This window comes from Pinus tabuliformis, chromosome 2_1 (assembly GCF_031772625.1).
Source record: "Pinus tabuliformis cultivar Carrire ecotype Pingquan chromosome 2_1, CPIR1, whole genome shotgun sequence".
Classification (NCBI taxonomy): domain Eukaryota; kingdom Viridiplantae; phylum Streptophyta; class Pinopsida; order Pinales; family Pinaceae; genus Pinus; species Pinus tabuliformis.
This window is the reverse complement of record NC_142299.1, coordinates 391,014,754-391,086,842: the sequence shown is the minus strand read 5'-3', so window position 1 is coordinate 391,086,842 and position 72,089 is coordinate 391,014,754. Positions and strand designations below refer to the sequence as shown.

At 39.5% G+C, this 72,089-nt stretch overlaps 1 protein-coding gene across 1 annotated transcript; it reads left to right on the top strand.

Annotated features, from left to right (window-relative positions):
• Positions 1 to 13,048: 13,048 nt before the first annotated feature.
• Positions 13,049 to 65,281, top strand: LOC149200506 (uncharacterized). The gene is made up of 4 exons (XM_089402748.1): positions 13,049 to 14,459; positions 47,495 to 48,066; positions 48,253 to 48,472; positions 63,824 to 65,281. Exons 1-4 carry the CDS (start codon positions 13,845 to 13,847, stop codon positions 65,141 to 65,143), a joined length of 2,727 nt encoding a protein of 908 aa, XP_089258874.1. The 5' UTR covers positions 13,049 to 13,844; the 3' UTR covers positions 65,144 to 65,281.
• The last annotated feature ends 6,808 nt before the right edge of the window (positions 65,282 to 72,089 follow it).

Below are 72,089 nucleotides of genomic sequence, written 5' to 3'. Positions count from 1 at the left end.
GATGTGGAAGCATTGTTGTGCGCTATTTCTATCATCCAACCAGATTGGATAAATGAAGCAAGGGAGGAATGGAAGAATGACGAAGAAGTGTGGGCACTTATTCGAAAGCTACAACAAGATTCCAGTACGTCTGATACATTTAGCTAGAAAAATGATTCGTTATGGTACAAAGATCGCTTATACCTCTGTAAGAATTCCCAGCTAAAACAAAAGATTCTTATGGAATTGCACACTTCTCCCTTAGGAGGGCACTCAGGATTTTTAAAAACTTACCACAGGGTTGAGAAGGAATTTTTTTGGGATGGCCTTAAATCAGATATTCAAAAGTTTGTGGCAGAATGTTTGGTTTGCCAACAAAATAAAGTTGAAACAATTAAGACACCGGGTCTATTACAACCTTTATCCATTCCAAGCCAACGTTGGGAGGAGGTATCAATGGATTTTATCACAGGTTTACCCAAGTCTGAGGGAAAGAGTGTCATCATGGTGGTAGTTGACAGACTTACCAAGTATGCACACTTTTGTGCATTATCACATCCATTTAAAGCCAGTACAGTTTCTACTGCATTTATGGAAACAATTCAAAAGATACATGGAAACCCAAAGATTATTGTAAGTGACAGAGATCCCATTTTCACTGGAAATTTTTGGACACAATTATTTTCTTGTCTTGGTACTCAGTTAGCTCATAGCTCATCTTATCATCCTCAATCTGATGGGCAAACTGAGATAGTAAACAAATGTTTGGAAGGATATCTTCGTTGTTTTGTATCTGATAAACAGACACAATGGGTCAAATGGTTGCCTCTGGCTAAATGGTGGTATAACACTTCCTTTCATACAACAACAAAAATGACCCCATTTATGGCACTTTATGGGTATCAACCACCATCCATTACATCATATTTAAGAGAAAATTCTAAGGTTCAGGCAGTGGAACATCACATCGAACATCAACAACAAGTCCTCCAACTCTTAAAGGATAACCTCATGTTGGCACAGAATAGAATGAAACAACAGGCAGATCAACATCGCAGTGAAAGAAGTTTTGATGTAGGTGATTGGGTATTCCTACGGCTACAACCATATAAGAAAATGTCCCTCAAGCAAGCTAAGAAGGATAATAAATTATCACCAAAGTATTATGGTCCGTACAAGGTGTTGCAAAAGATTGGTACTATGGCATACAAATTGGAGCTTCCTGCAGCTTCTCGATTGCACCCAGTTTTCCATGTTTCATGCTTAAAGAAGGTTATAGGCGACAAGCTCCCAGTTCAAACAATATTGCCAGAACTTGACGAGGAAGGATAAATTATATTGGAACCGGAAGCAGTTGTAGAAACAAGAACTCGACAGCTACGAAATCGATCAATTTCAGAGTACCTTATCAAGTGGAAGAACTTATCCGCTGAAGATTCCACATGGGAGGATGAGAATTTTATGCAGAAGTATCCAGAACTACTCAAGCGTTGAGGACAACACTTTTTTGAAGGAGAGGGGCATGTTGGGTCCCTATATTACTAGTAATTACCCCATTACTATTGTAGTTATACCCCTTATTTATATTGTTGTGCCCCCATTGCCCCCATATTGTTATTAATGTGCCCATAGAATCCCTCTATTGTTATTTTTGTGGCTTTATATTATTATTGTTAGGTCGGCTGGATTATATTGTGACTCCATAGACTCTTATATATAGAAAGGAGGTTTTGTCATTTGAATCATCCAAGAATTGTTCATTTATGTAATGTAAAGGAGGTTGCCCCCTCGAAGAGGCTGAATTCTAAGGCGTTGATCTATCTTTTCTATCTTTTCTTGAGCTGGTTTCATAACAGTTCTCTTCTCTGATGTCCTGTTCTATGACTGAAAGATAGATACACTTAGATCAAAACAACATCTCCCTGCTCTTAGGGGTTGAATCCATGAGTCTAGGAACTGTTACATGTGGTGTTCCAACCAAACCCTAATGTATAGAGAGGTTAAAACAACTCCTCCAATCAACTTTCACTCAAACCACACTCATTAATGAAGCCTAACTTTGCATAAAACAACCTTAACAAGACTATTTACTCATCATTACATCATATTTACATCAAGGTTAATCAATTACACCATAAAAAGTCGAATCCAACAAACAAAACTGGAGAAAAGCTGTCACATGCAAAAATGCAGCGAGTCCAGCCAAAAACGTAGCGAATTTGGGAGAATTGGTTTTTGAAAGCCTTCTTGAAGTCCAAATTCTAATCTTGATGGCTCAATGGAATTTTGTGGATGTCTGCTACATTATGGAATCTTCAGGAGTTGTAAAAGGTCACTTTTAGCCCCTCGAAATTGCATTCTCCCATAGGTACTTTGGAAAACGCAACGTGGTCTTCAACAGGGTGGTAGAAAGGTGGTTTTTGCGCATTTTCACCTGTCAAAACCTGCTAAAATTATGTTCCCCTCAGGGTAAGTGTGATGTATAAACCATGCCAAATCTAGATATGTAAGCAAAAAGTGATTTGGAACTCCCTAACAAAAGCGTAGTGTGGAGCACGTTGCGTTTTTGTCTCCATGACTGTGTCAAAATGTGCAAAAATTCATAAAAAAATAAAAAATTCTCCAAAAATCCTCAAAATTGGTTTGTGAAGTCCTCAGGTACCATACTATGCTATGAGGGAGGCATCAACAAGCAAATCCAACTTTACCTTCCCTTTTTTCTTGATTAGGGTTTCATTGAGTTTCTCTTTCAACTGCTTGACCTTAACCCTAACAACTTGATTCCTTGTGTAATAATGCATGGCCATGTGTCTTTGCAGCCTGTTGTCTCTGTTAGCCCTCTTGAGAAGCTTCTCCAAATGACAATTCACCTTGTCAAGCCAAAATTATCTATTCTCATTGATTTTTGCTGCAATTAGGTCAACTGAAGTCATTTGCTCTCTTTGCTGCTGAAGTGCTCTTTTGAGGCCTCTGGTCCTTGGCCTTTTCCTTGTCACCTGCTCCTGATGTTCATCTGAATCCTCTGCATCCATCATTGCTTTTCCCTTTATATCCTCTTTGCCAACATCAACCTCATACTTTTCCAAAAGTAGCTGCTTTACCTTCAATTGTTGATTCTCCTGCTCTAGGAATGAAATCATGAAGTTTTCCTTTGATAAACTGTCCTTGAGCTTTTCTATCTCAACATATTTCTCCATGATGACCTACTCCATTGTCTTATGCTCCTCATTAACCTTCAAGTCAACCATGACAGTGTCAAGATGAAATGGTTCCTCATCTTGCAATGGTGCTTCATGTTGTGATTGTGATCCCTGCTTTGTTGATGTTGTTGATGTAAGCTTGGCCCCTTCCACACAATGTGGAGTAAACACAAGCCTCCTTCCTTTCTGATATGTTCGAGTCACTTCAGGCCTAGGTATCCTCTCAATTGCAGGTCTACTAGATGAGCCACCCTTCACATGCTTAGGTGGTGCTAATGATGTACTTGGGCATGTGGATTGACTAGCAGAAGACAACAAGACATTCAACTGAATAAATTTTTCCCAAGTGATTTTATTTTGAGAAAGCTGATGCAATACAATAATCTTGATGAGGGCATGGTGAAAAAATCTTTTCTCATGGTCACTCTATTTATGCTGCACCTTCTCTACCATTTTAGCCAAACTTTTGTAGAGGTAGTAGGCTAGGTTTAGTGGCTTTACCCCTATGAAATGCATGAGCAATATGACATGGTATTTATACAATTTTGAGAATCTACCTTCACATGTAAAGTATTTCATTATAAGTTATAACTCTCATCAATGGAGAAAAATTCTCAAGGAACTGTACAAAAGGAAAAATCTTCTTAATGTTGTGTCTGTAGTGGCCTTTGATGAAAGGTCAATAGTTTTGCAGGTCCAAGTCCTGACTCTTAAACCAATTTTCTCTGTTGTTGGGTATCCCTGTGGTTGTTGCTATGATTTCAATTGAAACAGTGAAAGCAACACCTACAATAGTGACCTTATCTCTCCTCAAATGAGTGGAAAACAAACTAGTCAATTTGTCATGGTATTTGACTCTTTGAACTAACTCACAAAACCCTAATACTCTACATTCTCAAAGCAATGCTTGGACAACGGGGAGACATCAGCTCCTCAGTGTTTAATGGTTCATATCTCAAGATTTGACCTCCTTTGTTATAGGATTTCTTCTCCTCCTCCATTTTGACTGTGTGCAAGTAAAACCCTAATTAGGAAAACAGGGGATTTGGATGAGGGGATAGGATGGAGGGTTTAGGGAAAGGGAAAGAGGGTAGGAAAATTTAGGGAGATGGGTAGGGGTGTTAGGGACCTTTAGGAAGTGGAATGAGGGAAAATGGGTATAGGGTCTGGTCTAGAGAATTAAAACACAGTCCAACTAGGGAAACAATGAAAACGTAGCGAAGGGAGTGATAGAGGTTTGCAACATGAAAACAAGGGAAATAGACCTATGGAGAGGTGAAGAGAGTTAGACTTACTTGCAGAAGGTTGTTGGAGACTTGAACTACTATTGAAAACCCTTGAAAACAAGTTTTAGGGCTAGTAGAGAGAAAACGCAGCGAAATCTAGAAAACACAACGAAATATGGAAAATGTAGCAAAATCTTGAGAAAACATAGTGAAATTGTTTGGATGGCCCTTGGGAGTGTTTCTGCCTCTGAAAAATGGTGAGGAAATGTCTTGTTGGTGAATAAGAGCTCTTTAGCAATGAATATAAGAGAGAGAGGTGGAATGAAATAGTCTTTATAGCTTATGGAACTCAATTTTATAATGGTAGGGTGGCCCACCCTATATTTTCACTTTGCTTTGGAATAAACTATGTAACTTTGGAACTTTCAAATGCAACTTTGAAACATAAAACTTATTACATCACTTTGAAATGAATCACACTTTAGAACATAACCTTTTGAGCAAAACCCTATCACTACTCCTTCATTTGTCGGTTTTATGAATGACATGACAGTTTAGAATACTCTAACCCCAATGACCTAATGGTAACACTGAGCTGAATGAAGACCATGGTGATATGAATGAGAAGATGATGGTGATTTTTCAGTAATGGCACATCCAACTGAGTGATGGCAGTGACCAAAACATGAATATTTTGAAGGAGCAGCAATAGACCTAGACACACTAGCCAATGACCAAAATTTATTTTGAAAACCTAGTGAAATGATAAAATTTGTGTAGAAATTTTCAATAATAAACACTTATTCACAGAGATTATCCCGATTATGCACTATTGCAGAATACATGCACAATACATAACCTCCTCTACATTGATCATCAATTTAGCAACATTAAAAACAATGAAACATCAATCGCATGCACACATTAACACAATATGTAACTCAGGGAAAGCATATAGCTGAAAACCCCACACTATCTGTATATTATAATGATAGAGAACATGTAACAATACATAGTACAATACTCCTCACAAGTACTCAGTACTATATCCACCTGTTACACACAAACTAGCTTAGATTTAAAGCCTCAAATCTCCTCCACTGTTTGCCTGCCTCCACTGCGCAATCCTGCAAGAGAATCAATCACTCTGTGAAATCGAATTCCTTTTGGTTATACTACGCAAGCCTCATGGGCAATCTCCATCCATGCATGTGCAAATCTCATGCACAACTATAGTCACAACTGATAGCAATCTCAACCTCTAACACCTGTCTCCACTGAACTGTACATGCACCGAGTTAACTGATGTATTCTTCAATTGCTTTATGAGTTAATAATTAGTGAATTAATTAATATTTAATTCACACAACTCATCACTAGTGTATTTTTTAGTTAGACTAAAATACAACTAGTTCAACCAAGTCAAACTGAACACAACTCCATCAACTCCCCAATCAACTCCACCAAACTCAACCACATGAGTTCTAACTGAAGTCCTGCATGCAATAGCTCAAATGACCCACAAGAAAAGCATATTTCCTTCTGACAACTGCATGTGCCACATTTGTAGCTCAAACTGAAGTGCTCCAAGAGGATAAGATAATGTTTATAGTCCAAATATTATTATGAGACAATAATATTCGACTGTTCTATTTTTAGCCTAGCAGTCTAAAAATAGAAACCGTCCATATGTCTAAAAATAGAAGTCCATCTATTTTTACCAACATGACCAATCATCCACAAATAGCATCCTGCAACTCATAGACCATGATCCATATGTCTAAAAATAGACTTTGCACCAAAAATAGCGTGCGGGCCCACTTAGTGAAGGCGACTTCTTTCCACTAAGCTCCATCATCTTGTTGCATTCTCAACAATTTGACTTGAGACACCTAACAAAACCTTGTAAGAGCATATTTGATCACTGGTGATAGGCAGAACTGACTGACACATACAAGACTCAAACCAAAAGAAGCAACAAAGGCATACCGAGGCTAAACCACCTCATCCTCATCAACAAAAATAAGCTTTACCGTAACCCATCCCAAATCACTAGGCCAACACAATGACCACATCATAACAGGCTTTACCTTGATCTCCACTTGATCACTAGGCCAAACAAGCATGGATGACACCAGATTTCTCCACCTACATCGTGAGGAATTTTCCTGTCTCCTAGTATCTCAAGCTTTACCACAATCCAAACCCAGCTCACGAGGCCCTAAACCGAGACCCACTCTTCAAGCTTTATCGCATATCCAAAATATGGGATTACTAGGCCTAACAGAGAGCAATCCACCTCTTGGCTTTATCGTATATCCTTCCATTCACCGATAAGGATTCCTAGGCCCACTAAAGCAACACAATCCTGGCTTTACCGCAACCCATAGTCTGGCTCAGGGGTTACTAGGCCAGTGGCTTTACTGTGATCCACAATCCCTTTCAGGGACCACTAGGTCATGTGCTTTATCATTCAGAGATCCACCCACTTAGTTTCGAATACATCCGGTAATCTAGCTCAATCAAAACATGAGAACCCCATCACACCATCGCTATCCAAAAATGGCAAGGCTAGGATGAAAACACTGTTACACCTCACAAAACCCATGCCATGATAGAAAAGAAGCACATGCAATGCCATGCATGCCAAATCTAGCATGGAAAATACAAATGCAAGTTGATACCTACACTGAAATCTGTTGTAACTGTTTGATCCTTCCTTTCCCTGCTTCATCTTTGCTTCCTCTTGCCTTCTTTACCTTTATTGCTCATATGCCAAAATGATCAAAGAAAACTCTAAGTATCCAAGAGTATGAGAGGGAGAGAGAATAATGAGAGACCTCCAAAACTCAAATGACAAAATGGCTACCAAATGATCCTCATAAGCATTTTTATGGATGAATCCTCTATTTTCTTCATTTTCCATTATTTTCCTTCATTTTCCTCTTCACATGCAACTTGTGACCTTTCACCTCCCTTTTCTCCTAATTTCCATTATTTTCATAAATAATTGTGCCAAAAATGTCATTTTTCCTTTCCAAAGCCTTAACCATTGCCTTTGTCATTTTCCTTAGCCATAAACAACCAAATGAACACCCCCTAGGATGTCTTGCCAAACATTCAACTTGGAATAAGTGTCCCACCAACTGTGGTTATTGTATTTAACTTTTATTACATGGAATTTTCACCAGGGCTGTTACAATTAATTCCCCACCCTCCCCAATCCTTTAGGCAGGCAATTTTCTCCCAAGCAGCCCAGGGAAAAACATTATCTTCCTTTGATCCCACCCATAAGAAATGACCACGAACTTTCCTGATTTGTGCAAGAATTCCTTTCAGAACCCTAGTTAGAGCAATCCAATATACTGGAATTGCAATTAAAACCAATTTAGTGAGGACCAGATGCCCAGCTCTCGACAACCACTTATAGCTCCAATGTTTTACTCGCTTTTCAATTTTTGCGACCAACCACTTCTAGTCAAATTTCCTATAGGAATCAGGCTTTAGGAAAAAACCCAGATATTTGAGGCTCTTCGACATAGGTTTGATTTCAAAAGGAAAAATTGATAAGGTTATGTTGATCTCCACCCCCGAGAGCCCATTGTATGCAATAGTAGATTTTTGAGCATTAATGCTCATCCTTGTAGCTTTAAGAAATAAGACCAGAACTAACTTCAATTGGTATAAGTCTCCCCTTGATCCATCACAAAACAAAATAATATTGTCAACAAAAAGTAGGTGAGTAATAAAAAGGTTAATTTGCTTCAATTCCTTTAAACTTTCCCCTTCTGTTAGTTGCATGGATAAATTAGCTAAGCCATTCAACAACAAAGAGGAACAAAAGGGGAGACAGAGGGCATCCCTGACAGAGGCCACATTGTCTAAGAAAAAAGGGGGAAGCAACACCATTTATAAGAATTGCAAAACTCACATTTAAAATACAACCCATGACCCAATTAATAAATCCAATGCCAAACCCTAGGTGAGTCATCAGTAGGCGTAAGTACATCCTACTGGTCTTGTCATAGGATTTAGAGAGGTCAATTTTGACAATCATACCCTTTTTGTTGGACTTTTCAATACTATGCAAACATTCCTGTGCTACACCGATAGACTCATGAATCGGCCTGTCATCTAGAAAACCAAACTTTTCCTTGGAGATATTTTTAGAAAGGATAGGTTTGAGACGATTTGCAATGGTTTTGGCAGTAATTTTGTAAGTGAAATTGCATAGGGAGATAGGTCTGAAATCATCAAAGCTCTGAGGAGCATCAAATTTTGGAATTAGGGCAAGAAAAGTAGCATTGAGGGGCTCATGCACAAAACCTCTAATCCTGGATTCCTCCACCACCCGTGTCAAATCATCTCCTAAAAGCTCAAAAAAGTGTTGGTAAAATTCCATGGTCCATCCATTAGGGCTAGGGCTATTCTCCTTTTTCATAGATTTTATGACCCCTTCCACTTCCCCCTTTGTTATAGGTGCCATGAGAAAATCATTGTCATCCTCCTCAACGAAACTTGGAAAAGCCTGAGCCACCTGAATTACTTCAACAATTGTGGCTTCAGACGGTGCCTTAAAAAAGGATTTGAAATGGGAGACACCTAGAGCAGCCAACTCATCAAAGGAATTATCCATACCACCATCTACCTTTTTCATTTCCCAAATAGTGTTTGGATTCTTCCTGTCCTTTCCATAGTTTTGAAAAAAAATGGAATTTTCATCCCCAACCTCAAGCCATATTGCCCTAATTTTTAGCCTCCACTATTCTTCAATGTCTTTTAGAATCTTTCGCCTTTCAACCTCCATATATTTATCCTTTCCTTTTTATCTTCCATCTCATACCCATCCTCCTCTAGGTTTTCTAAAGCCCCCAGTTCTATCTCGATATATTTTAGAACAACTTCATTCCTTATATTTTTTTCCTTTGCCCAAGAAATCGATGTCTATTTCAATCTTTTTAGGTTTTCCATAAAAGACCGTGCAAGTGAAAAATCTTGGGATCTGGCTTGTGGCCTCCAGATCTCTCTTACCAGGCTATTATAGGTCTAGTCTTTTAACCAGGAGGAGTTAAATTTGAAAGGGGATCTAGACTTCCTACTGGCCCCTTTTAGCTCCAAAAAGATAGGAAAATGGTCAAATTCCTTGTCGGAACCAACCCACTATCTGAAGTAAGGAGTTTGCGTAACTAGATCCTCTTTTATCAAAAAACGATCCAATCGCTTGGCCACCCTAGCCTCACCGACTCTCCTGTTCCTCCAAGTGGGTTTAGATTTTATTATATCAACATCGATGAAACTTCCTGTCCAAAGTTTATTTAAAAAATAGTCAGCCAACCTCGGCCAAAGGTCCCCAAGACTTTGACGAACCAAGGGAAACATTTATATCCCCTCCCACTACAACCTTTGAGTTGTTCAGTAAAGATTATGGGAATAGATTGTTCTAGAAACAAACTCTTTCCTGACACGAACCATAGATGTTGACAAGGGTAAGGATTGAACAAAGGTCAGAGGAGTACAACTCCGGCCCTAAAACCAAATCTAATCCCCAAGAGTTCAAAAGTTTTATGCAGTTGTCCCTGAAGCCCATTGCTAAACCACCTGATCTTCCATTCGCGTCAAGAGCCACAAAATACCAACTAGGCAACATGAAGCTCAAGGATTTCATCATAGTCTCCCCATATCCAAGGGTCTCTTGGAGCATAATAACATCACAATTAACAAATTTAAATAATTGATTTAGAGCCAACTTCTTCTGGGTGTTGGATAGACCTCTACAATTGAAGGACAACAAAATCATTTAAAGACCACGATAGGGGCTTGCGCTGCTCTAAGCGCCCCTTTGAGGGATAATTGATTTCCATCAACAATGTCTAGTTTAGCTTTGATATGTACGATTACCGACCATGGGTCTTTTGAGGGATAGATGTTTCCTAAAAAATCCCGAGTCCACCCACATGTTCTATTGGGAATTCTCTTTTATCTCGGGGACGAAGATTGTAGTGAGGTTTTTTTGGAGGACGCTCAGATTAGAAAGGATTGTTAATGGGTGAAGAGGTGGTTCTAAATAGAGATAGATCCAAAATGGAGGTAATAATACTATCTAATTTAAAAGGAATATTCCAACAGGAGGGGAAATCGACAGATTTTGGCCTGGATGGACTAGGCCTTTGACAAGTATCCAAAAGCGGCATCGACTAAAACGATTGAGAGAAGAGAGGGAGAGAAACAATATCCGTAGATTGAGGTGCCTGATCCATGTTCTCCTCCCCATCTAGTTCTTCCCGCAAGTGTTAAGTCACTGGATTGATAAGTTCTCCTAGGATCCCAAATTGATCCTCCTGTACTTCCATTTGAACCAACACCTTTGAGTGCTGAGGCCTGACCACTTTTGGTTGTACAAAAGCATCCTCATCGGGCGAAGTCCTATCCCCTTGGTCGGGCTCATCCCTTTGTTTCTGCCTTCTTCTAAACCCCAAAGGGCAATCCCGTGCCAAGTGGCCATGCTTGTGACATCAGTGGCATCTGTAGGGCAACTGCTCATAAATCTAGTAACTGGGAGAGAGAAAGACCATGAACTTGTATCTGCATCATGTCTTCTAGACCCTCCCTCAGATCCAACCTCACCAAAATGCGAGCTACCTTCCTTTCCTTTGTCGAAAGAAAGGACATGTCTCCTTCGAGGAAAGTACCTAAGATGTTACCGATAGCCCTGAAAACACCCATCGACTAGAGTTGAGGAGCTAGTGCCAGAAGACACACCCACATAATAATTTCTTCAAGTCTTTCTCTTTAGGCGTCAAATAGAGGGGTCCATTCTTTGAAAAAAAATCAGAGCTTTCCCAAACCCCCAGTTTCGTTCAGGAACCCGTTCCACTTCTTCGCCATTGGAGAATCTTACAATAAACCATCTTATAGTCAGAATGATAACCTTAGTCTGAGTAGTCAGACCCTCATTCTACTCCTTTTCTATCCATTCCGAGATACAATTCGCTGAATATTGCCTGCCCTTAGCCTGCCTTACCAGAATTAATTCTGAGGCCGCCATGACCTCATCCATCTGGATATGTACACCAAGAATCAAATTTGGTCTTTCTGATTTTTTCTGGATCACTTTCCCCTTCTTCGACTTCGAGCTAGAGGACTGACCATTATCGGAGGGAAATTTAGACAAAATCTCTTCTCCATCGTGAATGTCGACCACTAGGTTCACCCTAATAGTTCCTACAACACCCGATTTCTTTGGGATAAATCCCTCAAAACAAATGACTGCCCTGATGAACCATGTATGAGAGGTTGACTACCCTCCTTCGGCCTCAGAGGACCAAACCCCAATTGACCCACATGTTCAGAACCCTGGCTTAAAGGAGGTGGAAGCCATATGCCTTCCTTCCCTATTTCCACATGGCAGCTCTGAAACTCAACATTCTTTGTAACCAAAAATCCTTTGAACGAAACCTCCCCGTTCACCACTTCCACTTGTGCTAATGAAAAAGACTCTGAGAGGTCAAGGGCACACACAAAGATAGGTATTTTGCACGTCTGAGCTCTGTTCAGTCTCTGGCCTGAACCAGGGGGTTCTGACCCCGAACCCTCAAATAAACAAGTTTTAAGCCCTTCATTTATGCTAAAACCATTGCTCTTGACAATATCTTCTAAGCCTCCCGTTAATAAACCTCAAACTTATGCTATGTGATATGTCACGACTAGAAAAAGTTTAGAATAATGCAAAATTACTTGACCAAAGAGTTTATTTCCATACAATACATTGCACAATTTTTTTTGTTTCCACCATTGAGACTTGTTGCACCAAAACTTGTTAAGTTGCACATAAGAAAAAAGAAACTTATTGAATCATGTCACACCCAAGTCTAAGAGAGATTCCACACACATGAAACCAAAGTTCCTTTTAGTGTGTTGTGCATAACTCCAAATTTTGTTTAAAAACACTGCATGGAAGACAAACATTTTCTCAAGTAATTAGAAGACAAAATACTTTACACTATTTTTTTTTTTACATATAATACACAATATATTATACTGAAATTACTTTGGTTATCAAAGAATATTTTGCACTCAAGATTAGTTTAGTTGTGATAGATCACATCAAGTTGCCACACTTCACACTTTCTTAAACATTGTTTAAACAATATAAAGGAAAAATTCCCAAACTTTCTTTTACACCATGAGCTTCCCTACTTGAAGGCTAGAGTCTTGGACTAGAATGAAGTAGTTTATGATATAGGGGAACCTACCAATATACTCACTCAAGAGTTCAAAAAACTTTAAGATATTACAACAATATTCATAAACACTAAACCATCACAACAATATTTTTTAAAATCATTATAACTCATAGATTTAAATAAAAAACATAACAACCATTCCACCCCACCCAAAATATCGCAATTAAACCTATTTTATAAGCTTTTAAATCCCATTGCTAATTACCTTTTTCTTAACTTTCCTCACGTTCTCGACAAAATACCGCACTTTAAGACAGTTGAATTCCAACAAAGCCATACCCTTCATTAATTGTTACAGTAATAATAAAAATAATCACAAAATAGAGAAATAACGCCCCAATTAAGTGGGACCTATGAAAAACAAATACATGATTCGTTTATTAAATTTTAATTGGCAATAATCGAAACAAAAAATGGATCGAAATTTAAACAGATTGAGAAAATGAAAAATGCAAGATGACCGTCTCTCGTCAGCATAATCATGAACAGACACTGCGAAGCACAGAGCTAGAGCAGAAGCTCCGATCCACCCTGCAAAATCCCATGAAAGCCCACCCGATTTTTCAGCAATCTCCAGATTTTCCAAAATGATGACGGAGGATGACTATCTATACCCTGCAGGGTCCGCCATGAGAGCTCTTCCCCGGGGGAGCCCCATGGCGGCCTCTGCAGAAGAAAACCAGTCAACGACAGACCCCTACCGCTCCTCCCCGCTGCTAAACCGATCGGAGAAAGCCCGATCCGGCGAGCCGCGCTTCTCCCCCTCGGCCTCCTTTGCCTACAACGCCCGAATCGCCATTGCCCTCGGTCCCTGCGCAGCCCTCCTGGTAGAAATGGGCGGTATTCCAGTAATGGCGACTTTGACGGTCGGGCTTATGGTCTCCTACATCCTCGACTCCTTGCAGCTCAAGCAAGGCGCCTTCTTCGGCATCTGGTCGACCCTGCTAGTCTCGCAGTTGGCGTTCGTGCTCGGGGGTTCGACTCTCTCTGCCATAGATTCCTGGCCGCTGTACATACTTGCCGTGCTCGTGTGCTTCGAGGCGAATTTTCTGATAGGTGTGTGGGCTTCGCTTCAATTCCGGTGGCTCCAGCTCGAGAATCCGTCCATAGTCGTAACCCTAGAGCGGCTCCTGTTCGCCTGTATTCCATTCACAGCGTCGGTAATCTAGACGTGGGGGGCCGTGGCGGCCGTGGGAATGGATCACGCGCCCTATTATTTTATGACGATTCTCTGCATCTTCTACTGGCTGTATTCTCTGCCACGGCAGTCGTCTTTCAGGACCAAGGCCGAAAAACGATATGGCGGTCAGCTTGCAGACGAAGCCCTGATTCTTGGTCCACTCGAATGCACACTTCATACCCTAACTCTACTGTTTTTGCCTCTGTTGCTTTACATCGGATCTCATCATTCCATCATTTTTTCTTCCATGGCCACTGTCTGCGACCTCTTCCTGCTTTTTTTTGTGCCCCTGCTGTTTCAATTATATGCGTCGGCTTTTGGCGCATTGTGGTACATTTCGAAGGATCCTGCTTCGCTTCAGCAGATTCGGATCGTCAATGGCGCAATTGCACTGTTGGTTGTGATTGTGTGTCTGGAAATCAGGGTTGTCTTTTACTCCTTCGGGCGATATTTGCACGTTGCGCCTCCCTGGAATTATGTGCTGGTGACAATTACCATGCTAGGAGGAGCATTGGCAGCAGGAGGTTATGGGATTGGTCTGGTTAACGATGCTTTTGGCTCGGCTGTATTTACTGGCTTGTCAATTTTGGTGGCTTCAACCGGGTCGATTGTCGTCGGCATACCACTCAAGGTAAGGATGGGTTTTGTATTTCTACGGCTTCACATGTGTTGTTCTGCCTTTCTCTTAAATATTTTACCTCATAAGAGGTTCACATAATGATTATTTTTCCAAGACTATTTCACAGCAGCTACCGTCAAAGTTTTCGGACGAGTGCTGGAGAACTTATAACCTATTCCAAGACTATTTCATAGCATCTACTACCCGAGTTTTCGGATGAGTGCTGGATTTGTAACTTATGTCCGGCATTTATCAAATTCTGCCATTGGTCTTTTCCCAACCAATGCTGGAAAATGAATGTTAACTGCAAAACAATACAAGAACCACTGCATTTTTTGCTCACACCAGAACCATCCCTTCGATCCATTTCACCTTGAACTGTACTTGAATCCATTATTGTGCACAAATTAGTAAAAGGTCTAACCTTCTCCCCCACCATCTTAAGTGAAGAGTCTGCTTTCAGTTCACGATATCTCCTGTCTGTATTATCTGATTCCATTGTCTTCCGCTCATAAGCTGTCTGCCTCTAAATTCTACAGAGGGCTTTGACACATATCGCCCTCATGCAGCCATTATGAGTGTTGTAGTGGTCAAAACCAATGTTGCAAATGTCATGTTGGGGAACGTATTGCTGAGGGGCCTGTAAATAAACTTGTCAGAGAATATTGACCAGCATAAAGTTGGATCTGAAAAGCTTGGAAAATGTCTGCACCCTGAAAAACTTGGAAAAACTCAGATATGTCGGGAGAAATCAGAGATATTTCCAACACTGCCCAAACAACATGAACTGCAATTGATAAGGGTATACTGATCTGCATTTGAAAGATTCTCAGGAAATCAACTACTTTAGCGACAGAGTGAAGGTCCAACTTAACATATAAAGCAGCCAAAGTGAAGAACAACCTTGCTGTTGAATAAATGGGCTAGTTGTGGGCATTGCTAGTCAGTATTTGTTTTTTGTTCGCATTTTATAACAGCTTGACCAAACTAAGGTCTGTGCCGTGGAATCTCAAGGATTAACATGTTTTCTGGGAAGTATAGCACACTCCGAGCCAGGAATAGGATCTCATGTCGGGCACATACATATCGACCTTTCTTTCCTAACCTTGGTGTGGCAAAGACAACACTGACGTTTCCTTAACAGTCTTTATGGTTGTAATCAGTTTAGTGAGAACCTAAGTTGCAGGAATGACAATCCGACCCATGTACTCACTGAAATGCAGAAACACCCTGAGCTGTACCGTATGGCCTTTTGTGATTTGTGAATGCTGTACAGTATGGTTCAGGGCGTTTCAGTTTGAAATACCGGGTTTCAGTGCATTCTTTAAGCTCTTTGGGCTCACCCAAGTAGCAAGTAGCCCACAAAGGGGGTTGTGGCATCCATAGGAAGACAAACTAACTTCTAAGTCGCAGTTACTGAAATCACCCTGAACATGAGCATCTACAGGTTGCTTGAGAGGTACATCTGCTGGAAAAACTGGAAACAATAGATCTCTTCTGCATTGCCGTGCTGTTTGAACTGCATGATGACCACACGACATTGCTCTACAGATTTCATATGGTACTGCCCATATCATTGTATGGCTTTCCATACGGTTGTATGAGTCTTGAGGCTGTTATGTACGACTGCACGGAACCATGCGCTACTGAGAAATGCCTCTTTCCTGGATGCCTGCCCACACTCTTTCACTTAGTCACTCAACTGGCATAACTTTATGTAAATCTCTATGTGACCCATCTTTATAGTTTTAATCTATTTTTAGTTTATTCCTAGACCAAGTCAGCATACATGAGGTACTAACATTTAAAAGTAAGACTTTCATTGACCCATCTTTATAGTTTTAGCTGAGACCAAAATCCTAATCTATTTTTTTAGTCTACAGCATACATGAAATACTAACATTTAAATGTAAAACTTTACTATTTTATCAAAGTGAATTGCAAAATACAATTATTTTATATATATATATATAAAATCATTTTTGGAAAATATCTCAAATCACTGTTCACTGTTCACATTGAACTTGTGCTAAAGTTTCTGTTCAAACTATAATTCTCAACTCTCTTTCTTAATAAGGAAAAAAATCTACATCAATACAAGTCTATCTTTGATTCTCAAGTCTCCTTCTTAACGAGGAAAGAATTCTACACCAATGCAAGTCTATCTATAAATGCCTCAGATGGAAGTCTATATTTGATTCTCAACTCTCCTTCTTAACGAGGAAGGAATTCTACACCAATGGAAGTCTATCTTTGAATGCCTCAAACCTCCTTTTTGCCAAGGGCTTTGTCAGATATTAGTGACGCACTGATCCGTGGGAATCTACTGGAGCTTCATTGCTCCTATTTGAATCTTGCCTTGTATGAAATCAATCTTGTTTTGTATGAAGTGATCTCTGCTCTTTGTTAATCTAAGTGACATGGAAGTTTACTCGTTGTGAACCAAGATATCATCGTTGATTTAGGTTAAAACAACACTCTAAGGTGCTCTTCTCGTTTGCTACACTGCTTATGTTCCTATATTTTTATTTCAACATTTCTAATATAATGATAAGAGCTTGTGGAAAATTGTACAAAATTCGTGTCTGACATTTTAGGTGAATACTTCACTCATCCAGGGATAAAAAGTTTCGAATGGTGATACGAAGGGTGCTAGACCACGTATAAATAGAAAGAGGAAATGATCATTAAGAAAAGGAATTTAAAATTATAATAAATTTAATAATAATTATCCCGAGGCACTCTCCAATCCAGTATGGAAGAGATGTAATGTCATGTCCTGTCTTCTAAACATTCTAAACATTCTGACTCGGTCAAATTACATAAAGAAATTTAATAACGCGAAAACTTTTTTACTCGGTCAATATAAAATAAAAATAATAAAAAAACGTTAAAATAAAAATAGCTTCATGGTATTCATCTATGGTATTGACCCATGGTATTCATGTGGAATATAACCTATATAAAAGGGGAAAATTAAACCAGCCTAAATCCATTTTAATTCCAGATCTACCAATCGCCTAAAAGATCAAATCTCTTTTCACTTTAAAAGAGATAATAATTTTTAATTTGGAAAAAATTGGCCGTTAAGAATGAGAATGTTAAAGTCAATAAATATAAACTAAAAAAGAAAAAAGGAAAAGTAAACTTAAGTTTAATTAATTAATTAACCAAATAAATGGTAATAATTAAAAAGGATCGACTAAAAAATTGACCAGAAAGCAAATTAACGAAAAAAGGAAAAGTAAGTTTAAATTTAATTAACTTTAATTAATTAATTAACCAAATAAATGGAAATAATTAAAAAGGATCGACTAAAAAAGGAAATTAATTAAAGTGGATTGACCAGAAAGCAAATAAACGAAATTAATTAAATTAGGATTAATAAGATTGAAAGGATAGAAGGATAAATTAATGTGAATAAAATCGATTAAAAATGATAAATTAATTAAAGTGGATTGACCAGAAAGCAAATAAACGAAATTAATTAAATTAGGATTAATAAGATTGAAAGGATAGAAGGATAAATTAATGTGAATAAAATCGATTAAAAATGATAAAAGGATAATGAGAATAAAATAGAATAATAATAAATTGAAATAAAAAGATAAAAGAGGGGATGTTTATTGTTTAAATTAAATTATTAAGAACCATTTTAAAATATTAGTTTAATAGATTAAAGTGTAAAGTTAAGAAGGGTAGAGATTTAGAAAAAAGGAAAATTATAGGAAAACAAGATGAAATAAGGAATTGATGAATTATTATATAGAATAAAATAGTATTTAATAAGGGGATAATTAAGAGAGTAAAAGTAAATGAGAGAGATTAAAAGTTGATAAAGGCAATGTGTCTGTTATTATGAATTCCTCTGACTACCATTCTAAGATGTTGGATTTCCTTTTTTCCTTCTCATGTAATCCCTTAATTAGGAACTCCCTAAAATTTGTGACCACTAAAGTTACTAATGCCATTAAATCATCCTTCTTGGACACTTTTATACAAAAACATCTCATCCCCTTAACCCCATCACCCCCCGGATTTATGGTCAACTTAAAATCCACAAAAAGGATACCCCCTAGACCGATCGTGAGCGCTATTGGTGGTCCCACCCATGCCCTTTCCCTTTCCTTGCCAAAAATCTGCGTTCCTTTTTTGATCACTCCTCATTCATTAAAGACTCCGCCGATTTCATTGTGTTAATTAAGAACCTCAAGCTCGATGAAAATGACATCATGATTAGCTTTGATGTCGTCTCCCTTTTCACCAACATCCTTGTCCTAGAAGCCATTGACCTTATTTCCAAACTTGTTGACTCCGAAACCCTCAACCTTATCAAAATCTGCCTAACCACCACCTTTTTGACCTTTAGTGGTATTTTCTATAAGCAAACCGAGGGCACTACCATGGGTTCCTCTCTCTCCCCCATTGTTGCCAACTTTTTTATGGTATACTTTGAAACCTTAGCCATTGAAAGCTTCCACTTAAAACCTAAGTTCAAGGGAAGTGTTTTGTTTATGATACCTTCGTGATTTGGTCCCATGGTATGCTTGAACTCTAGGCCTTCCTATCCCATTTTAATCACATTTTCCCCCACATCATGTTCACTATGGCACTTGAAGCTAACCAAGCCCTTCTCTTTCTTGACATTCTTTTCTCCCGCCTCCTTGATGGTTCTCTTACGCACAAGTTTATTGTAAGAAGACTCATACCGGTAGGTACCTCCATGCTAATTATCACCATCACCCTTCTAAAAAATCTATTGTTCTTAAAACCCTTGTTATTAAAAATCATTTTCCATCAAAAAAGCTCATCTCACTAATGCCCTTAAAGCCAATGGTTACTCTTTCTTCGAGAATAAAAGGGTTTTCTATTCTGCTCTTCACCCTAAGCCTAAAATCCCTTCCAACAATCTGCCCTTTAGCCAAAATCTCCCTTCCCTACATTTAAGGAGTTATTGATCATATTTCCAAAATCCTTTCAAAAATGAACATTAAGGCCCTGTTCAAACCCCAAACAAACCTTAGCCAACTCTTTAGGTCAGCCAAAGACAAGAATGACCCTATGCTACGCCCAGGTGTCTATGAGATTCCTTGTTCCTGTGGAATCCCTTACATAGGTCAAACTGGGAGATCCTTCAAGGCTCACTTTAAAGAACACATGGTTGACACCTACCATAACTACATAGCCAAATTTGCTATCACTAGTACTCCCACAATACCAAGCATTTATTTTGTTTTGATAAAATCAGAATCTTGGCCTCTGTCCCCTTCCACTCGAATCGTATTATTAGAAAAACTTTAAAAATAAAAAACACCCTAATAACTTTAATTAGGAAGATGGATATCAGTTAAACCATTCTTAAAAACCTGTGATTTATTTTTTAACCTCTAAACCTTGTACCCACATTGATGTCAGTATCCCCTCCCTAAACACTGATGTTAACAGCTCTGTTTCCCCTTTTTAATATCAGCTGCTGCAATAGGAATTCCGGTTGAGGAATTTTCACACAAAACCTTAGAGAATTTGAACTTCTGTATGTCCACACTCCATTACCAAAACCTCAGAAGAAGTCTGAACTTGTCTTCTGCTTCTGCCATCCGAAATTATAGAGATATGCGAAGATTTTCACTGTGGAAATGCAAGGGGTATAGGCTCCTATATATAGTTGTTTGCCCCTACATTTGAGCCGACATGACCATTTGAAAGGGTGTGTCTCCATATGTGAGCCGACTTGTCATTTGTGTACATTTGAGGCCGACATCAAGAAGAGGATGATTGTGCTTGTCTATTGGAGGGTTTCTAGTCAACTTGTAGACCTAGATACATTCTTTATATGCCCAAGAAGGGTCATACATGACATTGACTTTAAAAACAAGAAATCCCTTGCTCATGAAACCCATGAAACAAGCTAATAATAAATTATTTTCTTTATTACATCATTCACAATAATTACTTGTCGTTATGAAGACCGAACCTAGTTACATTCTACAACAAATGGCTTGGTGCTTTTGACTAGATGTCAATCCCATATCCTCATACATGATAGAATTCAATGAAAATATTGCAATCCTACCAATCCCATAATCCTAAAAACTATTATGTTTGTTGAATTTTGAGTGGGATATGAAATTCTACTTTATCTATATGATGTTTGATAAGGTTGGAAACACTCAAACATCCTGAAACAATTATTCCTTTTACTTTAACATGAACAATGATTGCCAACATCGCTAGGGTTTAGGAGTTAGGTTTTTGTTATTTTGTTTTGTTTTGTTTGTTTTTGTTTTATATTAGTAAATAAAAATTTACTTTGCTTAGTTAGTCATAGTAGGGTCATGCATTTACTCAACGAAGTAGGCACAAACTTGATGGACTCAGCCATTAGGTTTTAAGGCCGAATCAGTTCAACTGGTAATGAAGTTGGTTGAGTTGATCGAGTCTAAGCAACTCACACCGATTTCAAAACTATGCTTTTAGGGCAAGGTCATTTGCTTGCCCTTCACTTTCCTTCTTGTTGTGCGCTGCCAACTATTATGAATCTCTAGGCAAAGTCACAACATCCTTGACAATATCCCAAAAATTATTCTCTTCTAGCAAAAGTGTAACCCTCACCTTCCATCCTAAGAAATTCGAAGCATCATCCAATTTGTCCTCAACCCTGAGGCATGCTGTTGCCATCTCTGAGGTTTACTGCACAAGCTCCGAAAGCTGAAAATAAAACTTTTAAACCCTCTAATTGCTGGTCCTTCTCAGCAGTTGATTTACCACTGCAAATCCTTGAGAATCTCAATCAGAGAAGTTAGCTTTGATACCATGTGAAAAATTAGAAGCCTAGATGACTAATGTCCTTATGATCTTGATCAAACAAATAAATTGCTGAATTTAATTAATGCTTAATTATAAAAAAGAGTATCAATCACATAATTGCTAGAAATTAAACATTGGAAGCATAAAATTAATTACACATACACAGGTAATTGCTCCTTCAAATTGGTGTTTCGTTCCTTTGAAAAACTTATTGTGATCTTCACATGCTCCCCATAAAACAACACTGCTTGTTTATCAAAATCATTTTGAACTTGTGCTTCGACACGCTGCGCGAGAGGTGCATTTGTTGAAAAAAATCTGAAATAATAGTTCTCCATTGTAAGGTACTATTGTATGGACTATACATCGGTCGCATGACACTGTTTTATATATTCCATACGACACTTCTTGTATGATTGTAGAGACTTTCGTGCAACTGTATGCGACTTGTAGATTTTCCTTGAAACCCTGCAACTGCTATGATTACAAATCTAAAACTAAATTTGTTGCACCAAGACAGGATTTCTGTACGATAGATAAGCAACGGAATAAAAGAAACATAGAGATAAAGAACACAGTCACACATTAACACAATATTTTCTAGGGAACCCAGTTGGGAAAACTCGCTCTTTTGTTGTAGATTTTATTGAGAAAAATTCTGAGCAATCATATTTCCTTACAAGGAAAATTGTTTCAATAGAAAACACACTTGTTCTCTCTGTTGCTGAAACTCCCTGCAAGAACCCTTGATCCAACTCCTCTTTCCTGCGCAATTTAGCCCCTGTTTCCTAGTGCTGGAAATCCCTATTTCCTAGCGCAGATCTGAACCCCTATTATTTAGGAATTTCTCCCTAAATCCTAGCACACCTCAGCAAGGAAATTGTCTCTTTCAAACTGCATATAAGCTTCTCCTTACACGCTCTCCTAACAATGTGCTCTTTCTCACCCAAACTCGTGCTCAACAATAATGGTACAATTATGTGCCTTTGTCCTCCTTCTAAGTTTTTTGACTCATGCTATATTTGGCAAGTTTAATTTTAGAACTCGGACATGTGATTGATTTGTTCACTGAGTCGAATTGACTCTTCTTACTCGTCCTCGCCTCAATTAGACATTGAGGCTCTTACTTGTTTTTTTCTAAAAGTAAGTGCGCACTAGGAGAGACACATAATTGAGCCTTCAATTGTGCGCATGATTTAATTGTTCCATGAACTCGTCCAAAACACCACGAACTTGACCATGGCAAAGGAAACATTGTTTATGGTCTTTCTTGACTAAGGCACAAGTCAAGAAGATCTTTCTCGCTACTATTTTCAACACTCCCTCTTAGCGAGGAAGGGATTCTGTACAACTCCCAACTTATTTTTGAAATGAACAAAGCTTCTTATTGCTAAAGCCTTGGTCAAGATATGTGCTGTCTACTCCTCTGTCGGAATGTATGGTAGCTTCACTATCACTCTCTGCACAAAATCTCTGAGATGATGATACCTGATTTTGATATGCTTTGAGCGATCGTGAAACACTAGGTTCTCAGAGAGCTTGATGCAACTCTGATTATCACAATGTATCACAATAGGCTCTATCCCCTATCTGAAGAGTCCCACAAGCAACTTCCTCATCCAAATAGCCTCGCACACTGCCAAACTGGCAACCATGTACTTGGCCTCTGCTGAACTGAGTGCAATTTTATCTCTGCTTCCTGTTGTACTAGGAAATAATTGCTGACCCAATGCTGAAGATGCCACCTGAAGTACTCTGTCGATCTGTGGCGCTCCTTGCGCAATCTGCATCTGTGAAGCCCTCAAGATTCACTCCATCAACCTATTTGTACCAATGTTTTAAAACTCCGACTTCAACTCCGACTCGGCTGAGGGTAGACTCCGACTCGGTATCGACTCGGTCGTTGTAAAAAATACATTAAATATTTATTTTTTTATAAAAAACATAATTTTAAAGATTTTCATTCATGTTTCCAAACACACAGCGTTAGAATATAGATAGAAGACAACATATGATCAAAGTAGGCTCATGAATATATCGATTATATCAAAATGGCACCCAGTGCATTGTCCAATACATACATGATCATGAATCATGATATAAAGATCAAAACAAAAACACATAACCAGGGAGGCTAGAAATGGCCTCTACAACAAAAGTACACTGTGACCAGTACTACTGGCTACTGCCAGAGGAGCCAAGATCATGTGGATCAATCTCTGGATCATCATTAGAGCTAGACTGGGGGCCCCATGGCTCCTCCTCCTCATCATCTCCAACTGCATCTGTAGAAGTGGTAGCACTAGCAGGTTGTGTAGCGGATGCAAGCTGAGATAGACGAGATATGCGCTTTTGTCGTGGCTGAGCAGAGGAAGCGCCTGCAACTGGAGGACTTGCTGGCTGCGAGGTTGAGGCTGGTACCATAGTTTTAAAAAACGACCGTTTCGAAACGGAAACAGCCGAGTTGGTCCTTTCCATTGCCCTTCGTAGTGACTCGGTACAAAAAAGGGCTCGGTTGGCCGACTCGGCCAACTCGGCCGTTTCCCGTACTGACTAGGCTGAGTCACAAACAACGGCCCGTAACCCACTAACACAACGATTTAACATTATTTTAATGAAATTTTAAGGGGTTTGTTGATTGGTTTGGACTTCAAGGTGTTTTATGAATTAGCTAAATGTTATTTGGGGTCCATTCCCCCTCCCAAACCCTATTTAACACACTCAAATGCTCCCTACAATTGATATGCTATTCAAATTTCATGGTAATGTTAAATTCTTAAAGTAAAAGTGACATTCTTCTTAATCTTCATTTTCATCCTTCACTTAAATTTTTAACATTACCATGAAATGACTCAGGATGTTTGAGAGTGGTTTCGGCCTCATTGGATTTCTTTTTTTTTTTCTAAGTAAATGCTGCTTCTATATTAAAAGATAAAAATATGTACAGAGCTGTAGATTTTACAAGGAGGCCGAGGCCAGTCCGCGAACTGAGAAGGCTTGACTATTCTGTCTATCCGCCTTTGCTGGGTACCAAAAACTCCATTCTTCCACATGATTTCTTGATATTATAGAACCTAGACTCCTACTGACATAGATACTATGGCGACTAACAGGATAGTGCCATGTTACATTATAAAGAGTAGAGCAAAAAAAGCTGGCTGTTGTGGCATGAAGCCAGCAGCAGTAACTGTAGAGAGCCTGAAAATTGAGAATACCAGAGAGAGACACTAGATACGAAAACATTAAGACAAAAAGACAGAAGATCTCACACCGAAGTGAACTAAGTATGCTGGCTAGTCGATTCTGTCTGAACGCTGTCACCTTGGCTGGGAGAATCTATCCAGATGACCATCCCGTCTTCAGGATCAGGGGGAGCTTGGGTTCCTGAGACTTCTGCAACAGCATTCAAATTAGGTAATTGCATGATTTCCTGGATGGACAGATCGTTGCCCGAATCCTCCCTAGGTTCTGCCGGCTGGGCTAGTACGCTCGGAGCAAACATCTCAGAATCGCGGCGCGTTCTGTAGACAATACCCTCCATATCCCCAACGAAAACATCACTGTCATGAGCTCTGGAGGGGGAGCCCGAATTGATGCAGCTAGGGTCCTCCTCCGTTATGAAAACAGAGAAATTCACCACTACCTCTGGACGAACCAGGCGACTTGGGAATCGAAAACGGAAGGACTGATAAGTTCCCTGAGGGAGCAAACATTCCTGCTCAGAATTGTCTGTATCTGAAGAAGGGGGCGCTTCATTTACAGGAGAAATGGGCTGCACACTGCCCCTTTCCGAGCTGACTCTTACGCCGGATCTTCCCCCTCTTCTGGTGATGCCTCTATCCCGCGGCATTTTGCCAAAAACTCGAGAGCCGACTCCACTGTAATACCCAAGGTCATGAATCTGCCATCGATGAGCCAGAAAGTGGTTACTGGTCTCAATAAATAGGAGAATTATCATAATTGCTGCGTGTGAGGGGCTTTTGGCGCCTCCCCTGCTCTCCTTAGAACTCTGCGCCCACATACCAGGCATAAATGCCTCACCACTCCTCTTCTGCATCCGTCTGAAGGCAGTGTCCCGTCGGCTCTGCGTCGAACTTAATGGTGCTGTCCTGCACCTTAAAACCTTAATATAACCACCGTCTTCCACGCGCGGGGGCTGGCCTCCCATTCTGCCTCCATATGGCTGTACCATGGAGCATTTAATTACAGGTGTGGACACCCGCATCCGGGTGCAGATCCTTAATCAGAGATGTTTCCTGATTGATCATAGCATGCAGTCTATCTATCTGTTCTCTAGAAGGAAGGCTATCAATGGTTCCTTCATAGTGAATTTCTTTTGCTTCCACTCCGAGGTTGGCTAAGAGATCCGCCATCTTGTTTCCTTCGCGTCTTGTGTGCTTGAAGGTGATGGCTTGATGCTGTGAGAACCAATGAGTAATTAACTCCAACCTCTGGGACATTCGCCAACTGCTACTCAATTTATGAACAGGCGATCCATTCTGGAGCTTTGTAGCTGTTCGGATGAGGATCTGCGAATCTCCCTCAATGATTAGGGGAAAGAAGTTTCTGGTGTGCGCCATTCTGAGACCTCGCCAAAGTCCTTCTAATTCTGCTGAGTTGTTAGTATCCCAGCCTATAGTTCCCATGAAGATACCTAGTGGATGCCCCTTGTGGTTCCTGAAAACGCCTCCATAACCCGCTTGCCCAGGATTGCCTTTAGAAGCGCCGTCAAAATTGAGTTGAATCATGCCTACTGGGGGTGGGTTCCAAGAACCGGTGTCCTTTCTGCTGTTTGCTGGATGTATACCAGTAGGTGGGGGGTAATGCAAGTTCATTTGCCAATTATCCCAAATCGCTTTTTCTTGAGGAAGAGTGGGGAAATCTTCGGGTTTCCAATCTTTGAGAGAGAGAGTTTCCATAACATTTTGATGGAAAAGGGTCCAAAGTTTCTCCAATGGCATTATTTGATCTTTGAATATCCTCCTATTACGTTCTTTCCACAAATTCCACATCAGGAGCCCCGGAAGGAGTATCCATAATGCATTGAGAATAGGGCTTTGGAATGGGCCAGGAGTTCCTTTGTTAATAGTGCCTTTGAGGTCATGGTGTGTCCTTCTTTCTTTTTGACATCTGAAAGCAATTTTCTCCCATAATTTATTTCCTATTGGACAATTTTGCATCAGATGAAGAGCTGATTCTTCCTCCTTTCGACACATAAAGCAAATGGAAGGTCCTGAGAAACTTCTCTTTCTGAGATTATCCCAGGTGAGGATTCGGTTATGACATAGAAGCCAGAGGAAGGTAGAAACCTTCGGCCAGTTCAATTTATGCCAGACTTTTTCCCATAAGCTGTCTTTGTGTGTTTGGTCCTGTGTAATTATACTATAAGCCTCCTTGGTGGAAAAAACTCCTTTTTCTTCATAGCCCCATCTGAGAATATCCGGATCAGCCGAGATTCTTATCTGCCTTTTTTGAAGCTCAGTTTTGAGTAGCTGCTGGATTGGTTCATTACTATGAGGGAGGAGCAGAGTTGTGTCTTTCCATTGACGGTATTCCTGTGTAGCGTCAGCAATCCAGCATTGGTGAACTTTGGCCGCCTGGAGAACTCCCCTCTCATTTATTGGCAAATCCTGAAGAATGTCCTTGAGTTTTGGCATTTGCTGCCATGAGTCTTCCCAGAAGCGGGCCGTATTGCCATTATTAATTTCCCAAAAGCAGTGATTTTGTATGAGGGAACGGTGCTGAATTGCGGCATTCCAAATGACAGAACCTGAGCATATTTCGGTCATGCGCAATCTTTCCTCCATTGGGTGGTTGCCTGCATACTTGGCAGTCCAGAGAGAGGCCCAAGGAGTATTGGGATAAGCCAACCAACGCCACCAGATTTTCGCTCCCATTGCTTGATTACTGTGATCAGGATCTCTGAGGCCTATACCTCCTGCATACTTTGGCAGACACACTTTTTCCCATTTAAGAAGAGCCCACTTTCTGTTTTGACCTGAACCTCCCCATAAAAATCTCCTTTGAAGGTTCCTGATTTCCTTAAGGACCCATTTGGGGGCAGCGAGGATGGAGAAGAGGTATAAAGGCATTGATTGAAGCACCGATTTTGTAAGAATTATTCTTCCTGCCATATTCAGGGATCGATTGGTCCAGAGGAACAGACGAGCTTCGAGCTTTTCTAAGAGATGCTTCCAGGAAGAATGCTTAAGGGCAGAACTCATCAGCGGGGCTCCAAGGTATTTGGATGGCAGTATAGCTGAAGGGAAGCCTAGAATACGCTTAATGGCTCTTTGGGTGGTAGCGGGGGTGTGGAAGAAAAAAATTTGGGATTTGATTCGATTGATGAGAGCGCCGGAAGCATCAGAGAAGTTGTTAAGGATAGATTTGATATGGCGAGCTTCTTGGACAGAGGGATGGGCGTATAGCATATTGTCATCTACGAATTGCTGATGGGTATGACTCAGAGAATTGTGGAAGGCAAGCCCCTTTAATCTTCTATGGAGCTTTGCCGCTTTGATGCTTCTACCTAAACCTTCAGCCATGATAATGAAGAGAAAAGGTGATAGGGGGTCACCCTGCCTAATTCCTCTTGAAGGTCGAAAAGTGGCTGAGGGGATACCATTGATAAGAACAGAGAAAAAAGCAGAGGATATTAAGCTATAGATCCATCGGACCCAGGAGGGAGCGAAACCAAATGCAGTTAGAATTTTATGAATGTAAACCCAACTGAGGCTATCAAAAGCTTTGGAAAGATCCAATTTGAGCAACATACCTGGTTTCTTGGTCACCTTAAGGGAATGGATCAACTCATGGGTGAGTATAATGCCATCTGTTATTTGACGCCCTTCGACATATCCCGATTGTTCCGGAGATATGATGAAAGGAAGGAGCGGTTTGAGCCGGTTGGCTATGACCTTTGAAGTAATTTTGTATATCATGTTGCACAGTGCTATGGGTCTATATTTGTCCGGGGAGTTAGAGCGTTCTTCTTTAGGGACTAGAGCGATAAATGTGGCATTTAGTCCCGGATACATCCATCTGAGAGCTCTTGATTCCTCTACCACCTGCCACACTTCCGTACTAATCATGTCCCAAAATTTGTGGAAGAAGTTTGCAGTAAAGCCATCCGGTCCAGGAGCTTTACCTTCCTTCATTTGCTTCACTGCTTCTTCTACTTCCTGTGGAGTGATAGGTTTGATTAGAAGACTGTTGTGTTCCTCCGTTATGACCTTGGGTATGTTCTGTGCTATTTTGTTGATTGCTGGTATTCTATTGATGTCGGGCTCTTGAAGGGCTTTTTTGAAATAGCTCGTGAACTCTTTCTCTATGCCCTCATGCGTTTCAATCCGTTCTCCTTGCGCATTGTTAACATGTGTGATTTGATTGATCATTCGCCTTTGGACAGTGGTCTTGTGGAAGAATTTCGTGTTCTTTTCCCCCTCTTTGAGCCATCGTATTCTGGATTTCTGCCTCCATAGAATTTCCTCCTGCTTGGCGCGTTCCAGAATTTTTGATTCGATATCTTGCTCCTGTCTGGAAAGTTCCTCTGTACGACCCTCAGTGATGATGATTTGTTGAATTTTCTTCATTTCAGTATTGAGGAAGGCTTGGTCTTCAAATATATTGCCAAAGGTCCTGTGGTTCCACTTTTTGATGGCTTGTTTGAGATTTTTTAATTTTTGTTGGAATATTGCCATCCTTGTGCCTTCAGTGATATTGAGACTTTTCCAGGTTGTTCTGATCATCTGTTCAAATTCCGGGTGAGCAAACCAGAATTCCTCAAAGCGGAATGGACGTCTAATATTATGTCCTGGCCTGCTCCACTGCAGCTCGATAGGCCAATGATCCGACCCGGAGTAAGGGAGAATGGAAGCTGTGAATTCTCCACCTGCTTGGGTTGCATTGTCTGAAATTAAAAAACGATCAAGGCGTGAAGCAATTTGATGAATACCTGCTCTTTTATTTGTCCATGTGAAGAGGCCATTGTTCGTTGGGATGTCCATGAGCCAGTTGTTGTTGATGTAACCCTTTAGAAGGCCGTCATCAGCATTTGTATTGTTTCTGCCTCCTTTTTTTTCCGTCATATTGGCAATCATGTTAAAATCACCACCCGAAATCCAAAGTGGGAGAGATCTATCCTTATTGAGGTCTGATAGAGTATTAAGCAGTTGATTTTTCTGAGCTGTCTCCTGAGGGAAATACACATTTGTTAATAATCCATGGGCATTCGTACCTGAGAGATGGAATGTGGCTTGAAGAAAGTTTTTATTTGCTTGAATATTGCTGAGAGTGATAATCCGGGCGTCCCATAGAATGGCTAAGCCTCCTGAGGCACCTTGTGCATCCACTGCTGTAACAAGCCCTCCTGGCCAGGCTTTTGTGGCTATTTTTTCCAGTACTGTGGAGCTGCATTTAGTCTCTTGCAGAAAGAGGATGCTAGGTTTTTCTTGCTTTAACATGTTTTTTAAGATTCTTCCTTTACTGGGGCTATTAAGCCCTCTAATATTCCAAGATATGAGCTTCATTGAGAAGGGTGGGGGTTTTTTGCAAAATACTTTGACAATTTGGCATATTGCCCTGATTCTACCAGAATTTCTCCTACCTGGATTGTTCGTTCTAGGGTAGTTTTCCTTCCCCTCTTTTTGCTGTCTTTGGTGATGAATTTGCCATCCCAAGGACTCCCGATTTGGACTCCTAGAGAGTACTTTTTCTGCGCTCTACCAAGCACCTCAACTAAATTGTCAACCTCTTTTTCCGGGATTTGCTCAAAGTTTTTTGTTCTACATGCTTCCTCCAGCCCTGTGATATCCAGCTCCCCTATGTCCAGGGGTGTTTGATCTTCATCCATGATTTGGGGAGACTGAGGAATGTCTTCATTTCTAATCAAGGCTTTCCCATCTGACTGGGGGGTTTCCGTATCCATTTTCTCAATGTGCGTTGATATGCTTTGACTTGGCTCCGCTCTGTTCTTTTGACTGGCGTTCTTTTGTCCTCCTTGCATAGACGTTTCTCCCTCTTGCTGGTACTGGAGATCTTCTTCCGTTTCCCGGTCTTCTTCCGATCCTCTCACATCCGATTTGTTTAGAGCTTCAAATCGATTGCTCATTGGTATCTTATTGTTTAGATGTGCCTTGGGTATGTTGTTGGTCTTTCGGTTTCCTCTTCTTCTGTTGGCGACTTTTGTGAATCCATCAGTGGATTGGGGATTCGGTTTATCTGGAGAGGATGGAGTTTTGTTGAGAGGACAGTCTCGATAAAGATGTCCAATGTCATGGCATCGCCTGCATCGGAAAGGGACCTGTTCATAATCTATGACTTGAACCCATTCTGAATCTTCATGAAAGAAGCTTATCGAATCTGGTAAAGGCTGTTTGAGATCCATATAGACACAAAGCCGGGCATATGAGGTGTGTTTACAGAGTCTTGTCTCCTCTGCTACCCTAACAAATTCACCAATAGCATTTCCTATTTCCTTTAGTGAGGTTTCCTCCCAAAATTCCAAAGGCAGAGAGTAAAGCCTTATCCACACTGGCGCATAGCTTAGATCTTCCTTATCTGGGTTGAACCTTTCCACCCATCCCTTGAGAAACAGGCCGGCTGAGTTGAAGAAATATGGGCCTTCCTCCAGGATTCTGGTTCTGTCCTCTAGGCAGTTAAAGACAGCAGTGAAAAAGCCCTTTGCTCCTAGGTGCAGAGATATATCTCCTTTTGGACGCCAGACAGCACCGATCCAAGCTCTTAGAGCGCGCTCTGTTGGCCAGATCCCTATGAACTTGCCAATCAATGCATGATCCCGCATGTATTGTATTCGGGCGTTGATTCTTTCACTGGGAAAGAATACCTTAGGTCTATTTGTAGCTACAGGTTTACAGGTGGAGGAACTTACTTTCTGTCTGACCTCTGTCTCGGATTCTTGATGCATTTGCTGATGATTATTCGCAGGTCCGTTGCCTTCTCCGATTGGATTTTCCCAGTCTTCTGCGCGTTGCGATTTCGCATTTGGTGAAGGGGGAGGCTCATGGCCCTCCCCCATTGGGGGAACCATGAGGCCGATTCGAGTGGGGTTTCCACCAACCCCCTGTCGTTCTGGTGGTACTGATGAGAGCTGGTTCGACAGGTCTGCCGCCTGCAGGCTCTGTCAAAACCCTACCGTTCTCCCTGACTGCTCCGTCCGCCTACGCCAGGGTTTTCTCGGCCTCATTGGATTTCATATGGAGAAAGTAGAATTTTAGATTTCATTCAAAATCCAACAGACTTATCAGTTTTTCAAGATTTCAGGATTGGAGGATTACAATGTTTCCATTGAATTTTGTCATGTATTAGGGTATGGAACTCGTATTTAATCAAGAGCACCAATCCCTCTATGTACCTTGATGTTAGTGACATTGGTTGTCGAACTCCTCTGGGATTCGCTCCCAAACCAAGAGCTTCTGAAAATGTCACTCCCGCTCCTATTTTCGCTCCTGCTCCCAAGTAACACAAAGAAGAGAGAAACCGTTTGGATAAAAAACGGTTAAATGATCTAGTTTAAGTCCAATACAACCTCCGGCTCAGACGAAACCATTTGCTGAACAAAAGACCTGATTCAGATCCCATTGTGTTGGAAGACATTGATCCAACATCAAATTGGGTAGTGGAGAGTCGTCCAACAGAGTTTGATCGTGATGAGGATCTTGATTTAGATTTAGATATCGAGACATCAGTTGAACTTGAACACACTGTTCAGTTGAATGCAGATCCCAATCCACCAGCCTCAGTCTCACAGCCAGCAAGGACTCCAGTTGTAGGTGCTTCCTCTGCTCAGCCACGACAGAAGCGCAGCCGCATATCTACTCTATCTCAGCTTGCATCTGCTGTAGTTGCACAGCCTGCTAGTGGTACCACTTCTACAACTGCAGTTGGAGATGATGATGATGAGGAGGAGCCATGGGGCCCCCTATCTGACTCTGATGATGATCCAAAGATTGATCGACATGATCTTGGCTCCTCTGGCAGTAGCTACTGGCTAGCTACTAGCCAGTAGCTGTAGTACTAGTACTGGACTCTGGTCATAGTTTACTTTTGTTGTAGAGGCCATTTCTAGCCTCCTTGGTTATGTGTTTTTTGTTTTGAGTCTTTGATCATGTATGACAGTTGACTATGTATTGCCATTGGGTGCCATTTTGATATAATGGATTGGTTCATGAGCCTACTTTGATCATATGTTGTCTTCCATCTATATTATAATGCTGAGTGTTTGGAAACATGAATGAAAATCTTTAAAATTATGTTTAAAATCTTTAAAATTATGTTTTTTTATAAAAAAATAAATATTTAATGTATTTTTTACAACGACCGAGTCATTGAAATCGAGCCGGCCGAGTCATTACCGTTTCGGAGTCAGAGTCGATCCTCGGCCGAGTCGGAGTCGGAGTCGGAGTTTTAAAACTATGGCTGGTACAAGTGGATCAGTATCTGCATTCAATTGAACATTACGGTCGAGTGATGCTATCATCTGTAATTCATAATCCATATCCTCATCATAAGCAAACTTTGTTGGATGACTCTCCACTATCCAATCTGATGTTGGATCAATGTCTTCCAACACAATGGGATCTGAATTAGGTCTTTTGTTCAACAATTGGTTGCATCTGAGCTAGAGGTTGTATTGGACATAGACTAGATCATTTAACCGTTTTTGATCCACACTGTTTCTTTTCTTTGTGTGAATCCTCTCAAAGACAAACCAATTGCGCTCACACTCAGTAGCACTGCAAGTTTGACTCCAAATACGAATTGCAAATTTCTGCAATTCAGGACAATGGCTACGAAAAGCCTCCCACCATTGTGCTACAAAAAACATAGCAGTGTAATGAGTTAGCTCAACAAAATTACAAATTATATCCAACTTTCAAATTATAAACAATTTAACAAAAAATGTATTAAGAATTTGAAAATTGAAATTTTTGTTTACCTGGCTCATCTGCTTCCCTTGCAATCTTTGCTAGGTTCTTCCCAAAGGTACCTGAGGCATTGGTCAAGGTTGTGACCTGTCGGTGTATCTCCAGCTGATCACACTCCAATGGTATCATGCGATCAATGCAGTCAATTAGTCCATCTCTAACCCCCCCTCAAAGCTCTTGTCGCCTTAGCTTTATAATGATACCGTGGGTTCAAAAAATACCCAGCTGCATGTATAGGGCGATGGAGTTGATTGTTCCATCTTTCATCAATGATTGCCCAAATGGGCCCATACTTAGCCACTTTATCCTTGTATGCCTTCTTTATTTGCTCCTTTGCTTGATCCATAGCCTCATAAATGAAGCCCATAGCCAATCTTTCCCCATCCACCAACCGCAACACCTTAACCAGTGGCTCAGCAAGCTTCACAATCTCTGCTGCCTTTCTCCAAAATATTTCTTCATTAACTTTCTTTTTCAATTCTTTGCCTTCCAGTTTGTGAGACCATTGGCTTAGATTCCATTCTTCACTGGAAAACATCTTTTGCAAGTTTCTATGTTGTGAAAGCATAGATTGCAATGTCAAAAAATGAGTAGCAAATCTAGTGATGGCAGGCCTAATAATATCCCTGCCCCCTGTGTGTTTCCTCATGAGGCTCAAAATCCATGAATGATTGTAGATAAATTTTGTTATGCTTTTGGCATGATCTACAGTGTTTTTGACCCAATCTAATTTTCCAATATCCTCAAGCATGAGGTCTATGTAATGTGCAACACATGGGGTCCAAAAGATGGTCTTGTGTTTTTCCTCTAACAATTTACTAGCAAGAACATAGGTAGAGGCATTATCTGTGATGACTTGAACAACATTAGCCACCCCACCTCCTCAACAACCTCATCCAATAGCTGAAACAAAAATTGCCCATCTTTTACCTTATCAGATGCATCCATTGATTTTAGAAACATGGTTCGCTGTGGGAAAAAGATAAGAAAGTTTATGACGGTACAGTTTCTTTGATCAGTCCATCCATCTGACATGATGGTACATCCTGTTCTTGCCCATGAGTCCTTGAAATCTTTCAAATAGTCATTAATGGATAAAATTTCTTTCTGCAAATGATACCCCCTTAGCTCATGTATAGTAGGGCCTTTGAAGCCTTTTCCAGCAGCATGTATGGCATCAAACATAGGCTCATAATATGGTGAACGAGAAGCGTTGAAGGGGATATCAGCATCATACCACCATCTAGCTATGTAATCACAAGCAGTCTCCCTCAATTCTTTTTTCCAATGGTCATCTAAAGTGGGCTGCATTTGACTTCTACTAGCTTGAGGATCATGTGTATCTAATGGAGAGGAGGGAGTGAAATAATTTTTGATATTCATATCACCCTTTTTCATTCTACTCTTTCCCTTTTTTTTGAATAGACTCAAAAGAGGGAGGAACATATCGGAAGGGGTTGGATGCATCAGTACAAGGGATAGAGGAAGAACCCTCAAAATCAAATGGAGTTTGGTAGCCATCATTTTTTTGTATATTCCTCTTCCTCCCAATTTCAACCTCTAACTCTTTTTGCATAGCCTTATCTTCTTTAAACTTCTTAAAGCTAGCTAACAAATCCTTCTTAATCTCCCCAATTTCTGGTGAGGTACATGGAGTAATTTGGCCTCTAATCCCTACCAAGTGTTGTTTCAGCCTATTAATGCCCCCCAGGACCTTCCTTAATTTTCCTATGGCAAAATTTGCAATGCATTTGACTATCAACAATTTCAACATATGCCCAAGCAACATCTTTCACTCTAGGTGCCATTTTTTGACTTGGAAATGAAAGCCAACAATCTGAAAATGAAAAAAAAAACATTGATTCAATGTTCATTTCTTTCACAAAAAACACTCTTTAGGATTTCTACATTTGCACATAAAATTTAATAAGCAAAAACAGATTTCTACAAGTGAAAAAAAATACCTCCAGGCACAAACTGCCTCCTCAAGCTTGCTCCAAGAAACCAACTCCTCAATGCTGCTCCAAATGGCTACCCAAGAAGCTCCTCACTCCAGCTACAATGCTTGCCCAAGACTCCTCACTGCTGCTCCAAAAACAAACTCAACAACTCCTCACAAACTCTCACTGAAATTCTCACTCAAATGCATGAGATGGTTGTGAGGAAATGAGAGGGGTTGGGTGAGTTAAATAGGGTTTAGGAGAGGGGAATGGACCCCAAAGACCAACTAAACAAAAACTAAAGTGCTTTGGAGTCCCCCACACTAAACAATTAATAAAAAAATCGTTGTTTTTTGTTTTTGTTGGGCCGTTGTACGTAGTCCGGCCGGGTTAATACGGAATCGGCTGAGCCGGTCAGGTTAATACCGAGCCGACCGAGTTGTTAGACAACTCGGCCGACTCGGTATTAACCCGGCCGGCCGAACCATTTCCTAGGCCGGGTTGATATTTGGAGGCTTGGCTTGGACCAACTCGGTCGAGTCGGTTCCGACCCGACCGTTTTTACAAACAATGATCTGTACCACAATCCATAATTTGCTGTGCCTCTGAGATACCTTAAAACATGTTTCACAACAACCAAGTGAACTCTCGTTGGTTCCATCATGAATTGACTCAACTGGTTGACTGCAAAACAAATATCAGGTCGTGTGTTGATCAAGTACATCAACGCCCGATGAGTTGCCTGTATACTGTAGCATCCACTCACTTTGCTCTACTAGCATCCACCTTCCTCCAGTTTGTGACTAGAGGCATGACCATGGGCCTGCAATCCTGCATATGAAATCTTCAGAGAATCTCTGTAGTGTACTTCCTCTGTCCCACAAAGATCTCACCATCACCCTGCCAAACCTCCAAGCCAAGGAAATAATGCATAAGCCCCATATCTTTCATCTCAAACTCCCTTGCAAGGTCCTCCTTGCAATCCTAGATCAAGCTGTCTGCTCCAATTAATATAAGGTTGTCAACATAGAGCACTAGAATGAGTGAAATCCCTCCAACCATGATGTAGTATAGGTTGGCAGTCGCTTCACTCTTAGTGAAGCCCAATCCTCGAAGGTAGCTGTCAATACAAGTGTACCATGCTCTCGGAGCTTGCTTGAGCCCATAAAGAGATCTCTTCAGCCTGCACACATGTGTGTCTTTGCTGAACTGCTCAAACCCCTCTGGCTGCTCCATATAAATCTCCTCCTTAACCACCCCGTTGAGGAATGCCGTCTTCACGTCCATTTGGTGGATCTTCCACCCCATCTGTGTTGCAAGTGCCAAAATAGTCCTGATGGATGAATACCGTGCTACTAGGGCAAAGGTCTCATCATAGTCTATGCCCTTAATCTGTGAGAAGCCCTTGGCCACAAACCTAACCTTGTATTTCTCCACACTCCCATTTGCTCCATGCTTCACCTTGTACACCAAGCATGAGCCAATTATTGATTTGCCCTCAGGTCGTGGCACGATATCCCAGACATTGTTCTTCATGATGGAGGAATATTCCTCCACCATGGCATCTTGCCAAACCTGCTGAGAAGCTGCCTCCTTATAGTTAGAAGGCTCAGTGTCTATCACCCTTGTCATCAATGTCATATATCTTGTGTACCTTTGTGGCTATTTGCTCTGCCTGAACATATTGCTAGGAGCTTCAACCTGTTCTTGGGCCGCTTGAATCAACTTCTCGTCCCACTTAGATTTCTTACTTTTTGTGCTAGGAGTCTCTAACTGAGTAGCTGTTTGTTCTTATCCTGGTCTCTTCTTCGCATCATCTTGCTCTGCATCCTGCTGTGTGACCCTCTTGCCACCTAGCTGAGACTCAATCTATGATCTTGGCTGAGGCTCCTCCATCTTAGGTACTCCAACTTGCACTTGCTTTAAGGACTCCTTCAGGGCTCTGCACTCCTCAAACCTCACATCCCGCCTAAGAACTGTCTTCTTGAGGTCTAGTAGATACACCTTGTATGCCTGAGTTGTCTCATTGTATCCCACGAAAATACCCTGTTTAGTTGTGGGCGCCAACTTCTGTTGAAAATTCAATAGAGCAATTTATATGTAAATTCTCTTAACTTGATAATTGGTTTTGTTAGATTTTTACTTATTAGCTTTGATCTTTCTTATTTCAATGTGTAATACATCAAACAACTACCAAACAGTAAGAACAATGACACAATATGTCGGCCACAAGCCAGGGCCAAAACCCCTCCTCTTAAGGGGAAAACCCGTAAAATCTCTTCTTATCTTTCCGATCTTTCAATTGACAAATACCATGACCTAGACTCAAACAAATACCCTCCAAGATCAAGTCTTCCTCGGCCTCCTATTGCAATATCTTCAACCTCCCAATAAATCCGAAAATTTGCCCCCAACAACTGCTGTTGCTTCTCTAGGAGACTTCGATCTCCTTCTAACTGCTCTTCCCTTGACCTTGCTTTCCTTGATTTGAGTCTTAGTGCTAGTAGGAAACCCTAAGAGACCTTCACTTGCCTTCTTGCTCTTCTTGCTTCAAAATCGAACCTTAGACTTGCCCAGTGCAAAAACCCTAACTTCGCACTCCCAGAAGAAAGTAGAGAGACCCAAAACACTTCAACTTTTCTTGTCCTTCTTCTTCACACTTCCTTCTTCGTCCTTCTACTGCTTCTTTCTTCGTATGAGAGATGAGTGAATGAACAAAATGGAGGACAAGTTCTTTTTATATATATGCTTCCTTCATGTAGGCCGACTTGATCTTGGAGGTATTTTGACATTTTCAAGACAAAAATATATATTCTTTTACATTTTACAATGTGCTCATAGGGTCTTCCATATATGACAATGACTCTTATACCTAGGACAAACCCTAGAAGCACTCAATGGGTGCTTGACCTATAAAATAAAAGAACTTGAGCATGAAACCCATGCTCCAATGTTAAAAATAATTTCTTTTTTATTTTATATATACAAGAATACATTTCATACTAATGAAGACTGAACCTAGTTACACATTTTTCAACACTCCCTCTTAACTAGGGAGGTATTCATAGGAGGTACATGGTCATTCTCAATCTGAAGAGATCTCATAAGAAGATTCGGATTGGTAACCCATCTCTCTAGCATCATAATAACCAACATTGTCATATAACAAGGCCTTGACTAGCAACTCTCTCTCTCCACAAGATTAGAGCACAATGTTGGCGAGACCAATGATGTGTAGACACCATCATCCTTGTCTCTCCAAGGTGCATACCCCACCTAGGTGTTCCCATAGTATGACCTTTCGTTGGACTATTCTTATCTTGGATAGCTAATCCTCAAAGAATATCAGTCCACGACTACTCTTGTCTTGAATGCCCTACCACATTCTCAAGAGTATGGAGTGCCAGATGGGTACCCAATCCTGCATTCTTTCTTCCCAAGTGAAGACAAGAATGTTGTGTCTATCCCTCCCTCTCAATCTGGGAGGACAAATCCACCAAACCAAGCTTGTCCCTTAAGTATACAAGCTTCTTGTTTGGAAGTGATTTTGTCAATATGTTAGCTACCTGCTGATCAGTGGAGATATACTGTAGCTGCACCACACCATTTTGTACTAGCTCTCATATATAGTGATACTTGTTGATATGTTTTGTTTTCCCATGGAACACTGGGTCCTCAGACAAATGAATATAGCTGGTGTTATCACAACGTATCACTGTAGGGTTCATCGGTCCTTCAAATAAGTCAGACAACAACTTCCTTAACCAAACCGCTTCCTGGCTGACTTCACGTGCTGCAACATATTCTACTTCAGCACTATTCAAAGCAATGATGTTTTGTCTATGTTCATCCATGAGACCATAGATGATCCCAAACTAAAACATCCTCCTGTAGTGCTTCTCCCATCTTGTTCACTGCCTCCCTAGTCGTAATTTGTATAACCAGTCAATTGAACATCATTCCTTTTATCATATTTCAGGCAATAGTTGATGGTTCCCCGCAGATATCTCAAGATATGTTTTGCTGCTATCCAATGATCATGCTTCGACTCCACTTGGAATTGACTAAGCACATTTATTGCAAAACATATGTCTAGACGAGTATTCACTAAGTACATTAATGAGCCAATCAATTGTCTATATCTAGAAGGATCCACAGGGCTTGATTTAGAACTTCTTAGTCTTTTCAAGTTTGTGATCATCGGAGTGGTCATCCCTTTATAGTTCGTCATGTTGAACTTCTTCAGAATCTCGATCACAAACTTTCCTTGACCTAAATAGACTTCATTAGATTCCTTCTAGACTTCTAGTCCCAGATAGTAATGCATCAACCCTAGATCCTTCATGTCAAATTCTGCTGCCAATTGCTTCTTACATTCTTCAATTCGACCTTCTACACCTGTCAAGAGAAGATCATCTACATACAGAAGAATAATTACAGGTTCATTGTTTACAACCTTAATATAGAGATTTGAGTCAGCATAACTCTTTGTGAAGCCTAGTCTCTGTAGGTATGCATCCATTCTAGCATACCATGCCCTTGGTGCTTGCTTGAGGCCATATAATGCTTTCTTTAATCTGCAAACATATGCCTTCCTATCTTTGATTTCGAATCCCAAGGGTTGTTCTATGTAGACTTCTTCATCTATTGTGCCATTCAAAAACGCGGTCTTGACATCCATTTGGTGGATGTTCCATCCCATCGATGTTGCCAAAGAGACTAATGATCGAATTGTTGTATATCTTGCTGTTGGAGCAAAAGTTTCTTCATAGTCGATGCCTTCAAGTTGAGAGAACCCTCTTGCCACAAATCTTGCTTTATACTTATCTATACTTCCATCAGCTGCATGCTTGATCTTATAGATCCATTTGGAAGTAACTACATATTTGTCTTTAGGCCTTGGTACGATCTCCCAGACTCCATTCTTCATTATAGATTGATATTCTTCATTCATGGCATCTTTCCATTCTCGATGTTCTATAACCTCTTCAAAAGTGGATGGTTCTGCTTCTATTAACTTTGTCATGTATGCAACATACCCAAAGTATCTCTTGGGTCTTTTACTTTCTCTAAATGATCCTTGAGCTGCCCCATGACCTTCTACATCAAGTAATGTAGATTTCAACCAATTAGGTCTTTTCCTTATTTCTTGAATGACCACGGGTTGAACAAGTTCACTAGGTCCTTCTTCATCATGGTGAGATCCTTCTTCCTTGTCAACTTCTTCCTCAAACATAGGAAGTTCTTCGTCATCAAAATCTATAGAAAGTTCTTTTGATTTCTTGAATGCTATGCTCTCATCAAATATGACATCACGACTAACTTCAATGTGATGTCCATCTTTCATATAGATTCTATAGGCTTTCGATGAGTTACTATACCCAACAAATATACCTTTCACACTGGAAGGATCCAACTTCTTTCTTTTGTCCTTTGGTATATGAATATACACAGGACATCCAAAGATTCGGAGATGATCGACAGATGGCTTCTTCCCAGTGAACACTTCTTCTGGAGTTTTATTGTCTAGAGATCTGTGAGGACATTGATTTTGTATGTAGATTGCTGTCTTAGTTGCCTCACCCCACAGAAACTTCGGTAGATCTTGATCGTGTATCATTGCTTTTACACTTTCTTCAATGGACCTGTTCTTTCTTTCTGCAACTCCATTTTGTTTGGGATTGTATGGAACTATCAACTCCCTCTTAATCCTAGATTCCTTACAGAATGCTATGATCTCCTTGGATGTATATTCTCCTCCATTATTAGATCTTAGTATCTTGATCCTTCTTTCTGTAAGGTTCTCCACTTCGGCTTTGAATTCTTGAAATTTAGTAAATACTTCATCCTTGGTTTTCATTAAGTAAACCCAGGCCTTTCTTGAAAGATCATCTATAAATGTGACATAATAAAGATGTCCTCCAAGTGATTTTGGAGTCATTGGGCCACATACATCAGAGTGAATGAAATCCAAGAGTTCTTTCAACTGTGAAGCACTGCTTCCAAATGGTCTCTTGGTATTTTTGCCTAATGCACATCCTTTGCAAACACCTTCATGATCCTCCTTTAGATTTGGTATTCCATTTACTATGGAATTTAGGGTCGGAAGAATTTTGAAATGTAGATGACCAAACCTTCTATGCAAAAGTTCATATGGACCAATCTCAGTCTGAACTAGGGCATGATTTACGAGATATTTTAATCTGTAGAGCCTTCCTTCTTGGATACCAATCACTTTAGCTTGTTTTATGCTTGAGTCTTTTGCCCATACAACTACCTTTCGATCAATGAAGGCTACTCTATCTCCTTTATTTTCTAAGCTTGAAATAGAAAGTAGATTCTTGTGCAAAGCTGGGACAAATAGAATGTTATTGAGGTGGATGTTGCTTCCATCTTCTAGCTTTATGGATGACGATCCAATGCCTTTCACAGGATAGCTCTTGTCTCCAAGTTCCACAGAGTATGCGGATTTTCCTTTTGATAAGGTCTTCAGTTGGTGAGAGTGACTAGTCATGTGCCTTGATGCACCGCTATCAATTACCCAGATGTCTTCGTCTTGAAATGTCCCAGAGAGAGCAAAGAAGAGTCCTTCATCCTTTTCTATGATTGATTCCTTCTTTGAAGAGAATATGAGACTCCATACCCTTTTGATGCTTTTCTTGAGATGGCTTGCAATCCTTTTGATGACCTTCTTCATTGTAGAGGAGATCTTCATGATGCCCTTAGATAACCAAAGCTTTGATTCCATGTTGAGAATTCAATAGGGCAATGTATATGTTAATTCTCTTAACTTGATAACTGCTTGTGTTAGATTTTTACTTATTAGCTTTGATCTTTCTTATTTCAATGTGCAATACATCAAACAACTACCAAAACAGTAAGAACAATGACACAATATGTAGGCTACAAGCCAGGGCCAAAACCCCTCCTCTTGAGGGGAAAACTCGGAAATCTCTTCTTATCTTTCTGATCTTTCAATTGACGAATACCATGACCTAGACTCAAACCAACCCCCCCAAGATCAAGTCTTCCTCGGCCTCCTGCTGCAATATCTTCAACCTCCCAGTAAATTCGAAATTCTACCACAGCAACTGCTGCTGCTTCTTTAGGAGACTTCGATCTTCCTCTAACTTCTCTTCCCTTGACCTCGCTTGCCTTGATTTGAGTCTTAGTGCTAGTAGGAAATGCTAAGAGACCTTCACTTGCCTTCTTGCTCTTCTTGCTTCAAAATTGAATCTTAGACTTGCCCAGCACAAAAACCCTAACTTCGCACTCCCAAAAGAAAGTGGAGAGACCCAAAATAGTTCGACTTTTCTTGTCCTTCTTCTTTGCACTTCCTTCTTCATCCTTCTACTTCCTCTTTCTTCGTATAAGAGATGATTGAGTGAATGAACAAAATGGAGGACGGGTTCTTTTTATATATAGGCTTCCTTCAAGGGTGGACATGGCTCTTCATGTAGGTCAACTTGACAACTTATGTAGGCCGACTAGATCTTGGAGGAACATTGACATTTTCAAGACAAAAATAATTTTTCTTTTACAATTTACAATGTGCCCATAGGGTCTTCAATATATGATAATGACTCTTATACCTAGGACAAACCCTAGAAGCACTCAATGGGTGCTTGACCTATAAAATAAAAGAACTTGAGCATGAAATCCATGCTCTAATAATAAAATAATTTTTTATTTTATATATACAAGAATAAATTTCATACTAATGAAGACCGAACCTAGTTACACATTTTTCAACAGCGTCTTCCTGTTATCTTTGGACAGATGGCAATAAAATTTTGTGCCAAAGATATGAAAATGTGAAACATCAGGCTTCTTGCATGAGAAAGCCTCCTCTGGTGTAATTTGTTTGAGAACCCTATGTTGACTCTTGTTTTGTAGAAATATTGCAGTGTTGCATGCCTCTGCCCTCAAGAACATAGGTAGTCCCCAATCATGCAACATGGCCTTGGCCGCTCCAACAATATTGCAGTTCTTCCTTTTCGCCACCCCATTCTATTAAGGGTTATTGGGTACTATCAGCTCTCTCCTAATGCCCTCCTTTGCACACATCCTTGAAGGCATTGGAGACATATTCTCCACCATTGTCACTCCTCACTGCCTTGATCTTCTTCACAGTCTGGTCTTCTACAAAGGCCTTAAACTCCATGAACTTGGTTAAGAAAAATATCCAATTTTTTCGAGAATAATCATCAATGAAAGTAACATAATACATGTGTCTCATAAGAGATGGAAAAGAGAAGGGCTTGCATACATTTGAATGCACCGGCTCCAAAGTCCCTTTGGCTCTGCTATCTCGGCCCTGAAAAGAAGTCTTGGCATACTTGCCAAGTGTGCACCCCTTGCACACATCATGTTGATCAAAGTTGCATGTTGGTAATCCTATGGCTATCTACTGAAGAATCTTCAACGCCCCATGATGCAAGTGTCACATGCGACTATGCGAAAGTTCTCCAACATCTCTACTCTGCTCACCACTTGCCTTGTTGCTCAAGGCTGCGCATGTCTCAACCTGCAACCTGTAAAGGTTCTTCATCCTCACACTTATCTGCGTCACTACTCTAGAAGCTAAGTGCTTGAGGTACGCCTTACCTCTACTGAAGATGACATCATATCCCTTGTCCTAAAGGATAGCGATTGAAACAAGGTTCTTCTTCAAACTTGGAACATAGAGGACATCTTTGAGATGGAGAGAGCTCCTAGACTCCCTCTCAAATCCGACAATACCAACTCCCTTGGTTGCGTACTTGCCATCATCTCCTAGCTCAATATGAACCTGCATGTCACAACTCCCTTGGTCGTGTACTTGTATCATCTCCTAGCTCAATATGAACCTGCATGTTCTTCTCCTCCAACTGGCTGAAATACTCCCTGTTCCCGATCATGTGGAAGGAGGCTCCGGAATCAATATACCACGTGCTGCTCCCTACTAAGCTTGCCATGCAAGCTATCAAACAGAAATATTTCTCGAACTGAGAAGCAAACCCATTTACCTCAGTTGATGTAGCCGCATGATTCTTACTAGACCTCTTGTTCTGATTAGGACACTTAGTAGCATAGTGCCCAAACTCATGGCAATGGAAGCACTTGATCTTACTTAGATCCTTCTTCTCGTTCTCGCCCTTCTAACTAGACTTGACCTTCCCTTTGCCTTTCTTTCCCTTGGCCTTGCCTGCAAGAGCAAAATTCTCCTCGTCCTCGGTCTTTGCTGATCTACCATCTCTGGTACCTCTCTAGATCTCTTCTTGAACGTAGTCAGTCCATAGCCTTTCCCAACGAGGAAAATTCTCTCGGCCACTGACAACATCCTGGAAACTATACCAAGACTTATGAAGTCTTAGTTGAGCAAAGCTCACAAGGTCACTCTCTGGGACAATGACACCCCACACCTCCTAGCTCATCTCGCTCCTAAGTGAACTTCAAAATATATGAGACGATGGTCTCTCCTTTGCTCATCCTGATGCTCTTTAGCTTCTCCTTGAGAGCTAACTTCCTAGCGTCACTGGTACCTTGGAAAAGATCCAAGATGGCTTTGAACATCTCAAATGCTGTCTTCTTCTCATAGAGATGAGGAATGACGTGATCTTTGACCCTGTCTAGAATAATCCTCTTTGCCTTGATATCATTCTTATTATGCTGGGCCAACTGTTGGGGATCTTGAGGTGACAGGATTTGATTCTTGACAAGCTCTCTCACCCCATTATCCTCCAACATTATTGTGATCCTTTCCTTGAGGAGAAGTTCGATGCTCCGTCTAAACAATGATCTGCTCTCAGTCCTTGGTACACCATTCTCCTTGTCCAAGGAACTACTCTTCACAAATATGATCTCTGTTCTTTACAACCTGACCTCTGTGTTGTGGTCTTTATGCTGTTCCTTGCTCTGATATCATGTAGATATTCCTTGAAATCCTGCAACTGCTATGATGACAAATCTGAAACTAAATTCGTTGCAACAAGACACAGGATTTCTCTATTATAGATAAATAGCGGAATAAAAGAAACAGAGAGATAAAGAACACAATTACACAATAGCACTATTTGTCTAGGGAACCCAACTGGGAAAACCCTCGCCTTTGCTGTAGATTTTATTGAGAAAAATTCTGAGCAATCAGATTTCTTTACAAGGCAAACTGTTTCAATAGAAAACACAGCTGTTCTCTCTGCTAATACTTTCGCTGAAATTCCTTGCAAGAACCTCTGATCCAGCTCCTCTTTCCTTGCGCAATCTGGCCCCTATTTCCTAGCGCATATCTGAGCCCCTATTATTTAGGAATTTCTCCCTACATCCTAGCACACATCAGCAAGGAAATTTTCTCTCTCTCAAACTGTGTATAGGCTTCTCCTTGCATGCTCTCCTAGCAAGAAGCTCTTTCTCACACAAACTCGTGCTCAACAATAATGGATTATGGTACAATGATGTGCCCCCATCCTCCTCCTAATCTTTTTAACTCATGCTATATCTGACATGTTTAATTTTAGAACTCGGACTTGTGATTGATTTGTTAACTGAGTCGAGTTGACTCTTCTAACTCGTTCTTCGCTAAATATAAACTCACACTTCGAGAGCCACATAACTGAGCCTCAACTGTACGCACGAGTTAACTGCTCCATGAACTCGTCCAAAAAACCACGAATTTGACCATTGAAAAGGAAACTTAGAAAAGACTGTTTATGGTCTTTTTGGACTAAGGCACAAGTCAAGAAGTCCTTTCTCGCTACTGTTTTCAACATGACTGTTCTGTATGACGGTGTGGAACTATGCGCTGCCCAGAAATGCCTCTTTCTTGGCTGCCTGCACTCTCTCTCTCTTTCTATTGGTCACACAACCTACTCAACTGCTCACGTATGTATGTAAAACCTCATCATGACCTGACTTTATAGTTTATACTTTTAGCTAAGACCAAACCCCTAATCTATTTTTGAGTTTACTCCTAGTCTAAGTGATGCATGCACGAGATACATTTTCTAAGATTCAATGGCTAGCCTCAATACAAGACTTCCACTTTTTCAGTAAAGTGAATTACAAAATAGAATATTCTTTCAAAAAATCTTGAACTACTACTTGGATGTTCACACTGAAACTGTGTAGTTCCTTTGTAAGCTATAATGCTCAACAATATATACATACAGATATGCATACCACATTTTTCCTGATGTACCTGTCTTTTCCAAGTTTCATGCAACTTAGGATTGAGAAGACATGCCTATCAGCTTTTTAGTAACAGATCTCCATTCTGTTTGTAACAACTTGAATCAATGTCATTCAATATTTCAGTAGGTCACAAGAAATCCTTTTCGTGGCTTCCATAAAAATATTTTGTTTAAATGCCCATTTTTTTAAGTATCACCTTCACATGTATACATTTCTTATTCCTGTTATCAATGAAAACCTATGAATTTTACATATCCCAAAATAATCCCCCTATTAATTAATTTGTTATTATCTTCCATTTAGCTTGAAGGCTTGATCAGTCAATCAATACATGGAAATTTTACTATTTTCTTCAAACAGGTTATGCTTCAGCAGTAATTTTTTATCTGCAGAGTCAAGTTGAATGGTTGGTTTCACATTTTTATCCCAACACTGTAGAAATAAATTGTTGATTGTTTTCATTCTGTTCTGCAAGTTGTATACCTGGTTTTGTATATTGCATTCCAACACTGAAATAATATGCGGGGGATTGTTCAATTGAACATTTGCTTCTTAATTCATTCTTTTTGCAAGAAGTGTAACTTCCTGGGTCAGTTGGTCAAAATGACTGAATGGGCCAACCAATGGACTTGAACATTTGTGTTTTAGCGTTGAACCTTATATGTCCAGTTTTTGGCGAAGTTATTCTCAATCACACAGTTTGGATAATTGCCAGTTTCACTTATAACTTGAACGCATCAGATTTTTATTTGTTTACTGTAGGTGAATTCATTGCATGGATAGTAGGTATGGTGGTTTTGAACTACCTCTCTCCCTTTCATTATGTTTCTTGTTTTATATGGAGGTTGAAATGTATCTGTCAGTCTGATCATGTGATATTTTTGTGTTCATTTAGTCTACTCGTCATTCTCTCTATGGGTGTCTAAATAGACTAGTGTCTCTTTATTTTCTCCCTCTCATAGTGCTGTAAAAGTAGCTTCACAAGGATTGGAGACATTACAAAAATAGAAAAGATCTGTGATTTCTAATTGGGATGGAAAATTCTAGCATAAATGCCATATAAGTTTTGATTGTAACTCTAAAGTTTGATAAGGAAATCAATGCATATGATCATTCAGATGTGCTTACGTATTTTTCCATTTTTTTTCTTGACATGAGAATTTGGATTCTGTTGCCTTTTGTGCAGTTCTTGCCCGCACCAATTGTTGCTGGTTTTTATATATCGCAGTTTTTCATCAAGAAGAACCTATCATCTTATTTCATATTTGTTGTCTCAGCAAGCTTGCCAATTGTATGGTTTGTTGTGCACAACTACTGGGATCTCAATATTTGGTTAGCTGGTATGGCACTCAGATCCGTTTGCAAGTTCATCATTGCAAGTGTTGTGCTGGCCATGGTGATTCCAGGCCTAGCGCTTCTTCCTCCAAAGGCTCGTGTTGTGACAGAATGTGGTCTTATAATCCACACATTGCTAGTCTGCTATATTGAGAATCGATTATTTACCTATACTAGCATCTATTACTTTGGTTTTGAGGATGATGTTATTTACCCCAGTTACATGGTTATCACAATGACAGTTTTAGGTTTGGCTTTGGTCAGAAGATTGGCCTTGGACAATCGAATTGGTCCCAAGGCAGTTTGGATTTTGACGTGCTTGTACGCAGCAAAATTGTCAATGCTTGTTCTCACTTCAAAGACTGTTCTGTGGGCTACTGTCATCCTGTTGTTGGCTGTGTCTCCTCCATTGCTTCTTTACAAGTATGTATTTTAGTTTTTGGTTATGTTCCACTCCTCTAACAATTACTGCTCTGAACTCGAAAATTTTGCTTAGACAATTTTTTGTGCAGTTATGTTGCCATCTTTGAATGATCAATTACTAACATGTCAAAAATAATAACCTTGTATTTATATTTTGCTTTTGGCTTGGTGGATTCTTTGCCGCAGAGACAAGGGTAAAACAGCTTCAAGAATGAAACCATGGCAAGGTTTTTCACATGCTATTGTTGTTACTGTATCTGTCTGTTACTGTCGGCAAACAATCTTTGAAGCTCTCCAGTGGTGGAATGGAAGACCACCATCAGATGGTCTGCTTTTGGGATTTATTGTACTGTTATCAGGCCTAGCATGTGTTCCAATTGTTGCACGGCATTTCTCCCACATTCAGGTACCCTAATCTCTTACTTACTGAATGTTGCCTCGTGTTAAGTGTCCTCAGAGGTTGGTACAGTTAAAACGAGTGATGAATTCAATGTCAAGTTATAATTTAAATCCATTATGAATGAAGGCTGTAGTCTGGGAAGAAATCTGCCATATTGGCATATACAACATTGATGTTGAATTCTCGAGTCATAAGCAGATAGTCTCTTCAATTCTCTGTTTTATTTATTCATTGTCTCTTGTTGAATACTCTCAACAAGGGATTCCGGCCACAATATATTTATCCTGCCTTCTATGTTTGGTCCTCACCACGTAGAAAGATATAATGATTCATCTATGGTGCATGCCCCCCTGCTTGTCCATTTTGTGTAACTTAGAGAATGAAGCAGAGGTACTACTTGCAAAGTGGGAGTATAAAATAGTTAAAGATATTGTAATTCATCAATGGCACATATCCCCCCTGCTTGTTCTTCGGTGTGACCTAAAAGAATGAAGCAAAAGGTACTAATGCCAAAGCAAGAGTATATCATAGTTACCAAGCTTGCCTGAATTGCAGGTTCAGATATGGAAAGTTGCCGAAATCTATGGTGCATGCCCCCTTGCTTGTCCATTTTGTATAACTTAGAGAATGCAGAGGTACTACTTACAAAGTGGGAGTATAAAATAGTTAAAGATATTGTAATTCATCAATGGCACATATCCCCCCTGCTTTTCCTTTGGTGTAACCTAAAAGAATGAAGCAAAAGGTACTACTTCCAAAGAAAGAGTATATCTTAGTTATCGAGCTTGCCTGAATTGCAGGTTCAGATATGGAAATTTGCCGAAATCTGGCCTGGGTGAATAATTTGCCCCAGTTTGGATATGGTATGGGGCATGGTTTATTGACTGTATCGAACTGTATCCATATCAAAATGAATCAGCAATAAATGCCATATAAGTTGAGCTGATGGAAACCCAAAAAAATGCATATTCATTAAAAAGTTACATTGTCGTGTGTTTCTTTTGTCATTTTTTTTGTCTTTTCCTGTCCTGTCTGTTGTGCCAGGAGCCAGTGTGTATACACTGGTTAAAGACTGAAACATGTCACACTACACTAGTAACTGGTTCAAAACTTGAAAATCACGAATAAAATGGCTGCATGCTAATTGTTGGACAAAAATCAGAAAATCATAGCTACTGTAGCCTGAATTCATTCTGGCATTAAATTGTGACTACTAACAGTGAACACTGAAATCATTCTGGGATTAAAATTGTTGATTGCTGAAGCCTGAAAATTGTGGTTGTGATTTGTGAGACTCTCCTGTGTGAAGCACATGCCCGAGTGACTGGCAAGTTGCCTGAAATTTGAAATGCTGAAATCTGAACAGTGAATGCCTGAGGCTGAACCCTGAAACTTGATTTTCAAGCTGATTTGAGCCAGGACATTTGAAGAATGGCTGTCATTTCATTTTGAGTCTTGATTATCTAGATTCTACATTTTTGTTGTTTTTCTGAAGAAATTGCATGCTTTTTGTATTAGTGAAGTGTATACTCTTGAATTTATTTTGTATGGGAGTTTTTCCATATGATATTTTTTCCCCTTATCTCACTGTATTCATAGTAAAATTTGGAGTTGTGTTTGGTAACTAAGGAGTGTAATCCATTCTTTAAAGAACGGGTTTATTGCACCTCATTCAGTACCAAGAAATGAAGACATTCTTGCTTGTGTTGTTAACTCCATAGGATCACCCATTGAGCTTTCCCGTTGAGGAATATTTCCAATAATACTCAAGATTTACCTAATTTGACAGTTTACACTTGAATTTATTTTAATATATCATTATTCGAATGCCGACATTGTTGGTTGAATTTGGGCAGTTAAACATTTTAAATCTTCTCGTAGAGAGCAGGAGATTGATTTAATTTCTAAAAATTGAGGATCTATATTTGTTCATGTAAACTAGAAGACAAGAACATTATGCAAATTATATAAAATCCTTATTATCATATTAGTTAAGTACAGGGAAAGGCTTGTAACTATTGAATCAGTTCAAAATTTGTCTGACTGAAACTATGGACGATATATTATTGTCTCTGAAGTATGCACTGCTCCAAACTAACTTCAAATAATTGTGAAAGACATACCTGTTGTCCATTTTAAGAAAGGACGGAGTTTACTCCACTTTCCTTATTGATCATTGAGGCCCTTCCTGTCTATACAGTTTGGGGGGATATAGCCATTAGGTTCAAGCGTGTATCTGTTAGTTATTTTAAAGTACTTTATGCATCTTTCATAACATTTTTTTGGTTTACAAGCCTCCATGACAAGGTTGCACAGAGTGGGAGCATTTTTGAGAATGGGAGTGTTAGGAGCATCATGTTCCAAAAATCCTTGGGAGTGAAGCATCCTGGAAGCATCTAACACATATTATATTTTGCATTTATATTAAAAAAATCATCCAGAATGCCAAATTAGTTGCAGAATAAATCAAAACATGCATATTTGTACATAAATCAAAATAGAAATGGTATCCAGAGTACAATAATGATTAGTTATTTGAGCATCAACCATCTAGATTCTAGCAATTAAAAATAAACATCAAATTTTTAAGCATATAATAGAAGGTAGACCATTAACTTGTTACTTATTGTCAGTGTTCCACAGGGACGCATCTCCCATGGTGGGGTGCACGCACCCCACGCTTCCCACACACTTGGGACGAGGGGACATTTGGGGAACATTCCCCCACATCCCACCTTTTGGGGAGACATGGGAAGACACAGGGGGAACCTTTCCCCAATGTGGGGGACGTGTCTCCCCAAAATGGGTGCTTCTGCGTGCACCCCCCCAAAAGGGGGACGCCTTGAAGCACCCCTATTGATGGGAGATGCCCATAAACACCCCTTTTGAGTTTCAATACCTTTTGTGCAGAGAAGCCTAATATTTAAGCCTATGGCCCTATTATTGCTATGCAATTCATGATAATATAAGTAAAAGTGACATTCTCCTTTATCTTTCATTTTCATACTTTTACGTAAATTTTTAACATTACCATGAAATGACTCCGGATGTTTGAGAGTGGTTCCGACCTCATTGGATTTCATATGGAGAAAGTAGAATTTTAGATCTCACTCAGAATCCAACAAACTTAATAGCTTTTCAGGGTTTCAAGTTTGGGGGGCTTACAACGTTTCCATTGGATTTTGTCTTGTACGAGGGTATGGAATGAGTATTTAATCAAGAGAACCAATCCCTCTATGTACCTTGATGTTAGTGGCATTGGTTGTTGAACTTTTCTATCATGACCCTACTAAAAATGTACCCATCACTCAAACAAAATCTTGACTTGACATGCTACGTTTTTTTCTATCTTATTTTAATGCTTAGAGGGTGATATTGATGATGAAGATCCCAATATAGGTAATGATTTTGATGATATGTAGGTATGTTTTGTAGCATTATTTTTTTTGGATGATAAAGGCCAACTAGAACCTGTTTGTTGATGTATTTTCAGTTTCACAGATGGATTGCACTTAGTGCTATTTTGGTTATGTGCATCCTTACATGCTATATCAATGAGAACTTTTGCTTATTTGTGTATAAATGGCTTGGATTCATATGGATGCACATGGTTATATATATATATATATTTCATTAAAATTTAAATATTTTAGGTGTTTTTGGTCGACTGTTTTTTGTGTGTTGAAAATGTAGCGTGCAAACTCTTTTGGCCTGTGCCTTAGCCGGTGAAGACCTCAAATTGTCCTTCTCCCAGTATGAGTGCGAGCTCATGAGTTAGTTTTCAGTTAGGATAAGTTATTTCCAATTTAGTGGAATAATCATCAAGTCGACATGCGTACAGTTGGAGCTTCAGTTAAGTGGAGTCTTCATTAGTTTGACTACAGAACGAGATGGCAGTTATAAGTTCATTTAGAGCGAGTTATTCTTTAGTCTTGATTGAAGGAAGGACGAGTTAAGAACTCCAATGTTGATTAGAGAGAGAAAGAGTGTCACTCAGAGTTGACTCGCCAATTAGAACTCGAGTTTAAATTTGAACTAGGTCTCCTTGCATGTTCGAATTGGGCCTATAAAGAGGAGGACGAAGATAGAAGGAATTCATAGCTTTGTGCACAAGGTTTGTGTGACAAGACAACTCATGAGTTTGTGAGGTAGTCTTTGATTGTGGAGAGCGCAAAACTTGTGTCCTAGAAATAGGAGATCACGAGTGTGCTAGAAAATAGGAGATTGATTGTGCACAGGGTTGAGAAGTTGGGTTCCTAAGAAATAGAAGGCAGGAAGTGCCAAAGGAAATAGGGATTTTCCCTATAAAACAAGAGCTGATCTGTGCTAGAGAAGAGGGGTAGTTGAGATTTATGAGAAGAAGCAGGAAACTTTCTTAGAGAGACAAATTGCTTTGTAATTGATCGATTTTCTCAAGAACAATCAATAAAATAACCATAGTTTTAAAAACCGGCCAATTCACCAGGCCAAACCAGGAAAAAAACTGGGTTCATGGCTCGTTTTTGCCATTTTTCCACATAAACTTGCCTGTTCATTGCCACGGTTGCCGCGTACTCACCAGGCCGGTTTTTAGAGGCTTCTTAGGTGGTTTGGAGGGAAACTAAGGGTTGTTTCCCTCCAAAAACACCCTCTACAAGCCAATAAAATGAGGTCACCCCCCTCATTTGCCTCATACATCTCATTTGTGTTGATTTCTGGTAGCATCAAATGTGCTCTAAGCCTCAAAATTTGCAGGGAGGCTAGGACACATGTATTCCAGAATACCCATAAATCGTTTTGGGAAATTCCACCAATAAAAGGTTTTATTAAAATAATCAATTTTTTTTTAATGGATGCCTATGTCTAAACTTATGAAATTAAAATAATTAAAGGGTATTAATTAAATTGAGAGTGAAACTTCGAGAAGAAGGCGAGGATCAAGCCAAAATGATCTAAGCCATTGATTAGAATCTAATCTGGGCCAATGGTTACTCAACGAGAAGATTATAAGAAGAGGCTTGATGGGCATTTGGTGTGAAAATTCCTACATTCTGAAGGAACCCTTATTGCAGCAAATCTAAATCTACTTCACCTACTTGATTTTTAAATTACATTCATCAAGTTATTCTTCTGAATACTAAAACAAATTACTTCTGCAGCCTACACTAATTAAATATTTTATTTCATGAAACAGAAAACAGAGCAAAGAACAAGATACATAGGACACTTATTTTTGGATACAATAGTCCGCGGAAAAGCCCAATGCGGGAAAACCGATGCAACAATTCTGAGGGTTTATTATTATGCAGGAGAAATATCTGAATACAAATCTAGGATGCTCATCTAGCAATCCTTTACAGAGAAAATACTGGCGGAAAATCTGAGTGAGTTTTACCTCACTTCACCCGGCATAATTTCGGCTAATCCGACACAAGACTGGCTAAGCCCGACTATTTCTGCGCTGGCTCTACGTCAGCCCTGCATCACCTTGTCTGCCCTTTGCGTCATCTCTCCCGGCTGTTTCGACAGTTTCCAGTAGTTCCAGCAATTCTTGGCGATTCCGACAATTCTAGATTCTGCTGACAAGCAGTTTTTTTGCTCTAAGTAGACCCTTCTGGCTCTGCGTCAGGACTGTGTGGGCCCAGATTGGCCCAGTGTCAGCTCTCCCGGCTACTGCGCTGCCTCTCTGCAAGCTCTCTCCGCCTCTCTGTCAGGATTCTCCGAAAGTCCTTCTGGATTCTCTCTGCCCCTCAGCTGCAAGATCTCCTCAATCGATTTTCCTCTTGAGAACTTCTCACCTCAGAAAATCGATTTCCTCAATCTCTCTGCGTGTGTTTCCAAATGAACCCCAAGCCTCCATTTTATATTTTTCCTGTTGAGTCTTCAATGACCGAGATCAAGTCTCTAATCAATGGCTAAGATTAAAACATGACTTGATCCGCTTTCTAGATCATTCTCACCCATATTTTGATTAGTACCCATTAATATTTTAATTTCCCTAAGTTTAGACTTAGGAACTGCATTAAAATTATTAATTATTTTAATAAAATAAAATCCGGGTGGAATTTCACCAAATGGTTTCTGGGTTTTTTAGAACTCATGTGCCTTAGCCCCTCCACCAATTTTCAAGGCTACAGCACTTCCGATGCTACCAAGAACTAACACTGCCTCTTAGCGAGGAAAGTGCTCTAACAACAATGTCCACCTGCATGCTGCTCTGTTTTTGAAGCACCCCTTTTCTGCACTGCTACTGCCACCAACACTGTGCTGCTGCTGCTACTGTACTGCTGCCCATGACACTATCACTGTTGCATCTGTACTACAACTCCCTCTCGATCGTTGCATCTGCTATGCTGCTAGCATTGCCACTGCTAACACTGCATTCGTACTGCAACTCGGTTGCTGAGAGAAGCAATTGAAAAACATCCAAAATTAGCTGAACTTAACTGTGTTTAACATAATACAATGAATGTTGGAATCTGACTACTGCTGATTTTGATCCTATGAATCTTCTGCACTACTGCTGACTCCTGCACTGTTGCCAACCTTGCTTTGCGCTGATTAGTCTCTGGTCCCCAGCAACTGCATCTGTCCTCCGAACACTCCACTGCATCATCTGACAGTAAGTCCATCTCGCTACTACTAAATCTTGGTCTCCCGTAGCAAGGATTTGATCCAAGAGGTGGACTCCTCAAGGATCCTGCGCACTTGTAGTCCTCCCGACTACAGCTCAATATCACCCCATCTCCCTCCTGGAGATGCGTAGGCACTCATGACAAGCTCATCCTCGTCAATCTTTGTTAAAGCAGCCTTAGGATCATGTTTCTCATCCTTATCTTTTTTTTTCAAAGGACACTGAGATGCATAGTGGCCCATCTCGCCACAACTGAAACATTTCACCTTCGAAATGTCCTTCTTTCACTTTGGCTTCTGTTGTCCCTTAGATGCTAGAGATGCGTTCTCCTCCTCCTCCTCCTTCGTCTTTGTGCCACTCCCACTGCGGCCACTTAGGTTGACCTTCACTAGGTCCCTCCTTAACTCCTCCTGTCTTCTGCTCTAAGTACATCTTCCGTTGTTAGGAAGAGCCTTCATACAGAGAAGACAAGGCTTCCCACATCTCTAGGGCTGTATTTTTTCCCTGCAAGTGTGAGACCACATGATCTCGAACTCCATCGAGAATGAGCCTCTTTGCCTTCCCTTGCTCGACCTTGTACTTCTTTTGATCGTTGTCATCAGGAACAACTACAACACTTTTGACGTAGGCCTCGAGATCATATTCCTCCAGAACAACTAAGATTTTGATCTTCCATATGACATAGTTGGGAGCATCTTCCAACTTGTCATGATCTATAAGCCCATGCGATGCCATCTCACCCAATTGTCGAACTGACTCCTCTAGTCACTGCTTAGCACATAGTAAAATTGTCATTTGAAGAAAGCTATGAGTTGTGTAAGCACATATTAAGAGGGAAAATAAAGTATGGCAGAAGTCCTAGAGATCCAACCGTAGTAAGAGTAAGTAAATCAACATCAGGATTGGTAAGTTGAGATGAACTTGGAAATTTGCTTGATAATTTTGAAATATACATTCTTGGTAATTTAAGTGAAAATATTGATATGTTAAGAATGCAAAATAAGCTAAAATCTAAGAATATTACTTTTTCTATATTCTTCCCTAGACGTAGAAAGAAATATGCATTAAGGGAATGACCAATTGAGCTGCGCAACAAGTGAGAAATTCGAACTTTCTGGTGGAAAGTTCTTTGAGGAGAAAATTCCCTATCTACGTGTCTTTGTTCTTTTCCAGCGGATTTCTGCCTCAACAGAAACTGCGCCCTTCAAGCACTGCGTTGAGGCTCTACCTCACTCCCTCTGCCTCTGCAAACTCACGAACTAAATTCCCCTTCTATGTGTCTTCGTTCTTTTCCAAGCGGATTTCTGCCTCGACATAAATTGCGCCCTTCAAGCACTGCGTTGAGGCTCTGTGTCACTCCCTCTACCTCTGCAAACTCACGAACTCGAAATCATACCTCTATTGTCTCACTCAAAGAGAGATTTCCTCGAATCTGCTTCCCGACAAGGACTGCGCAATCACTTCAAGGAGATTCAAGTTGTTGCCAAGTGCAGCTTTCAGCCTCACTACTCATCACTGGATCTGCTCTTCCTGTTTCAAAATCAATGCTCTGATACCATGTGAAAATTCCTACATTCTGAAGGAACCCCTACTGCAACAAATCTGAATCTACTTCACCTACTTGATTTTTGAATTACATTCATTAAGTTATTCTTTTGAATACTCAAGCAAATTACTTCTGTAGCCTACATTGATTAAATATTTGATCTCATGAAATAGAAAACAGAGGAAAGAACAAGATACATAGGACACGCTTATTTTTGGACACAATAGTCTCTGGAAAAACCCAATGCGGGAAAACCGGTGCAACAATTCTGAGGGTTTATTATTATGCAGGAGAAATATTTGAATACAAATCTAGGATGCTCATCTAGCGATCCTTTACAGAGAAAATACTGGCGGAAAATTTGAGTGAGTTTTACCTCACTTCACCCGACAGAATTCCAGTTGATTCAGCACAAGACTGGCTAACCCTTGCTATTTTTGCGCTAGCTTTGCGTCACCTTCTCTGCCCTTTGCGTCAACTCTCTCGACTGTTCTGACAATTTTGGATTTTGTGTGACAGACAACTTTTTTTGCTCTGCGCATGCCCTTCTGGCTTTGCGTTAGGATTGCGTGGGCCCAGACTGGCCCAACGTCAACTCTCTCGGCTACCGTGTTGCTTCTCTATCAGTATTCTCCGGAAAGTCCTTTCGGATGCTCTCTATCCCTCAGCTACAAGATCTCCCAAATTGATTTTCCTCCTGAGAACTTCTCACCTCAGAAAATCGATTTCCTCAATCTTTGTGTGTGTGTTTCCAAATGAACCCCAAGCCTCTATTTTATATTTTTTCTGTTGAGCCTTCAACGACCGAGATTAAGTCTCTAATTAACAGCTAAGATTAAAACATGACTTGATCCTCCTTCTAGATTATTCTCATCCATATTTGATTAACACCTATTAATATTTTAATTTCCCTAAGTTTAGACTTAGGAACCCCATTAAAAATATTAATTTATTTTAATAAAATACAATTCGGGTGAAATTTCACCAAACGATTTCTAGGTTCTTTAGAACTCATGTGCCTTAGCCTCTCGACCAATTTTCAAGGCTAGAGCACTTTTGATGCTACCAAAAACTAACATTTGGAAGACGCATCGAGTAAGAGATTGATTTTTGAAAAGAGCAGCACAACAGTTGCGGGAGAAGTGATTGAGGTGATTTCTTGCAGTGAGGGGCAGGAATAGTTTCCGGATGAAGATTTCCTGATCCATGGTTACAATGCAGAGGAGGCAGCGCAAAGCCACGCAGGGCAGCGTAGTGCCACGTTGAGGCAACGCAAAGCTTGAGAGGAGATCCGAAATTTGCTAGAGAATCGAGTTCCAGAGCCAGAAGCCGGGGTGTGAGATCGAAAGGGCAGAAAGTCGAAGTTCTAGAGGCAAATTGATCAACCTAAAGGAGTGACGTAGTTTCCAGAAGCTGTGACGTAGTGCAGCTCAATAATTGTGCAGAAAGTGTGCAAAGGCACCTAGGGGCTAGCCATTTAGTCGCTGGATCAGTACTGGATTGCTAGTGATAGTGTGAGGTATATCACACTCATCTCTCTGTCAGTCAAATTCTCTGTATTGGATAGTCAGTAAGGCATCCAAATATTGTATTCAGAAACTACTGCATAATAATACAAACCCTTAGCTGCTGCACTAGTTTTCTCGCATTGGGTTTTTGCAGGGACATTGGTCCAAAAACAATGGTGTCACTTGTGTGTGTTATTTTTTTCTTGCTCAGATTCTTGTTTCCGCATATTATTTAAAGTTGTGAAGGCTACGTTTATTTCGATGTTTACTGTATAACACTGTAAATAACTTGATTCAGTAGGAGAAATATAATCAATTGCTGCAGTAGTGATTCGGGATTCTCGAATTTTCACATGGTATCAGAGCACAGGTGAAGCAAGAGAGTAGATTGGAAGAGCTCAGCGCTGAAGAGGAGAGATATTGAAGTGCTGCGTAGTCAGCATATCGAATCCCTAGAGGGATTGCGCAGTCCAAGCCAGGAGGGCAAGATTCTTAAGGAAGATCTCTATCCGAGTGAGTCGACAGAGAGGTAAGATTTCCAGATTAAGATTTGTCAGCGGCAGACAGAGCAGCCCAACGACAGATTCAATGCAGAGCACATTTATGGTGATACACAGTTTTCTGCAGCAGTTGCTGAGGCAGGAAAACATCAGAAGAGGGAAGGAGACACTATTTGAGGGAATTTCTTCCTCAGAGAATTCCTAGCCAGGGAATTCGATTTCTCATTTGCTGAGCAATAGTAGAGGAGTAGATCTATTAACTCCAATAGGGAGTGCATAGGCCAGCCTAGCAGTAGCGCAGAGGAGAGAGGAGGCAGATCGACATTTTGTTGACAGAGATGGCAGCTAATGGGCTGAGAGATCAAGATCGGTTGGATGGGGCATCCAACTATGTGATTTGGAAGGCCAGGATCTCATGCCTTCTGAATGAGCATGATCTCAAGATGTATGTCGATAGTGTGGTAGCTGTACTCGCTGATGCAGATCCACTCAAGAAGTACAAGGTTGAGATGGCGAAAGCCAAGTGGTTGATCCTCAATGGAGTGAGGGATCACGTGTTGGCAAAGGGACGACCAAAGAAATGTGGGATGCCTTGGCTACGCTATATCAAGGATGTTTCGAGCAGCGAAAGATGTATTTGGAGGAGACGCTGAGATCATCTAGGATGGAAAAAGGGGAACACATTGATCTGTTCCTATCAAAGCTTCAGGAAGTCCGAGACCAATTGGTAGCTGTAAGATCAACACCTCAACCTATAGAGATGGTGAGGTTGGCCTTGAATTTTGTCTAAGAAGAATGGCGAGTATTTGTTTAGAGTATCCTGTGCAGAGAGAAATTGTCGAATTGGGAGGGAATGTGGGCCGCTCTTCAACAGGAAGAGATGAGGTGAGATTTAGTCAAGTTCAAACTTGATGGCGATAGCAACAGTGGGATGAAGCCCAAGGAGGTGGAAGAGAATGCAGCCCTTGCATCAAAGGGGTGACAGGAGCAACAAAGGTGGAAGAAGGATGTCTCAAAGATCAAATGTTTCCGGTGTGGTGAAGTTGGTCACTATGCTATAGAGTGTCCTCTCAAGAAGAAGGACAAGGATGAGAAACATGATCCACAGGCTGCAACCACAATAATCGAGGAGTAGTAGTTTGCCATGATTTCCTAGACACCTCTAGGGGGAGGTGGGGTGATTTAGTACTATAGTTCGAAAGAACTGTAGATGGGCGGATCCTTAAGGAGTCCACCTCTTGGATCAATACTATAGTTCGAAAGAACTGCAGATGGGCAGGATGACAATTGCAGCGGCTAGGAGCGCCAGAGTCTGAGCAGCACAAAACTAGTGTTGGCAGCAGTGCAGTTGGCACAGAGCAGAGTCAACAACAACGTAGTGGCTTCAATGACAACATAGAGACTAACAACAGTCAAAACTCTAACAATAGATGCATCACAATGAACACCTTTGGTTCAGTGTTTTGGATGCTTTTCTGTTGTTGCAGCAGCATCAGGAGTTGGAGAAGGTTGCAGTGCAGATGTAGTGTTGGCAATGGCAGAGCCAACAGCAGCATGGATGCAACATTTACACAGTAGTTGATGGGCAATGATGTCAGACATCAGCAGCGCAGAGGGAGATGTTACAGAGAAGGGTGATGCTTTAGCAAGTTGAATTACTAGAGCACATTCCTCGCTAAGAGGGACTGTTGATTTCTGGTAGCATTAGATGTGCTCTAAGCCTCAAAATTTGCAAGGAGGCTAGGACACATGTATTCTAGAATACAAAGAAATCGTTGTGGGAAATTCCACTTAGAGAAGGTTTTATTAAAATAATTAATTATTTTTAATGGATGGCTATGTTTAAACTTAAGAAATTAAAATAATTAAAGGGTATTAATTAAACTGGTGGTGAAACTTTTAGAAGAAGACGAGGATCAAGCCAAAATGATATGAGCCATTGATTAGAATCTAATATGGGCCGTTGGTTATTCAACGAGAAGATTATACGAAGAGGCTTGATGGGCATTTGGAAGACTCCCTGCACATGATGTAATGCCTTGTATGGTTTTTAGTGCGGAGGTTATACAAAAAGCTCTTGAAGCAATTGCTGAACAAGACAGAAAGATAGCTGCTAGGGAGAGGGCACTGGTCTTAGATAGCGAGTTTTATTTGTTTTGCTACATATAAGTTTATAACTCATGATGATGAGATACTTTTATATATGTAATGTTATTTTGTATTGGTTTTCCACATTTGAGTCCTTGATTGGACAATTATCAGGGATTCGCAGGATTTGGTATCACCTTTGATGTATCATTTTTATTTTGCATCCACTACATCAGACATATTAGTGTTTTCTTCATATTTATGTGCCAATGTGTTTATTTCATGTTGTTATTATTTTATATGTTTAAAAATCTGAAAAAAAATGAATATATTATGCATTTTTTATGTTTTCTGATATTGATATTATCAACACTGGTATTGTCTACCTTATTAAGTTCCTCCCAATTTTGACAAACTGTGGTCCTTGAATTTTGGAAGAAGTGCCATCTTTGTAAATGATAATCGTGGTTCAAGTTAGTGTAAGTTACACATTAATTTTTGAAACGTTCATTGGTGTATGAAGTAAGTTTTTGATTGAAATAGACTCTTGTTTTTGTTTTTGTAAGCTTGGCAGGACATTGTCATTCATTTTCTTAAAAAAATCATGTTACATCCATATTCCTATGGTTAAGTGGCTTCAACCTACCCATTGGGAAACCAGATCTGTTGTCCACCTAACTGCGTTATAAGCGATCAAAAAACAAAATAGTTTAAGACTGTCAAGTAGAACTATATATGTCTCAGTATTTTTAAATCTCTTAAAATATAAATAACTAGAACATAATATCAAAGTCTGCAAAGCCTTCATCTATACATAATAGTAATTAAAGCCAAAAACTATGCAAAACATGCTACTAATCATCCGAAGAGTCCACAGGTGCTAGGTCTTTCGCACTCAAACCAGGGAGTTCTGTCTGAGGGAGACATGGAATATGTCTCTCTATGCGGCTGAGGCGGGCATTCTACTGCTGAATATGAAATTGAATAACCTGCAATTCCTTGTGAATTTCATGGAGACCAGGATCAGTTTTGGAAGGGCCAACTGAAGGATTCATCAAAGCTCTAGCCACGATGTTCTTTATCAACCAGTACAGGTAAACAGTCTGTTTGTATTGAGAGGGCCGACCTCTGAATGACCAAGATCCAACACCAACTCTCGCCATTCCTCTATATCTCGCTTTGCACCCGCTGCTCGTTGATTTGATTCATTTTACCAACCCAATATTAATTGTCGACCTTGAGTTGGCGTGCCGGCTTGGTATGATTGAGTCGATTCCTGAATGAGTCTCGAAGTGGATTTGCGTCCCTTACCTCGGGCTTGGCGAGGTTGGGGTGGGCTACTTCCTTGACGCTGCCTTGCATATTTGTTGCGCCCACGACTGCCACTAGGCACAGAGTCTCTGCCGGACCTCGCGCTCGAAGCACTTGATAGGCTTAAGGTCCCGGTACACACACTGCAAACTAAAACTTGTAACGATACCACAGCAAAAATCCATACAGCAGTGAGCGGTAAGGCTAGAAACTAAACAATTTCCCATGGGTTTGTCGATAAGTGCCGAAAACATCAACCCAGGGATACCCAAGCCATCTTAAGCCAAAACGCAGAGTCAATTCGAGTGATTCCTTAGTCAGGAGACCCCGTCTCTTAAATACCAGTAAGTTCATTGAACAAACAAGGAAATAAACACAATCATCCATGCAAGAGATACATGTTGAATTCCAGTACATAGACCTCAAGTATATGCCCATTCGAGACAGTAAGATTCCATAGTAAACAGAAACAATTTTACAGAGTTCAGACAACCCATCAGAAAAAACAACACTTTCCTTCCAAATTTTTCGGATGGGTATCCTTCTAACTTCATGCATCAGTTCAGAGACTCGGCTCCAACATAATAACATATGGACTTGATACGCAGGGCGAGGAGTATAAGATAAGCACATTGAGATAACATGCTGTCGCCGACCGCCGACCACAGGGAGGAGATAGAAACCCATCTGCACCAAGGTGGCGAACCTCGTGAGGCACCTTCTCGTTCGTCCCTAAACTTGCCAGAAAACCGTAACCATACCGGTAACACTTCCTACTAAACGATCAGAGCTACCGTCATAAAACCCCAGTTGGGAGATGTCCCTTCGTCCTCCCCCTTCACCATAAATGATCTGCATGCGCGATGCCACTTTACGGTATAGAGTAAGTGTGCGAGGGTTGTAACAAGACCGCTCGCTGTCTTTTCTTATAGAGGCTATATCCATGGCACGAAACCCGGAGATGCCCTATCATCAGCTCGCACCCCGATCGGGGGAATTAGACTCTTTTTGTTATGGTAGTTATAGGAAGAAGTGCCTTTTTGTACCTTTGTAAATGATAATCGTGGTTCAAGTTAGTGTAAGTTGCACATTAAAATTTTGAAATGTCCATTGTTGTATGGAGTAATTTCTTGATCGAAAGTCTCTTTTTGATATGGTAGTTACAATGAACTTTGAGTTCATGGTTAACGTTTTCTGGAATATGCTTGAGATGTGCAGAGTCTATTTTCTAGGCATTGGAAGAACAAATTGAGATTAATTCACTGTTTATTTTTGGCTAGTTTGAGATACGTTTCTGAAAGATTGGAGTGAAAAGAGTGACAAGAAGGTTCACCATATCTGTCTATCTTTACTGTGATCTTGATTCTTATGCAGTAATTCCAGTGAAGATTCTATAAATATTAAATTGAGATTCTTAGGATAGGGATCTTCTGTGTCATCTTGCTTTGCGAACTGATATCCTGCTTTGATGACCTACATTTTCAATGTCATTCAATTCTAGGTTATGATGGTGAAGTTATTTAGGATATGAGATTTTGTTGAAGGATATGGCTACGTTCTGATAATTGTGTCTACTAACTTGACAGATATTGTAACTTCATGTGTTTTCTACGCCTTAAGTGAATTTTATTTATATGTTTATTCACCATGACTGTAATGATTAATCTATTTGCCAAGTTTCTAATATTGACTGAATCTTGAAATTTGAGACGATAGAGATTAGAAATTATAAAGCTTTCATATTTTGCTGAACACTGTTAGTAATCATCTGTGTTGATTTTCTTTTTGCAGTTAGTGAAGCGCGTGCTACTTCTGGTGGTGGCTGTTGGTGTCTTGCTTATATTTATGCAGCCTCCATTACCAGAGACATGGTCATTTCAATCTAAATTGATGTACATACCTGAGCAGTCTATGGATGATAGTTCCATCTATGGTTCAATCACCAAGAAACCGTCCTGGCCATCGTGGTTACTTATAGCAACAATTATTGCTTCATTGGCTGCATTCACCAAAACTATTCCAGTGCAGTACATTGTAGAACTTAGACTACTATACGCTGTGGTTGTGGGGATCACGTTTGGCATCTACATCTGTGCTGAGTTCTTTATTCAAACTCCCATTCTACATGCCTTGCTTGTTGGAGCTATGACATGCGCATCTGTCTTTGTGGTCTTTACACACTTTCCTTCGACATCAAGCCTGAGGTTTTTACCCTGGGTGTTTGCACTCCTCGTTGCACTTCTACCTGTTATGTATTTGTTGGAAGGTCAGTTGAGGTTAGCGAATGCGGAAAATGGAGAAGATGAGAGGTTTGTTGCACTGTTAACCCTTGAAGGGGCTCGGATATCTTTGTTGGGATTGTATGCTGCAATTTTCATGTTGATAGCGTTGGAAATAAAGATTGAGTTGGCATCATTGATGAGGGAGAAAGCTTTAGAGAAAGGAAGAGTGCAAAATTTATCAACTAAGAGCTCTGGTTTTGTTCCAAAGTATCGTCTACTTCAACAACGTCGAGCATCATCCGTGGCATCTTCTTTCACGGTAAAGAAGCTAGCTGCAGAAGGGGCATGGATGCCTTCAGTTGGCAATGTTGCAACTATGCTGTGTTTCTTGATCTCATTGATTCTGAATGTCCATTTGACTGGGGGCTCCGATAGAGCAATTTTTATTCTGGTACCAATATTGCTGCTGCTCAACCATGACTCTAACTTTTCTACGGGTTTTGGAGATAGACAACGATATTTTCCTTTGACTGCAGTTCTCTCCTTATATTTAGTAGCATCTGCCATATACAGATTGTGGGATGAAGTATGGCATGGATATTCTTCTTGGGGACTTGACGTCGGAGGTCCAGGTTGGTTCTTTGCTGTAAAAAATGCAGCTTTATTGATGCTAACATTACCTAATCATGTGCTATTCAATCGCTTTATGTGGGATTATGCAAGACAGTCAGATCTAATATTGTTAATGATCATGCCCCTCAATTTGCCTTCAGTCGTGATGGCTGATATAATAACTATTAAAGTTTTGGCATTGTTAGGCATTATATACGCTTTAGTCCAGTATTTGGTATCAAGGCATATAAGAATCAAGGGAATGAAGTTCATTTGACAAGACTGATGAGTTGTAATGAGGATTTTTGTGGAACTCAGTTCCGTTCGGATTGTTTTATTGTTTACTGCATGATGGTGCCTTTTCTGTGGGCTGATGGCTCTCACAAAATAATTTAGCTAGATGTGTTTGACTTTTGATGGTTGGCGCAAATAAGCTGAATCAATGAGTTAGATGTGAGGAATAAGTATCTCTAAGTAAAGCTGTGGTAGATGCTTCTAGGTTGCAAAGTCAAATGATTTTCAACACTCCATTCTATGTCTCTAATCTGGGAATTTAAATTTTGTGATAGATAGGTTAGTCACATCAAGTGTATTTGGCATTCTTAATGCAGGATATAATGAGCTTGTTTTTCCAGAATCTGGTGACAAGCTACCGTACTGTCCTTGATAGTTAGGCCACAAACAATGGCCTGTTAACTCAATTTGAATTGAAGGTTTTCTCTTTTCTTTTCCTATAATGCTGTATTTAATGTGAGTCCCCCTGGCGGTAATCGAGCTATCAAGTATGGGTAAAAATTAAAAATGGGTTAGCGATATTGCAGAAAGATTATTCATGGGCATTTTTTTAGAATCACCTCTATGATCCTATATATGCTATATTTTCAAAAGATTAAATATGCCTTTGGGCTAATGTTATGCAGTATTTCATCTGTCGTTTATCATAGCATATTTATACCCTTGCTATTATTATTATCTTTCATGATCCCAGTTATGTAACATCTTCAAAATTGTAAATGTTTCCGGGCTAATGTTGTTGAGTGTTTTGATCACATTTGTTTTTGCCCATTTGCCATTTGCCAGAAAAATGGATGTTCTACACGTTAAAAGTATTGGAATATTCTCCACTTCTAGTTCTTCCCCTTCTTCCCTATTCATGGAATTTACCTAGCGGTGTTCATTTTTCCTGAATATTGAATTTGAGGCATTGTTCAATGCATTTGACTTTATTTCATGTCAATTAATATTTCTTAAAATCTTCTGAAAGAGCTTCCAATTACAGTCTCTGATTAGTTTGTTTCTATTCTCAGGTTTGCCTTATAATATTGGTTCTATCATATTTGTGAGAACATAGGTTTTGCCGATAGTAAAAACGAAAAGAAATCTACATCATAAAACCCAGTTGCTCAGCAATGATCTGCAATGACCAACCCTAACAGTTCTAAACACATACAGGTCTACCAAGAGGAGCAAAAGAGTACTCTAACAAATTCTCCTCCACACATCAGCAATTAGAAGTCCTATCCTGTTCTGAATGTAACAGTGATGAAAAAAAGAGAGGAGCCCAAAAGCAAGAATACTTGCCAAAAGATTGAATTTGGTTTCAATTTGCTTACTTGCATCCATAACTTCATGTCCACTTATTGGATTAGCAGGCTGTGAAGCAACCACTGAGATTTTCAGAGGTAGCTGGAGTATACAAATTGGTCACAAATATTTTTACTCTTAGTTTCCCCTCCAAGGAACATTTAGATACATTATATAATAATAATAATAATAATTTAATTTTAAGGTCACAGTGAACACAGACACCAAATTGTTGTATGAGACCCCTTGTTTGTGGGACAAGAGACCCACCTCCAAGCAGGAATTTGACTGCTAAAGTCTATAAAGGCATACATACTCTACCCACTTTGGATCTGAACCTGTAAACTCTTATGAAGAAACGCATGTTCTAAACCATTTGGCTGGGTCTATATGTGACATGATTGATGTGATATGTTTACACAGGTTATTTTGGTTGTTGCGGAAACTCCATAAGGTTGTTTCTGATAGACCTGCCTGCAGTTACATTATGCTAAACAACGATTGATGAATTAAATAGAGCAGCCAAATATGTGATCTGTAAAGTAGGCTGTGAGTGGGGTGAAATTCACATGCTTTGGTCAAATTTAGTTTGGCTTACCTCGGTAGAATTCTATTATAGAACCATGCATGAAACCATCGATTTCTCAAACAAATATTTACCTTAACGAGCAGTGAGAAATGACGTTAGTACTTTTATGTAATAAAAACATGTTCAAGCTCTTTTTAGATACAGAATTGATCGTTGACTTTTCATCAATTTTGTTTTTGATACAGATTTAATTCGTGACTTGTGAAAATTCTCCCGATTAAAACTGATGGTCACCATAAGATTAGTCAACCATGCTTTTAATACACAAGGATTCCCAAGGAATTGAGAAAGGGTAAGGTCCTTTTCTGCTTTACAAGTGTGTTCTTCATGATTATGAGAGAATAAGCCAAAAAGAATTTATCCAAAACATAAAGGAGTAAATCATAAAAGCGTCCGTAAAAATAGAGGGAAAAACCTGATGCAAAAACATATAGTTAGAATGTTTGAGTAGAAACAACAGTGGAACCGTCTCAGAACAAAATCAGGGTTTTCTGCCTCTTCACGGAATGATCGATCTTTGGAAAGGGAATCAGCTACCGAGTAAAGTTCCTTGAATATATATGGAGATATGATCGAAACCATATCTTTTAATGCTCCTCATAGGACTCGGCCCAACATTTTGGAAAACTGAAATTCCAACCATCCAGTTAATTACCAAAAGAAAGCAGTGTCTCCATAAATAACATTTTATTTGTTTTAATTATTCATAATAATCTTATGGTTGCGACTTGATGATACATATGATAAATTATAATTAAGAAATATTAGGATGTGAAGGTAAGGACAAAGGGTGCCTTGATTGGAAGATGCCAACCAGGGACGAACACTTTTTTGGAATGTTCAAGTCTGTGCACTGATTCAGTGTCAAAGTTCAGATTGGAGCATGTTATTAAGAGCCCATAGTATGCATTGATGCTGTGCACTGAATTGAAAAAAAGGGAAAGAGGCGTAATAAAAGAAACGATAAAACCGAAATATTAAATGGAGCATTCTTCAGGCAATATTGAAATGGAAAGAATGTAGTTGAACTGTAGTACGTTTTTGACTTTTCCTTGGATCTTTTCGGCTTATTTATTCAAAATCCAGCGAGAATGGGCGAGTCTCAGTTATTTTATCTATATGCACAATTTAAAGAGTGCTTTTATTTAATCTATATGCACAATTTAAAGAGTGCTTTAGGGCTTTATTCAAAATATAGCGAGAATGGGTGAGTCTCAATTATTTAATCTGCATGTACAATTTAAAGAGTGTTTTAGGGGTTCGTTAGGATTTTGAATTTATTTATACATTTAAAAATACATATATTTTAATAAAAACATATTTTAAATTGTGAAAATCTATGATCTATTTGAAATTTTCATCTGAAAGCACTAAAGTACTAATGGAAAATTGTTATGGATTAATATTTTGTTATTAGATTTGGAAATCACAATGATTTTTGAGAAGTATAGATTTCAAATTAGGATTTTTAGACTCTATTTAATATTTTTATTTTAATACTTATTTAAAAAATTATTTATATATATATATAAAACTGGGAATGAAAGCACTGGAAATTCCAAAATTAAATTGTTTAAATCTGACACCCCTGATTACATGCCTGGCCTCAAGGGAATTGAAGAGAGTTGAACTAATCAGTCTTGCCCCAAGGGAATTGAAGAGAGTTGAACTCATGATCAACAACTTGCAATAATATCAAAGAACTTCACGTCTGGCTTTAGACCACTTGAACCAACGCTTGCGACTTATATTTTAATTAGAATTTTTGTTATATATGTATATATTATTCTTTTTCCTATTTTTATTTGAAAATGTTTATATATATATATATATATATATATATATATATATAATTTTATTTTTATTTGTGATTTTTGTTTGCAGAATATCAAATGTTTAAGTCATATTTTTTATTGTTGTAATTTAAGTTTTAAAAAAGATGGTGCCACTGATATTGTTGCAAGATGGTGCTAGTGGTTTCAAGGCCATGAATTTAACAAATTTGTTTTTTTGTTTTGTTTTGAAAAAATAGAGTTGTCATTGGGAGCACCACTTTTTAATTTGAGAGTTGATTTTAAAATTTTAGTCGCAACAATATTGACTATCAAATTTGAAAGTTTGAAAGTAGTCGCGTTAACCTTGAAATTAAAAAAATTGACTATCAAGTTTGAAAGTTTGTAAGTAGTCTCTTTAAGCTTGAAAATACAAAAAAATGGTGCTATTGATAGTTCTACTTCTGGATTTGAAGCTTGATTTTAAGGTTTTTGTTGAAAACTTTATAAAATTGTTCAGATTATGGTTGCAAAAAATGTTGATTTTAATTTAAAAAAGGAGTATTAATGGTAACACCACTTTTCAAAATGGAAGTAAAGGTAGAAACTAAAAGTGACATTAAAAAATAACAATTTCAAGGGATTTTGTCAAGTTGGTAACATTGTTCATATAGTGGTGGATTTCAAAACATATTCATATTCGATTGGATTTTACCCATTGGTTCAAAATATGGGATTGTATCTCCTTTTGAGAGAATGTGTCCACAATATTGAAATGATTTGTATGCAAAGCATGATAGATTTGAGAAAGTCACTTTGTTGATAAAGAAGCAATGTGCATGGTGGTCAAACATCTTTCGTGACACACAAATTGAAGGGCCATATACTTGTTGAGATTTTAATCTGGGTTGTTTACCAAGGCATTCTATCTTAACCACTAAGCATAGTGACTTTCATTCACACACTCAAGGGCTCCATTCATGCTAGGGTTTGAATCTAGGTTGTTTAGTGGTTTCATTACCACTACCAAGGTGAAACTCTACTAATATCAAAATAAAGTGAAAATATGAAGTATACTATGAAAGTTACTTTGCTTGGGGAAATGTGGATATGAAAGAGCTTAACATTTCTTAAACACGGTTAAATGTTTTAGGATTTCGTTCATTATATATATGTAATTTGAAGTGAGAATATAAATATATTTCATAGAATCTGTTATCACAATTTTAGGCTATAATTTTTAAAGCGCTGACAACGTGAGTGTCAGCACCAATTTGTAATAAACAGGAAAAAGCGTTGATAATGAGAGTATCAACATTATTGTAGTTTTGAAAGTTTAAAAATGTGTTGACAATAGAAGTGTTAGTGTTATCGTGTGTTTGAAAATAAAAAAAGGAAAATGCGTTGACAACGAGAGTAACAAAGCATTTTTGTAAAATGGTATGTTAAAAATTTGTTTGTTCTTATACAACACAATAATTTTGGGCACGATTTCTAAACAAACGAGAATGATTTTTTCTAAAACGAAGAGGGTTTTGTCTGTAACATACCCATTTAAAAAAACCTCTCTCGTTTTTCTAACAACTATCACGGTTTTGGAGTTTTGAAGGGATCATTGAACCTTATTTTTCAGGAATTTGTGAGGAAAAAACTCATGGATAGTTGTTGACTTGGATGCCACCTCATCAAATTCGACTTGGTGATCTTTATCTCCAACTATGACTTCAACAACAACATGATCTTTAGATGTAGAGAGGCCTGCAAAGTTTTTTATGCATGTATGCGAGAGATACACTTTATCTCTTTTATTTTTAGCAATTTGTAGTTAAAGCTTTGCTAGAAACATGTTTTTAGTTAGTTTATCTTTCTTTATAAAGATAAGGGTTGTGTAATGAAGAAGGGTTGAAACATTTTGACAAAAACTTTGATATATTGTGTATACAGTTTAATATAAGCTATTGCAACCGGTGTTATTTGTTCAGAGATTCTTGTGTGATGATTTTCCAGTCTGTTTCCAAGTAATTGCTATCTTTTTGTTTCATTATATTTTCCCACATGTCTTCTACATTTTGGAAATTAAATTATTAAAGTTGAACTTTGTTTATCAACTTAGTTTTACAAATAACAAACTGCTCTATGTTTTCCACTTAGATATCCTAAACATAATTCATTATTTGCTCTGTTTTTTGGTATTCATTTCTACTTGCTTCTATCATAGCTAAATGATAAATTGTCTAAGCAATTTGTTGCTACCTTGTCCTTGTATTATGTTCATATAGCCTATAAGCAACAACTCATTGTCAAACAGACTCCATGCCCAATGGATTTTCTGTCATTTTCCACACCAACGTTGTTCAAATCCAATTAGATCTAGCCAATGTGTTGAATACATAACTAGTCATTTTGACTGAGTTATAGAAGGGACCCCCCTTCAAATTCAAAGGGATAGCTTTCAATTCAAAAGATTGGTTAGAGGTTACCTTAGAGGTTTTCCTGTAGCCAGAGTGTTTTCTAAGTGATTACAAAATGTGTTAGGGGGCACAATTGTACAATCTTTACGACTATTTCTTGTTGGTTCAGATTGATCAACACTGTAGTAGGCAACACAATTATGAACTACAACCCAAAACAACACCCTAGAGTAGGCATAGGGGTGTTACAATGTTCTAAAAATAATACCAACTAAAAATTGACACTCACAAAACATGGTTTGCAAATAAAGTTAAGAAACTGGTATTAATCTTAACCCCATCCATTATAAGGTTTCCTTTTGCTAGATGGAACCCCTCATTCACGAGGAGGTCCACCTTCTTCTTGTTGTGTCTATGGGTATGAACATATGATTTGGAGTTATAACTTCCTAACATATGATAGATCCTTTACAATAGAATGGATCAACTTGAAGGGTTCTACTTGTCGGCCAAACTAGCAGGGCCTAACCCCATGGGCGTCAAGGAGATTTGACCCAGTGAATTCTTGATTGGCGAGGTACGTGGCAGCAGGAACTCGACCAACTCTTCATAATATAATGAAATATAACATGATCTTTAGTTGAATTCATAATTTTCTCAACACTCGATGAATTCCCTGAAATACAAATGTTTTTTTTTTAAACATTCCTTTTGTATAATTAACTACCCTCAGAATAATACTAAGTTTAAAACAAGGTATTTGAAGTGCACAAATGTATATGAAATAAATATATGTATCTAATGAACTGAATAGTTCAGAATGATGAATATAAAATAGGGCACTTGTTATAAATACTTAGGCGGTAT

What these genes read in the sequence shown, in the direction of transcription:
- LOC149200506 (XM_089402748.1), top strand. Translation starts at nt 13,845, where the DNA reads ATGGATCACGCGCCCTATTATTTTATGACGATTCTCTGCATCTTCTAC. An exon ending in TCGTCGGCATACCACTCAAG is followed by an intron (nt 14,460 to 47,494) that starts GTAAGGATGGGT and finishes CCTTTTGTGCAG; the next exon opens with TTCTTGCCCGCACCAATTGT. An exon ending in GGCATTTCTCCCACATTCAG is followed by an intron (nt 48,473 to 63,823) that starts GTACCCTAATCT and finishes TTCTTTTTGCAG; the next exon opens with TTAGTGAAGCGCGTGCTACT.